The sequence below is a fragment of the Sciurus carolinensis genome, chromosome 11 (genome assembly GCF_902686445.1).
Source record: "Sciurus carolinensis chromosome 11, mSciCar1.2, whole genome shotgun sequence".
Classification (NCBI taxonomy): Eukaryota; Metazoa; Chordata; class Mammalia; order Rodentia; family Sciuridae; genus Sciurus; species Sciurus carolinensis.
In genome coordinates this window covers 21,880,186-21,952,274 of record NC_062223.1, presented here as the reverse complement: position 1 = coordinate 21,952,274, position 72,089 = coordinate 21,880,186, and the positions used below count along the sequence as shown (strand labels likewise).

General features: G+C 36.9%; 3 protein-coding genes across 3 annotated transcripts in view; all 3 read left to right on the top strand.

Moving 5' to 3' along the window:
- The first annotated feature begins 49,177 nt into the window (after positions 1 to 49,177).
- On the top strand, positions 49,178 to 50,170 carry LOC124959170 (olfactory receptor 5W2-like). The gene has a single exon (XM_047517787.1). It carries the CDS (start codon positions 49,193 to 49,195, stop codon positions 50,168 to 50,170), a length of 978 nt encoding a protein of 325 aa, XP_047373743.1. The 5' UTR covers positions 49,178 to 49,192.
- Positions 50,171 to 57,998: 7,828 nt separating this feature from the next.
- LOC124960133 (olfactory receptor-like protein OLF2) lies at positions 57,999 to 58,937 on the top strand. Its single transcript, XM_047518700.1, has one exon. The coding sequence runs from the start codon at positions 57,999 to 58,001 to the stop codon at positions 58,935 to 58,937; it is 939 nt and encodes a 312-aa protein (XP_047374656.1).
- A 12,907-nt stretch (positions 58,938 to 71,844) lies between these two features.
- The window catches only part of LOC124959169 (olfactory receptor 5W2-like), a 936-nt gene continuing 691 nt past the window's right edge, over positions 71,845 to 72,089 (top strand). The window contains 1 exon segment of the mRNA XM_047517786.1: positions 71,845 to 72,089. This exon segment is cut by the window's right edge and continues 691 nt beyond it. Within this exon segment, the coding sequence (XP_047373742.1) occupies positions 71,848 to 72,089 (242 nt within the window). The 5' untranslated portion in view covers positions 71,845 to 71,847.

Sequence of the window (72,089 nt, the reverse complement as noted above, 5' to 3'; positions counted from 1 at the left end):
AGCAAAATTGCTGAACACAATTCATTTCTTAAAAATCATTGTTATCTATTTAAAAATGAAAATAAATAAATAAATATTTAAGGTTGGAAGTTCAGAAACTGATCTAAATCTACATGCCATTCATGATTTATGACTTTTGATAAGTCCCCAAATTGTTTCCTACTTTCTTTGTTTGAAGAAGTAGATTTAGATGAATTGAAATCACATTTGATATTCAAAGTGATATGAAATAAACACAGACATCAGAGAGACAGGCTGTAAGATATATGAGTAAGCATTTTATATGCATCAAAGTATTCATGTGGACAAAAAATGATTATTATCATTATATTCCTAAAAACTCATGAGCTATTGAAAAGACTTTTGTGTTCATTACAGAAATATACAGCATATCCCTATTAATTCTGAAAACTATTGTTGATCTATGAGTCTTTACTATTTGGTTAGATATGAAATAAGTTTAATTTACCATTTTAAGATTATTTTTTAATTTTACTACAGTATCCGTTACCTGTTCGTAGAAGAGATCTGGTACCAAAGGATAAGTGGTCTAACCAAAGAAGTCTGCTTAAAGGAGGCAAAATGGACAGAATTTAACCCACACACCTGCATTTCATTACATTTAAATAAATTTTTGTATTAAAAATGGAACTAGAATGAGGAACCATACATGTTCTGAGCTCCACAGGCTTCTTGCCTTATTTGTATATTCCCATGCATGTGTTTGGTATGGGTATGCATTGTACATATGCATGTTTATCTTGATATATTAGATTTGGAATGTCGGTGATGGATATTTGCAGGTTATTTTAAACTTAAGGAAATATGTACTTCACATGGAGTTAAATTTGCACATATAATTATTTGTGATATAGTTAAGTCAAACATTTTTGATATGAAACAAACTTAAAAATACCTTCAATTCATTTATGTCCATGCACAATGATAAAAGGAATAAGAATTTGCCTGTATGACTATTCTAAAATATTTAAATATTATTTTTGTGGCTATTATCTAATTCAAACAAGTTTTTCTCCAATTCTGAGGGAGAAAAAGATCATGTTCAGGCATAGATAGCATAATTTATTGAAATTAGTGAACAAATATAAAAATGATTCCTTAACAAAATTTTCACTTTTTTTCCTAAAAATGTGATACTTGAAAAATTTCCCCCTATGTCTTTCAGTGTGGAGACATGAGAACCTACCTGAGGTGAGCAGGTCTTTGGTAGCTAAACACTCAGAAGTTAGCATTTTATATTACCAGCTAGCAGCTGGGACTTCAGTTTCTGAAGCTGTTTCCCACAGGATTTGATGTGTTAATTAGATTCCTGATTCTGTATTGCCCCTGTGTATACAGCCCTGACTTAGCAAATGTTAAGTTTCAGTTCTTTACTATCCTCACTAAATTGACTATGTCAGGAAAAAAAGCTGTAAAGTGTATTTTATGTGTATATACATGCTACTACCTGATCAAAATCTTCACAGTCCAAGCAGAAAGCAAATGAAACTAAAACAGCTCAACTCATGTTGTTCTTCTGTTCTTCATTTTTAAAAAGTTTTCCTTCATCATCTCATATTAGAAATATTATTATCCTTAGATGGAGTTATTTTAATCTTATTATATGATTAATATGCTATTATATTCTTCCTTTTAAAATAAACATTTCATTTATGTTTTCATAAGGCTGTGCAGACACCACCACTATCTAATCACTGAACATCTTTCATCATCTAGTAAGAAACACACATCCTTTAGTAGACACCCTCCTTCTGCATTTTCTGTTATCCCTGCTGATCTTTAACTTACTCTGAGGCTGTGTATTTACCTAATTAGCAGAGTACCTATAAACAGAAGTATAAAATATGTACCTGTTGTCTGCGGTTTCTTTCACTGAGTCGGATACTCCCAGGACTCATCCATGTTGTTGCATTTGCATTTTTATCTATGTAATCCATTTTCATTATGAATTCACCAGTTGATTACTTGTTCCTTGTCTTGTTTCTTCTTTCTCGCTATTAGGAATAATGATGCTATAACCATGCATATCAATGGAAACTTTGTCATACATTCAGTCCCCAATGGCAAGTCATCACCCACATTAATTTTATGAGTATACCACACATAATCTTCAATAAAGATTAATTTCTTCTACTAAGAATTTAGCTACTGAATATAAGACCTTAGAGGTAAGATCAATGTTTATTCTCTATGTTCCCTATGGTGCCTGGAATAAGGATTGGCAAAAATTATTGTTTAGTATTATTTTTTAAGAATTTTACATTAGCAACTAGAGATCAAATGTAAAAATACACTGACATTATGAATTATTTTCCTAATGATATAGCTTTATGTGCAAGATTGAATCACGTAAGAATATTGACATGAATAATCAATATAAAAAAAGTTTTTTTTATTAAATTCCAAATATATTTTAGCGTGTTATATCCACACTACTTTTTTTCAAAATCAAGAAAATTATGTTAGTCTTTCTTAATCTCCAAAAATCCTCAGCATATAGTAATGAAATTATCCAGTTGTGAGGTGATAGCTCATTATAAATTTAATACACATCCTCTACATCTGTAAAGATGTTACCATTTTTACATACCTGTGAAAAATTTGTGTGTTTTCCTCTAAGAAATACCCTTTGCCCATTTTTATGTCTCCCATTAGATTCCTAATATTTTCTTTATATAATTAGAAATTCCAGTATTGAGTGTATACATATTTACAATTGTTATGTCCTCTTGATGAATTGGTACTTTATCAGTATAAAATTGCCTCATTTTCTCTTCTTACAGTTTTCAATCTCAATTCTGTTATGTCTGAAGTAAGCAGAGCTAGCCCGATTCTTTTTTCATTTGCACTGAATGGATTTTCCTCTCTTTTCATTATCAAACTATATGTGTCCACTAATGAAACATGGAATTCCTGTAGGCAGTCCATAGGGGGTTCTTAATTTTTAAATCTATTCAGCCACTCTATGCCTTTCCATTAAATAATTTAATCCACTTATATTCAAGGTAATTATTGGTGGTTGAGACTTACTAGTGCCATCTCATTAATTATTTTCTGGAAGTTTTAAGAATTCTTTACTCTTTTCTTCCTCTATTACCTTCTTGTTTGTGGTTTTATAGTTTTCTGCATTGATATGTTTTGGATCTTTCCTTTTTATGGCTAATCTGACTATCATATATATTTACCTTGTTGTTACCTTAGGATTTACATAAAATGTCTTGTACTTACAAGTGATTATTTTAAGCTGAAAACAACTATATTTCATTACCTACTTAAATTATATTTTCACCTCTCACATATTATGTTTTGATGTTATAATTTTTGTCATGACTTTTATGTATAATAAAACATTATAGCTTTAATTGCTTTAATAATTTTACCTTTTAATCTTTATACTAGAGAGAGAGAGAATTGATCAACTGCCATTATGGTGCTAGAATATTTTGGATTTGACAATGTACATTTATCCATGAATTTTGTCCTTTACGTATTTCCATGCACCTACTTATCACTCTTTTTCTTGAACGTGAAAAAGGCCCTTCAGCATTCTTGTAAAGTAGTTTTCTCGGTTTTTCTTTATTTCACAAAGTCCTTATCATTCTTTTATATTTTAAAAACAAGGTTGCTGTTAAAATCTATTTGTAACTTTTTCGTCCAAGATGTTGAATGTAACATTTCAATTCCTTTTGCCTGCAAGGTTTCTGATGAAGAAAACTTCTGACTCTCTAGATGATTCCACTATACATAATTCCCTTTCCCTAGCTACTTTAAAAAATGCTCTCTCCTTAAAATTTGACAATTTGTTTATGATAGGTCTCAGTGTGGATAGTTTTTGATTCATCACATTTGGTGTCCTTTGGACTTCTTGACTTTCTCCTGCTCTGGAAAGTTTGGGACTTAATTCTTGGAATATTTTTCTGTCTTTTCTCCACTTTCTTCTTCTCCTGGTACTTAAAAATGTACATGTTGCAATGATTTATAACTCTTAAATCATTGTAGATTTTCTTTTTTTCTTTAGTCTTACTAGGAGTGTATAATTTCTAGTTGTCTGTTTTCCAAGTTCACTGATCCTTACTTCTGATTCATGTAGTTTGCAGGTGAATCTCTATCTAATTTGTTAGTTCAGTTATAGCATTATTCAGTTCTATAATTTCTATTTGCTACTTTTTAGTATATATTTTAACTCTCTTGGTTAAAATTCTAAGTATATTTTTGCCTTGCTATCTTGAACTCTGCGTGCATTTCTTTGATGATTATTTTAAATTTCCTGTCAGATCAATCACAAGTCCTCACTTCGCTCATGTTGACTTCTGGAAATTTATCATATTATCTTCATTGTTTAAATTTGGAGTAAATTTCCTTAGTTTTTTCTTTTCCTCCATGCTTTTTACCTTTGGTCCAAGGATAATTATGTAAGTCTAATACCCTTTGCTTCCAGTATTGATGGGTTGAGAGGCAAAACTTGGAGGACTTTGGGGTTAGTAGTACACTGTGAGGTGTAAGCCCTACCCTCTCTAGGAGAAGATCAGTATGAGGTATTTCTATTCAATTTTATGTCACAGTTCCTAGGACATGTTCTTTGTGAGAGTATATCTCACACTTTCCTATTCATTTAAGGTGGATATTTTCTCAGTTGTACAGCAGGTGAGGATCTTTCAAATGGTCGCTGACTTTCTCTCTCAAAGGAAATTGATTTTAGAAGACATTGATTCGGGAGTACTCATGGTAGAAGGGAGTGTTGAGTGACTTATTTGGCATGTTGCTGATATTATTCACTCAGTAATATGTCATATTAATAGTTTGATTATGGTAAGTCTTACTATAGTCAACTTTGTTTTAAGTCATTAGATATCCTTGAATTTTCTGCATTTAAATATTTATATTTTCTCCACATTTGGTAACTTTTAAGCCATTATTTCCTTAAGTAAATTTTCACTTGATGTCTATATTCTCCTTTTTTAACTCTTATGGTGTGAATGTTAGCTCTCTTGATGTTGTCCCATAAATCTCATGGGTTTCTTCATTCCTACTTTTATTTTTTTCCTTTGAATATATATTGCTCAAATTCTCTGCCTTAAGTTCACAGATTATTTCTTCTCCTTGATCAATTATACTATGGATTCTTTCTATTGTATTTTTCATTTCATTAAATATTTTCTTCAGGTTCAAAATTTGTTAGTTTCTGCTATTTTATTTCAATCATTGAAGTTCTTGTTTGGTCAATTTATTATTAAATTATTAAATTCTGTTGAATTGTCTCTCTATGTTCTTTAGATGTTGACTGAGATTTCTTAAAACCACGATTGAACTCCTTTTAAGGTCATTTACAGGTTTTCCTTTCTTTGGGGAGAGTTAATGAAAAACTAACCTGTCTGGTTTCAGTGTGGAAAGTCTTTCTCCTGTGGAAGGTGTAAGTGTGTTGTCTGAGCAAGGTCTGCCTCCGAGAGAACAGTGTCATGGTCTCTATGAAAGTCTTCTAGCTTAAGTCAGTTTGTTGAAGATCTGAGGGATCCTCAGTGGTCAACACTGTGGATGTCGACAGTACTAGAAAGGGTTGTAGGAGTCTTTGGTGGGGAAGTCTCCAGTGTCTTCCACACTTTTTTTCCCACTGATGAAAATCATTCCCAAGGGTATCACTCTTGGCACTGAGTCCAGGTTGGGGACAGGCTCATGGTGATAGTAGTGGTAGTGTCTGGTATGCAGAACCTGTGGAATGGGCATGGAACTTTGGTCTTAAACCTGAGTACAGATGCAGAATTTGTAGCTCTGAGGTTCAGGTCAGAGGTAGTATCAGTACTCATAACATAATTTCTCTTGATATATTATTGGTAATGGTGTACAAAGTGAGTGCTTGTTGAGCAACTCAGATCCAGAGTCTAGCCCCTGAATGTATGCAAAGATACTGTGGTTCTAGGGGTAAGGCAGTTCTAGATTGCTAGGAAAGAGAAACTTCTTAGTCTGTTCATGCTCTTATACTGAAAGACCCTAAGACCTCCTGTCCAAGGAAGAACTCACGTAATCACTGGCTGCAAAAGCAAGAGGCAGTTTATTGTTATGTTACACAGGTGCCTGCGGGTGCTCAGCGAAACCTCAGCCGGAGCTTCGGTGAACTGGCACACCGGGCTTAGGGGCACAGGTGTTTTATAGGGTAAAGGGGCAGCTTTCACGTGCGGTAAGCAACAGATTTCTTATTGGTTATTTTGAATCCAGCATTTAGACATCCGTGGAAAAGCCATAAATTTACTTTAACTGGAGAGGGGGGATGATAGATAGAGACACAGACAGAGACATAGGCTTCCCCAAATTGCCCGCAGCCTCGCACTTCCGCACCTGCATAAACACAGGTTTTTCCCTAATTGCCTGCAGCATGGGTCGTAAAAATGGTAAAGAATGTATAAACACAGACTTCTCTCATCTTATCTGTGAAGTCCCCTATTTACTCTGTCCTTGGTCAGGAATCTGGTATCAGAAGTTTTACAGGACAGTTTTATAGTTCCTGCTTATCAGCTCCTGTTAGTTCAGACATGCTCTGACTTTCCCAATTATCCTGCCCCTTTCTTAACTAAATCTTCAGATAAATTCCTTTAACATGCCCCGTTAATGATTTTTCTTTTTCTCTTAAAATAGGCCTGAGCTGGTGGGGCAGGGGTCTTTTCATTACCAAAAAAACTGATATTGGGTAACTTACAGACAATATAAGTTCAGTTTCAAAATACTGAAACCTATGAAGTTCAAGATCAAGGCACCAGTAGATTTAGTGGTAAGGGCTTCTTCCTCATAGATGGTACTGTTTCAGTGTTACCAACAGGCAGACTAGGCAAAAGCTGTATTGTCACATGTCAGAAGTGCCAGGGAATTCCTATTTTGAAAGGGCACTATGAGTTTATGAGGGCAAACAAAACCTTCATAATTTGACCATTGCCTTGAAAGCCCCACCTCATACTGCCACACTAGGAATTAGGTTTTAACATGAATTTTGGAAAGACATTTTCAGACCATAACAACAGTTGTCCAAAGCATAGGTACACACAGAAAGATGTTGGGAGTGTTATGTTATGTTGGGAGTGAATGGAGATATAGCAGTTCCTGGGTGCAGAGCATAAGTCAAGTTGCTAATGCAACAGATCTATTGATGAAAGTGTGACATACACAGAGGAACTGAGGATCTGGGTGCAGGACACAATATAGGTTGCAATACTGGTGGTTTTGGGTTCTGAGGCATGGATGCATGTGGAAGCTATGGAGCTAGTGTCCAGAAGGAAAGCACTTATGGAAAGGCTGCAGCTCTGAGGTGAGTGGCTTGTGTGTTTGAAAGGGATGCTTCCTGGGGTGACACAACAGCAGTCCATTAGTGACGGGTTGCAGACAGCAACATCTCTCACTTCAGGGTTGTTTACAGCAGGAAAACCTCAGGGGCAAAAGATGCCAATAGTCTATACAGAGCACACTGTTGGAGCCAAAGAAGGCACCACCCTGTCACTCACACAGATGATTTTCTCTCCTCTCTTGTTTCTAGTCATCTGCAGACATCTCAAGCATTCTAATCTTCCAGTAGTCTTGTAGTCTTCTGTGAATTTATCCTCCATTTCATTTTTTTTTTCTTTTTGCCCTACTCTATTACAGCAGATAAATAAATGTCCCCTTGAGTCATCCTGAGACTACTATGACTTCTGAACAATTGTCTATTTTTCCCCTGGGGGAAATGATGTCTTCTATGCCAACTTACTAAGATTACTATTAACTCAACAGGATTGAGTCTAATAAAGTAATGGGACAAAAGGAGACAGCTCCTCACACTCTTGAATCTGAAGGCACATTAAGAAATTTTTGTCTTCCCAACCTCACAATGTTGGAATATGCTTTCTTTATTAAAAAAATATTCTTTCCATCTTCTAAGGTCTTCTTCAAATTCTTCAAATTCTTTCCTTAATGTTCTGTAGTCTTCATTGCAGAGGTTTTCACATCTTTTTTTTATATTGATTCCCAAATTTTTTATTTTTTTGAGGCTATTGTGGATGGTGTGGTTTTCCTACTTTCTTTTTCAGTAGATTAATCACTGATGTATAGGAATGTGTTCCTGAGAACCTAACAATGATTCCATTAAATTAGGTGGAAGAATGTTAGCTGGTCACATCAGGATGCCCATGCTAAGGGATAGACAATAAGTTTACTCTCTTGATTGTGGTGATGTTCTCCAGTTATGTTATTACTGCCATTTAATGAGTCAAGAGGGCAGAATTTCTGGAAGGCAGGAGAGCTTTGAAGTGTCTTATATTATGTCCATAGCTATTGGAAAAGCTTAATAGAAAAGTAAAACAGCTCATATAAAAATGACATGGATATTACAACAAACAATGATAGTTTGGATGCCTTTACCAGAAAAGAAACCATAACAGGTGAGATGTTTGCTTAAATTGAATAGAGTATGAAATAGATCATGGAATAAAGTAAGTTATGTTTGCCAACCGTAATGATACCAACAGAAGTGAAAACCAAGATTGTTGTATATGTTTATTTCTTTCTAGTTTTGACACATATATTTATAAATGTTATATCCAATATTCCCCCCTCTTCCATTCTTCTGCTTCTTAACCTAAGACATGGTAACTGTGGTTGTACTTCTCACTCAACAGTTTAATAAACCACAGGGTATAAAGTTTCTGTGTGACTTAGCTAGAAGAATCCTCATTCACCCCAGATGGATAAGATGACATGTAAAATTCTATGTAACCTCTTTATTCAGTTGTATGTATGCATCTGTTTGAAATTAGCATACTTTTGAATCTGTTTTATTTGAAAATTAAATATGATTAAATAGAAAAAAAGGATGGCTTCTTCTAGGTATTGTTCTCAATAAGCTCACATCTGGGTGTTACATTTATCAAATCAACCCTAGGTTAGAAACAGTTAAAAGAGGTACTTACATGAGATGTCAACATAAACCTCATGACCCTAGAATACTTAGAGTTTTCTGCTTCCACTATTGAAATGCAGATTAAGTTCCTTTTGATACTAGTTCAGGGACCATATGCACTTCAGAAAAATGCCTCAGGACGTTCTTAGTCCTATTGTAAGTAAGTGGGTGGCTACTAAAAATGATGACTGTGCTGGATCTAAAACACAAATTCAGCTTTGCTAGCTACATTACAGTCACAGGAATGTAGCAAACATCTGACCCCTCAGTGATGAAGTACAGCGCACTCCCTGTATAATGAGGACAGGACACCTGGAAACACAGCAGATGATCACAACCCTCAGGCATTTAGTAAGCAGACAGAGCTGAGCCAGAGATTCTTCTAAGAGCTGCCCCAGCTTGTACATTGGAATTGCCTGTGACTTCTAAAAACCACTGGCACATTCTAATTTTAACTACTCCCTTACTTAGAAATAACCATATTTTCTCAAAGACAATAAAATATTGTGATGTAATTATTGACATCAAATGACAGTAGTATAGCAAAAATAAGTATTTAATTTTCAACTTCATTGTACTCAATGTAGGTATTATCGCTCATAATAATAATCACTAATAATAATAATATTAACAAGAGTATTAAGTGACATAAAAAAATAATAACATTAAGTGGGATAAAAAACTATGCTTAGAAACCCTGCATCTAACATCTCTTTATGGTTATCAACTTGGGTGAATTAATCTGAAACCAAATTCAGGATTAGATTGTTTAGTTTGCTTGTGTAGTTTTGAGTATGTGTTTTCTCTTCCTACCAAATGAGGCACCAGAAATGCTGCAAAAGAGCATTACTCACCAGAAACATCAAGAAAAGATACTTGGAGGAATTTAAACCTGGCACAATAATGATTCTGGCTGTAACAAATAGAATATTGATGCAAATATACTTTTACTCTGGTATTTCAAGATCAAAGATTATAGATACTTTTAATCACAGAATTCTATTATGCACAGCAAAATGTATCAATTTCTGATATTCATTTTGCAAGGATAGGCATCCTCCAATTTCAGACTTCTAGTGCACATTTGCATTAGAGTATTCCACCATAGCACTGAAATAATCTCCCCAAGAAGACAGAGGTCGACACTATCATAACAATAGTGGCTTGGACAGTTTTCAAGATGCCACAGAAAAATGTCCCATACTTTTAGCATTACTTTGTTATGATAAAAAAAAGAGATAGGGAATAATAAGGTTGCTTTTCATTATAGTTTACCTATGTTACTCAAGCTGCTATTTAGACAAGTTTCCAAAATACTCTGGGGTAAATTAAGTGTAGAATTGTTAGGTCAGAATTTAGGCGACTGTAGGTGGAAGAGCTGAGCAGCTGGAACAAAGGTCAGCCCGCCAAAGGTGACCATCAAGTGGGCTAGAAAGTTCCACTGACTCCTCACGTCCACCTGTCACTCAACAGGACCCCTTCCCATCTCAGCCTATAAAAACCCTGGGCAGCCAGGGCCACGTGCAATTTTCTCCGGGTCCCTATACCCCGGGGGTCTGGGAATTTCACCTGAGAGCCGAATTCCAATAAAGCTTGCTCTGGCCACCAAGATTTTGGTTACCAGTCTATCTTGACCAATGAAAATTTGACTTTGTGTAACAAAATACATTATCTTAATCTACACCACAATGAGGGTAAAAAATATCTCATGGTTTCTGTGTGGGTGAATTTAGGGGCTTATATCTGTCTACCACCTACCTATCTGCCTATTTGTCATTCCATGTGTCATTCCTTGGACGGAATGGCATTTAGTGGGTAAACAGCAAACTTTATATCATGCTGATTTTGTGTAAGGAAAATATTCTAAACACTTTACCTACAACCATCTGTCACCAAAACCCTTAACAAAGTTATAATGGGGTTACTCTCATGATTCTCTTTTTCTTATAGAAAGGGAAGCTAGAGAATCTGAGATCTACAAATGTGACCCAAAGAGGATTGGCATCAAAGATCCTGACTCCAAACCTCATGATACATTGGCTGTTTATAAACTCCATATTTGGGGCAAAAACATTGCCGCTTAGGGTGAAATACCAAGGTCATTCAGTCAGCACTGAGTAGATGTGATTCTAGCTCAGGTGTCCCCCAGCAAAAGCCCATGAGAGCAAGCAAGAGCATGGGACCCACTCTGAGGCAGGCAGAGGCACCTGGAGTCTTTACTGAAAAATGAAGGGCATTTTCTCTTCAGAGCTTCAAACTGGTCATTCCTCCTGATTGTCTAAGGATTCTATGTAGAGACAGGATAAAGGGAAGGGAAGATAGAGGATGGGAAAGGTAGGGAGGAAAGAGAATCTTGAATGCCTGCTTTCAAAGGAAATTAACACAATGATATCATCAAACTACTGGCTTCACTAAATTCTTCCCACATGTCAAACAATCTTAGGTTATGAAATAAAAGTATCAGGTAGGCAGACGTGTGTTTAAGTATTCAAGCAGAGATGCATTGGATCCCTGTACAAACTGGATCAGTGATACAGATGAATTCTCTCATTGACACGATACTGAGTAGAAATAAACAGGTTTTCCCAATTGCACACAAAACATCGGTTTTGTTCTCATTCTCTGAGTCACAAATACACCCCCCTCCCTTTTTTTTTTCAGTGCTGGAATTAAACCAGGTCTTCATGAATTCTAGGCAAGAGCTTTACCTTTAAGTTACACATACAGCCCCCAAGCCCAATTTTTCCCCATGAAAGCTAGATATAATAACTACAGAAACCAATTACCAAGAAAAGAGCTGTTTTCCAATTGCCTCAATGAACAAATTCACCAGCAGGACTAAAGACTTTGACATGGATTCACCTGTCACTGGGGACCTAATAATTGAAAGTTTCCAAACAAGCTCATTTCCAAGGAACTCCTGGGAAATGATTGTTAATGTAGTTATTTTATTTTAATTTTTTTCTAAATAATCATTGGTAATTATACTACAAATACTGTCAGTGTTAATTTGAAGAGGTAGTTTTCAGTCCCAGTAATACTGGGGTTATTTGTAATAGCAACCCTCTTTATTATGGAGGTTCTTTGCAAATAGTTTAAATACTTAAAATCGTAATTCATCCTATATGTATGTCAACAAGAAATAGCAATCATAAATAATTATGTCCCAAACAATGGAGCATCTACATATATCAAACAAACCCTTCACAAATCAATAACCAAATAGACTACAACACAATAATACTGGGTGACTTTAATATACTCTATCATAACTGAATAGATCTTCCAAAAAAGAACTAAATTAAAAAGCTATAGAATTAAAAATACAATTAATAATTTAGACTTAATAGACACATGTAGGATGTTTTATCCATCAATGACTAAATACAATTTTTTTCTCAGCAGCACACAAGCATTTTCTAAAATAGATCATATCTTAGACCACAAAACAATGTTTAGCAAATACAAATATATATGTATGCAAATATATATATATATAATATACATTATAATATACATTATAATACATTATATAATGTATATTATATATATATATTTCTTGGCATTATCTTAGATTATCATAGAGTGAAATTAGAAATCAACAATAAAATAAAAAATATAGGCTACTCTAACACCTGGAGACTAAATAATATGCCATTGAATGCCCAAAATTAGTAGAAGAAATCAGGAAAGAAATAAAAACAAATTGGAGGTAAATAAGAATAATAATATAGTATATCAAAGTACCTGGGACACTATGAATGTGATTCTAAGAGGAAAGTTTATTGCATTGAACTCATTCATTAAAAGAAAAGAAAGTCATCAAACAAATAACCTAATATTACTTACATCTCAAAGCTGTAGTCAAAGACAAACAAATCAACAACACCAAAAGCAGAAGAGAGGAAATAACTAAAATCAGATCTGAAATCAATGAAATCAAAACAAAAAAAATTCAAAAAGTCAACAAATCAGAAAGTTGGTTCTTTGAAAAAGTAAATAAAATTTCCAAACCCTTAGCCAAGCTAATCAAGAGAAAGAGGGGAAAAAAAACCCTCAAATTAATGAAATTTGTGTTGAAAAAGGAAATTTTGCCATGGCTGCTACCAAACTACAGACTATAATCAGAAACTATTTTGAAAATTTATATTCCAGTAAAGTAGAAAATAAAGAAGACATTAACAAATTTCTAAAGACATATAACCTATCCAAATTGAATCAGGAGAACACAGAAAATTTAAACAGATCCACTTCAAGCAATAAAGTTGAAGACACCATCAAAAGCCTATCGAAAAAGAAAAGTCCAGGACTAGATGACTTCTCAGCCAAGTTCTCTCTATCCTTCAAAGAAAGAACTAACACTTATCCTCCTCAATTTATTCCATGAAAAAGAAAAGGAGAGAACACTTCCAAACTCCTTCTAGGAAATTAGCATTACCCTGATACCTACACTAGACAAAGACACATCAAGGAAAGAAAACTTTAGACCAATATCCTTAATGAAAATAGAAGCAAAATTCTTTAGAAAATATGGCAAATTGCATACCAAAACATAGTGCACCATGATCAAATGGGGTTCATCCCAGTGCTGCAAGGTTGGTTCAACACATTGAAATCAATAAACATAATTCACCTCATAATAGACTTAAAAATCAAGAATCACATGATTAACTCAATAGATGCAGAAAAAGCATGTGACAAAATACAGCACTGATTCATATTTAAAACACAAGAAAAAGCTAGGGATAGAAGGAACATTCTTCAACATTGTAAAAGCTCTATACAACAATCCCATGGCCAACATCATTCTAAATGGAGAAATACTGAAAGCATTCTCTCTAAACACTGGAACAAGATAGGGACACTGTCTTTCATCATTTCTATCCCATAAAGTTGTTGAAACTCTAACCAGAGCAATTAGGAAAAATAAAGAAAATAAAGGGGTACAAATAGGAAAAAAGTTTTCAACATTTCTGAGGATGGAATACTATATTTAGAAGACCTCAAAAACTTCCAGAACTCATAAACAAATTCAGCAAAGTAGCAGAATATAAAATTGACACCCATAGATCAATTACATTCCTAGACACAAATGATGGATCAGTTGAAAGAGAAATTAGTAGAATTATCCCGTTCACAATAGCCTCAAAAAAAAACAAACAAACAAACCAAAAATACTTGGGAACCAATCTAACAAAAGAGGCAAAAGTTCTCTATGATAAAATCTAAAGAAAGAAATTGAAGAAGACCTTAGAAGATGGAAAGATCTCCTATGTTTTTGGATGGGCAGAATTAATATTGTTAAAAAAGACATACTACCAAAAGTGCTATACAGATACAATTCCTGTTAAAATTCCAATGATTTTTTTTTCATATAAATAGAAAAAATGGTCATGAAATTCATTTGGATAAATTATTTCAAAAAGCAGGTGAATGCTAAAGAAAGTTACCTTCTATTATCAGCACTGAAAATTAATATTTTTGTGACTTTGAAGAAGACCCATAGAGTCCTATGTAGATCATGTCTCAGCAGGTGTTTTCTAACAGGAAAGAGGAATAGTGATAATCTAAGACTTTAATAATTGATCTATTAGAATGTGTGGGTGAGATCCAAAACTCTATGAATATGACAAAAGTACTATTTCCAGACCATGTCTCTGTAAAAAACAAAACAAAACAGTTTCAATCCCTGCTAAATTCCTGGGACTTTGCATCACTCTTTATCATAGTTCTACATTTGACTGACATAGTAACAGAGATAGACAGCAAGAAGGATGAAGGGAATCTTTCTTGTAACATTGAAATAATTATACATATTGTTCAGGTGTAGAGATTAGCAAAGTTTTTAGGAATATATATATTGTGAAAAAATATTTTTTTTCTTTTTGTTTTTGCTTTTAGTTATACATGACAGTAGAGTACATTTGAAGTGATTTTTAATATAAGGTCAGCTGGCAATAAAGCAACTATGATATTGGTGGCTTTTTATCTGAGAAGATAGTGAAGGTTATATTACTTTACCACCTATGATGTTATATTTTCTAAAATCAGGAAATAGCACTAGATTTTGTAGGCAACTAAGGGGTTTCTCTTGTTTAAGAATTGCAACAGATATCGCATAATTCCATACCCTCTGTTATTTACATAAATATGAAACAGAAAAAGAACTTATAAGCCTATCCCTATAGAGAGGATGTGTAAATCTACAGTAGTTTATTGTTTCAATGAAAATTTTAAGAACTAGTAATAAAAAAGGGCTACATTGTGAATATCACTGATACAATGACTCTCTACTATACCTCACCTGAAACTAAAATTAAATCACACAGGAAAGTTTGCATTCTCATGACCTTGCTGTTCCTCTGCTTTCATAAGAATCCTTTAATTTTTTCAGGAGTTTCATGCAAATGCTTCAGTCGTTCATTGCAGAAATTTCCTGAACTACCCATGGCTTCTTCAATGGAATACATTAAAGAAATTTTGTTCCTTAAAGTCTTTGAATGTTTTTCCTCCAAATTCTTGCTTTGCTGTTCCTACCAACATGGACTATTCTGTTTTGCTCTCCATCTAATCCCAATCAAACTTTCCCTTTGAAAGATACACCTGAAGCACGGTTTTCTCTTATTAATAGACTTTTTTCCTTGCCTCCTCTCTCCCCTAGACACTGCAAAGGTTTTTGGAGTTGGTATTCTTCTTAATCAGTTTTTAAGCAAAAAACTAAGCTTTGTCTTATCAAATTTTTACTTTGATGATATTAGGGGAGTCCACTTTTGCATCATATATATGAACTCACCAATATGGGCTAGAATGAATATAATTAAGGGTTCAATCATTCAGAGTTGAACTGAGGACCCGCAAATGTCCCTTGAACTTCAAATTTTATAATAAGCTAGCATCGCTATGAAACCTCAAAGAAGTGAAGTGGAATATTCCTGTTTCTACTAAGGCTAAAAGGACCTGCAAGGGATTGAAGATTTCAGAATAAAAGAACTGTGAAAGCCTGAGGGAACTGTCACTTGACACCGGTGACCCTTAATCACATTCCTTAGAGAATGCCTGCTAATCTAGGTGCATCTCACAGCAAGGAGTATAATATGGCTCCTCCAGGTGAACTGCAGCTGTGGTCAGAATAGTTAGCAGAGCTTCTGGTAATAGCACAAGATTAGAATTTCACAACCAGAGATCTGTGGGACCTCAAATGCAAGGTGAAGTTGCTTCCAAAATCTTCACAACATTCTAACACTACATGTGGTGGAAGATTAATGCAAAAAGCCAGAAATCTCTGGAAACACAAATGGACATTCTTGAGTTCTTCCTGCTGAAGAGACAAAGACCCCCAAGCTGATGAGTTAAAGTCAAGTAACAATAAATGTTGGTTGGCAAGGATGGGGGAAAAAGTTACAGTCATACATTGCTGATGGTACTGCAAACTGGTGCAACCACTTTGGAAAGCAGTATGGAAATTCCTCAGAAAATTTGGAACAGAATCACCATTGTGTCCAATTATCCCACTTCCAAATGACTTAGAATCAACATACCATAGTGTCAAAATCACATCAATGTTATGGCAGCTCAATTCACAATAGCAAAGCTATGGAACCAATCTAGGTGCCCTTCAACAGATGAATACATAAAGAAAATGCAGCACATGTACACAATGGAATATTACTAAGACATCAGGAAGAATGAGAGTATTGTATTTGCCAGTAAATGGATGGAATTGGAGACCATCATGTTAAGTGAAATAAGCCAGTCCCCAAAAATGAAGGTCAAATGTTCTCTCTGATATGTGGTGCCAGCACACAATAAGGGGATGGGGGGAGAATAGATGTTCATTGGATTAGTCAAAGGGGAATGAAGGGAAGGAAGGGGAAATGGGAGTAGGAAAGACAGTAGAATGAACTGGACATAACTTTCCTGTGTTCATATAGGAATATACGAGTAGAGTAACTCCACATCATGTGCAACCACAGAATGGGATCCTAATTAGAATAAGCTATACTCCATATGTGTATAATATGTCAAAATACACTCTCCTTTCATGTAGATCTAAAAAGATTAACAACAAAAAAGGTCAGGATGGTCGTGCAATAGAAATAGGGTAAAATGTAGGGAAACTGCCTCTTCCCAAAGTCACAAGAAAGACTCAGTCCTAATAAGTTGTTGATGGGATTGAGTTTTCAGTCTAAATTTTAACATGGGAAGGATTGAGTCCTCTTTAATAAAAGAAATCATCTGGAAAATCTTTCTTTGTAGTCAACAGATGGCATATAATAAGAAAATAAATCACTCAATGTGGACATAAAGAGAATAGGCAAGACCTATGACCAATAAACAAGAAAATAAATTCTAAAATAGAATGCATGTTGGGTCAAAATTTGAGTTGGCAAACAAGGATTTTAAAATAACTATAATAATTTCTTTTCTCCCACATATTTTATTTGTTCATGATAATTGCACTTAATGATAGGATTTGTTGTCACATATTGGTAAATGCACAAAATAAAACAATATATTTTAGTCAATATCACTCCCAGCACTCCCCCTCGCCTTCCCCTCCTCCCACCCCATGGTCCCTTTCCTCTACTGATGTCCCTTTGATTTTAAGGAGATCGGCCCCCACCTTCCTTTTCCTTTTTCCTCTCTAGCTTCCACATACCAGAGGAAACATACAATCCTTGAACTTCTGAGTTTGACTGGGGATGTATCTAAACTGGTAGAGCACTTTCAATCCCAGTACTGCCAAAAATGACGCAAAAAAATTAAAAATAGAGATAATAATAATATCTTTAAAAATGATTTTCATAAAGAGTTGGATAATGACAAAAGTCTTTCACCATGGAATTAAGCTGTAGTAAGACATCAAATGGAGCTGGCAAACAGTGTCCACAGGAATGGACAACTTCCTGAACACATTTAATAGTACTGACTAATAGACACAAGGAATTGGGTGGAAACAGAGTATATAGAAAAAAGACATTGGGATTTGCAACTACTTTAAAGTAAAAGGTTTTCAGAAAAATATAATGTATCCAAATACATAGAATGCCCACCCTGAACCAGCCTTAAGACATTAGTCTCTAGTACGCTAAGTGAAATAAAACAGACCCAAAAGTCAAAGGTTCAATTTTTTTCTCTGGTACGTGGAAGCTAGTCAAAAATAAAGGGGAAAAGAGAAAAAGATAAATGAATAAAGGGAACTATTCCATCAAAATAGGAAGATCTGTGGACTAGATCTGTGGGATTGAGGGGAAGGGAGGCGGGTCAGGATAAGGGACGATAGGCGGAAGGAATCTAAACTAAATTTCTTATGTACATATATGAATATACCATAATGGAATCTCACCATTCTCTATCTCCACAAGACACTAATAAGAAAAAAACATGATAAGTAAATAGCAGAAAGATTAGTAGAGTAGAGGGGGAAGGGAAGAGGGGAAGAGGAAGCACTAGGAACTGACAGCAAATTATATTCCATCTTTTTATAACTAAGTGAAAATGAATCTGAATGTTACATGCAACTAAAATAACCATTAAAAATAAATTTTAAAAATCATTAAAAAAAAGAAATAAGTTTTTCCAGAAAATGTTCTTTCTTTCACATTTGTTGTGCTTGGCAAGGAGTGATTGGCAAAGTGGTTTCCCCTGGCACTGCATCTACAGTGTTCCTACCTGTACCACACACTAGATGGCACCAGTGACAAGTAGGTCATCACCTACTAGTAAAGCAGCCTCAATCTTTCAGTTTTCTTCCAGGGCTTTGGTATATTCAAAATCTCACATCCGGGTGAACGGTGTTTTGTTTCTCACTGTTCCTGTGTGTGTGCACGTTTTTTTTATGTTTATTTTCTTTTGAAAAAAACTTCTGTCATTAGTAGTTTAATATCATTTCTCTTTCCCATGATACTCTGATCCTCAGATTCCAGTAAGCAATGATCAGATAAAGACTCCTGATTCTATACTTCCCCAATCTTGTCACCAATACTCCTATAGGTTAAGATAATTTTCAGGTGTATCAGCTAACACATAACTCAATTGAAGCCAAACTCATTTTCAGGTGACTGGTGGAGCCAGACTCTACTGGCTGGGGAGATATCCGTGAAAGCTAGTATAGGACTTTATGTCGCAGTCCAATGCCAAGCCTGCCAAGGTGAGCCCCAGGACCTGGTAGAAATTTGAGACTTCAAACAGCCAGAGATCACAGAGGGGGCCTGTAGACTAGACCCAGCATCAGGGAGAGACCTGTGCACCGGTGGGACTAACTGAAGTATTTTCAGCCTTGGAATGGACCAAAGTCACAGCCTGCCAACCTCTCTGAGATGGAGCAAATCTCTGCTACTGTGAGACTCAGACGTGACCCAGCTTAGTGTCAGCTTTGGTGGCCAAGAGACTGCTTCCACGAACCATCTTCCAAATCCAGGCAATATGGACTTCACTAGGTCAGTGTTTGAAATGGGCTTCCAGTATCAGGGAGACCCATACCCCAGTGAGATGAAATCTCTTGGCTTACATCATCACTAGCTGTTGCTTAAACCTTAGTAAATCTCTGAAATTGTGCATGTTCTTGTGGCCATGAGACTCAGATATGATTCAGATTGATCTCAGCTTAGGGGGCCAAGGGACTGTTCTCACAAGACTCATTCCAAATTCAGGCAGCATAGCCTGATACATGACCCTATTCACTGGGGGGTAAGTCATGGTAGTAAACACAAGACTGCCCTCAAACTTAGTGTTGGAATGGAGACATAAAACCCTGGGCAGAACCTAAGGAGCCCCATCTCCAAGCCTGCTTGTGGATGGAGGCTCTGAAATAGCTTGAGTTCCAGGAGCAGATAGGTAGCCCTAGTATTTCAGGCTTCGATTAAGCTAGTATAATATATGGCTGTTTAAACTGTCTTGAGTCACAAGTCTACATAAGCAGTTGGCAACCCATTGACCTGTGGACCTTGGTCTTGTCCCAATGTTGTGTTTCTTATGGGACCTATGGGTGCATTGTGTGATCCAGCTTGGAAAGATTGGTGGTCTCAGGTGCAACATAGAAACCTTCCATAGTGATGCTTCATAGAGTCAGTCAAATTCCAGCAGTGCCTGACTTCTGGCTAGTAACTGTGGACAAGGCATCTCAGCCTATTCCAGCCCCAATGAGAGCTTTGAAGTAAGGCTTTGTAAGTACTCTTCTGGTATTTTCTGAACAATACACCAATAGTGTATATGGATTACTAGGCTTAGATTGACTTCTAGTACTGGAACAATGACCACAGACACAAATGGTACACCAACAGTTGATCCCAGATGCTTTAGTCAACTTTTTTGCTGCTGTGACTAAAAGATCTGGCCAGAACAATTTTAGGAAGAAAAGGTTTTCACTGATTAGGCTAAGGCTATAGTCCAATCATTTCTCCTCCAAACTTTCTTGCATTGTCTCACACATGAGCTTTTGGGGAACACTTCACATGCAAACCGTAACATCAAGCATGGAAGTGGGCATTATTCACAGTTCAAATAATAGAAGTGGGTAAGTTTGTGTGTGTCTGTATGTGTGTTTGTGTGTGTGTGTGTGTGTGTGTGTGTGTATAATACTTTAACCCTACTAATTTAATTTGCACTTTTCATCCCGATATAGATCAACTCAATGATCAATGTCAAAAGTTAAAACTCAACCTTTACTAATGACACGGATGCACTCACAGGAGAAAATAAAGAACCATAAATATAATTAATCATATTACTTTTGCATAATGGCAAAGTCTGAAGGAAATAGCTTTATACTATATATATATATATATATACTATCTGTCTGGTGTTTGTCTACCAAAGAACTGCTTTTCTTAGGAAAGTTTCTGATTTCCAAATTTAAAAATTTAGGGTAAAAATGACCCATACCTTTTGGGAAATAAAATGAGAGCTTTATAAAATAAATCATTTAATGCCAGCTTATTTTGTTTGATAAATTTTGAAATTTATTGCTCAAAAATGATATTTTCTACTGAAAACCAAAAGACTTTCACTGAACTTATTAGTGTCCAAAAAATAATGTTTAATTATTTTGTTATAATCTGGGTTCACAAGCAACCCTTAGTTCATTTTATTGTTGTATAGAAACATATATAAATTTAAGGACTTTATTTTGTTTCTTTGTGTTAAAAGATAACTGAAGTATCATATAACAAACAAAAATATGTAAATTTCAACTTCATTGAAACATTTTCCATAGTTACCTAAACATCAAGGGGACCCACAAATATCCATCCCCTGGATTCCAATTATTTTAGTAAAATCACACTTGTGGTAAAATCATAATATATTTCCTGAAAAATAGAAATCAATAATATTTATTTTTTATCAAATACTAAAGAGCACATTGATTATGAAAAATATAACAATTTTATTTTTTTAGAGATATGCTCAATATATGTAGAAATAAAACAATACTTTTTAACCAATGATGATTTTGAGGAAGATCATAATTGTATGATTTTATGTCCTTGCAAATGTTTTTACAAAACACAAAATTACAAAATTGTTTGTTATTATATCTTGCAGGCTAGTCTTACTATACTTGGTGTTTATTCCATATTTGAAAACATACTGAGATTTCATGAAGTAAGGAAGGTAAGGTCCCAAGAAATTAAAAATCATGTAGAAAGTTCTGTCCCTCTTCAATGACATCTAGTTCTCAAATTTTCTCAACTGCTATTTCAGAATTTTTTTCTACTTTTTTCAAATAGATAAGATACATTTTAAAGAGTAATGCATGACTAGATATTTTTTCTTAGGATTAAAAAGGAAATTAGGGAATTGTTTTTCTTCGTTAAAGACAATCCATGGATTCAGATCCAAGATGGCAGCCTAGAGGGAGACTGCACCCCCGGTCGCTCCAGAACCCAGGAGTTAAGAGGGGGAGGCATTGAGAGACTAGGACTGAAATAGAGCCACGGGTGAGTCTGCCCACTGGGTAAAGCTCAGCCCGGGTGGCAGGCCCAGATAGAGGTGGCTTAGCGGAGCCAGGCAGGGCAGCTAGAGTAATCCACAGGCAGCACTGCCCACTCTGGCGGTGGGCTTCGCCCACACAGCCAGCTTCTCCAGGTTCTTGGAACGGAACTGGCCCGCTAGTGAGAGCCTTTCTTTTTTTTTTTTTTTTTTTAATTTATTTTTTTACGTTTACATAGGGTAATGATGTTTCTTTTTTTTTCCCTTCCCCCCCACCCCTCCCACCCTTTTCCCTTTACACAGTCCTTCTTTCCTTCATTCTTACCGCTCTCCTTAGCCTAACTCTAAATCTAACCCTAAACCTAATGCTAACCCCTCCCACCCCCATTATATGTCCTCATCCGCTTATCAGCGAGATCATTTGTCCCTTAGTTTTTTGAGATTGGCTTATCTCACTTAGCATGATATTCTCCAATTTCGACCATTTGCCTATAAATGCCATAATTTTATCATTCTTCATTGCGGAGTAATATTCCATTGTATAAATATGCCACAGTTTCTTTATCCATTCATCAACTGAAGGGCATCTAGGTTGGTTCCACAATCTGGCTATGGTGAATTGAGCAGCAATGAACATTGATGTGGCTGTATCTCTGTACTATGCTGATTTTAAGTCCTTTGGGTATAGGCCAAGGAGTGGGATAGCTGGGTCAAATGGTGTTTCCATTCCAAGCTTTCTGAGGAATCTCCACACTGCTTTACAGAGTGGCTGCACTAATTTGCAACCCCACCAGCAATGTATGAGTGTTCCTTTTTCACCACATCCTCACCAACACCTATTGTTGCTTGTGTTCTTGATAATGGCCATTCTAATTGGGGTGAGATGAAATCTTAGGGTAGTTTTGATTTGCATTTCTCTTATTACTAGGGATGTTGAACATTTTTTCATATATCTGTTGATTACTTGTACATCTTCTTCTGTGATGTGTCTGTTCATTTCCTTAGCCCATGTGTTGATTGGATTATTTGTATTCTTCGTGTAGAGTTTTTTGAGTTCTTTATAGATTCTGGAAATTAGCGCTCTATCTGAGGTATGGTTGGCAAAGATATTCTCCCACTCTGTAGGCTCTCTCTTCACATTTCTAATGGTTTCCTTTGCTGAGAGAAAGCTTTTTAGTTTGAATCTATCCCAGTTGTTGATTCTTGCTTTTATTTCTTGTGCTATGGGAGTCCTGTGAAGGAAGTCTGATACTAAGCCAACAAGTTGAAGATTTGTACCTACTTTTTCTTCTATAAGATGCAGGCTCTCTGGTCTGATTGCAAGGTCTTGATCCATTTTGAGTTGAGTTTTGTGTAGGGGTTTAATTTTATTCTATTGCATATGGTTTTCCAGTTTTCCCAGCACCATTTGTTGAAGAGGCTATCTTTTCTCCATTGCATATTGTTGGAACCTTTGTCTAGTATGAGAAAATTGTATTTATTTGGGTTTGTGCCCATGTCCTCTATTCTGTACCATTGATCTACCTGTCTATTTTGGTACCAATACCATGCCATTTTTGTTACTATTGCTTTGTAGTAGAGTTGAAGATCTGGTATTGCAATACCCCCTGTTTCGCTCTTGCTACTGAGGATTGCTTTAGCTATTCTAGGTTTTTTATTCTTCCAGATGAATTTCATAATTGCTTGCTCTATTTCTGCAAGGTACATCATTGGGATTTTAATTGGAATTGCATTGAATCTGTATAGCACTTTAGGTAGTATAGCCATTTTGACGATATTAATTCTGCCTATCCAGGAACATGGGAGATCTTTCCATCTTCTAAGGTTTTCTTGTATTTCTTTCTTTAGTGTTCTGTAGTTCTCATTGTAGAGGTCTTTCACCTCTTTTGTGAGATTGATTCCCAAGTATTTTATTTTTTTCAATGCTATTGTGAATGGGGTAGTTTTCCTAATTTCTCTTTCTGAAGATTCATCACTTATGTATAAAAATGCATTGGATTTATGAGCATTGATCTTGTAACCTGCTACTTTACTGAATTCACTTATGAGTTCTAAAAGTTTTCTGGTGGACTTTCCAGGTTCCTCTAAATATATAATCATGTCATCAGCGAACAGGGATAGTTTGAGTTCTTCTTTTCCTATTCGTATCCCTTTAATTTCTTTGGTTTGTCTGATTGCTCTGGCTAGAGTCTCAAGGACGATGTTGAATAGAAGGGGTGAAAGAGGGCATCCCTGCCTTGTTCCAGTTTGTAGGGGGAACACTTTCAGTTTTTCACCATTTAGAATGATATTAGCCATGGGCTTAGCGTAGATTGCCTTTATAATGTTTAGGAATGTTCCCACTACCCCAATTTTTTCTAGTGTTTTGAGCATGAAGGGATGCTGTATTTTATCGAATGCTTTTTCTGCATCTATTGAAATAATCATGTGATTCTTAACTTTAAGTCTGTTGATATGGTGAATGACATTTATTGATTTCCGAATGTTGAACCAACCTTGCATCCCTGGGATAAAACCCACTTGATAGTGGTGCACTATCTTTTTAATATATATTTGTTATGCGATTTGCTAAAATTTTGTTGAGAATTTTTGCATCGATGTTCATTAAGGATATTGGTCTGAAATTTTCCTTCCTCGATGTGTCTCTGTCTGGTTTAGGTATTGTTGGGGTTTCTAGAGCCCCTGGCCTTAGACATGGTCAAGATGGCGCCTGACGCTGAGCCAAAAGCGGCCAGCTATACAGTAAACAACCAGCGAATTCCAATGATTGGCTAGTTAACTATGTGATTAGAGCATGCCCCCCCTCGTGTACCCATCCTGTGCCTGCAGCTGTCCGCGTTTATCTCATGTACTCTCCCCTGATTGGTTGAAGTGTATATAAGCCTGGTGGGTGGGAGAGTAGGGGGCAGAAGCTGAGGAAGGGACGGAAGAAGCGGAAGAAGCGGCGGCGGAGACTGGAGCAGAGCTGGAAGCTGGAAGGAGCTGGGAAAAGGGAAGCTGAGAGTGCGCAGAAGCTAGGGGTAAGAGAAGCGTAGGAAAGAAACTGTGCACAATAAACTTCCAAAGCTTCAGACGTTTGCCGTGTCTCTCTCTGGGGGCAGAGGGGACGCGACAGTTGTTACCGAAACCCGGGAAGATAAAAGGGACAAGGTAAGATGTCTTAAAATCTTTTAACAAGCTAAACCGGTTATAAAGAAGTCAAAAAAGGTAAACAGGTAAAGGAGAGGCGCCTCGACGTTCGCGGTATAGTGACTATCCGGATACGCGGAATGCGGTCCAGTTAAAGGGTATCAGGACACGCTATCAGCGGTCCTGGGGGCACACGGAATGCGGTCCAATTAAAATAAAAATAAGGACACACGGAAGGTGGTCCGGTATCGGGACACGCCATCAGCGGTCCTGGCGCGTGGAACGCGGTCTAATTAAAGTGAAAGTAGAAACACGTTTGAAGCGGTCCTACGTGAAAAGCCGCTATAAAAATTTTAATGCGCACTTGAGAGTTTTTCTTTCAGCAATCTCCTTGTTCCTGGCAGCTAGGCCACTGTTATTGTAATTGCCAAAACTAAAGCTATTCAAATTAGTAACAATAGGGTCTGAATGCAGCAACCCCTCAGGGAACCATTAAAAAACAATGGGAGCCATTGAGAAAAAAAAAAAAAAAAAAAAAAAAAACAGCTAAAGTAAGAAAAGCCGCTTAGTGTGCCACAAGGGGGATCTTCATGAACAGGGTCTAATAGTAACAGAAAAGAATGCTTAAAGAGAATAAAGTGAGGAAAGATTGAGTGGTGGTGACCTAGAAAATAATTGCTCAAAAAATCTAAGAACAAGGGAAAAAAGGGAACTAAGTCTAACACAAAGAACCCCCAAAAGGAATAACCAAGTGGTAGTGAAAACTTAGGAACAAGGGGAAAAGGTAGGAGAAACCTAAGCCTAATAAAAAGAGCTTCAAAATCTGTAGAACCTGCCCGTATTTGAGGAGCAAATGGAGATACCATCAACCATTAGAAAAACTTTAAAGAGGCAGTTAAGACTATGCAGAGCAGTGCTATTTGGAGAACAATGGCTAATTGGAGAGCTCAGCTGTTGAAACTGCTTGCAGAAACATAGTGGCAAGGTTTCCCGATAGAAATGTTAATAGGAGAAGACCAATACATTTCAATAGATGCACAAAATCAGCAGCAAGGAGATAATGCCCTAACAAAAGATAAGAGATAACTATAGTAAAATCTGTTACACCTTATGCCCCAGGGCTATGTCCAAGATGCAGAAGAGGAAGTCATCGGAATAGTGCCTGTCAGTCTATTAGAGATAGGGAGGATAATTTCCTAGGGTCGAATCCTGAACTTCAAAAAAACGGGAGACAGGGCCCTCCCCGGGGCCCGCAATAAATATACAGGGTAATTCAACAAGTTCCCCGAAGGTGGTATCCTCCCACAGAGAAGGGGAGCGCAGGGCCACCTCAGGGAATGCAGGATTGGACATCTGTGCCACCTCCAGACTCATACTAACCCCAGATATGGGGGTGCAGATGATTGATACTGATTGGCATGAAAAAATCCCACAGAATAGTGTAGGACTATTACTAGGTAGAGGTTCCTCAACACTAAAAGGACTTATAGTACACCCAGGGGTCATTGATCCTGATTTCACTGGACAAATAAAAGCTTTGGTCTCTTCACCAAAAGGAATTACGGTCATCTCTCCAGGGGATCGCATTGCACAAATGCTTATATTGCCCAGTCAACATTCTTTGTGGCCCAGTGAAAATACAAATAAAAGACAAGGAGGTTTTGGATCAACAGGAACCACTTTAATAAACCTTACTATGGATATGGAACAGAGGCCCCTCTTAAAATTAAAAGTGGGAAATATGGAATTTACAGGTTTATTAGATACAGGAGCAGACAAAAGTATTATCAGTGCAATGGTCTGGCCAAAGCACTGGCCATTGATCACAGCAGCTCAGAGCTTGAGAGGCTTAGGAGTAGCAGAGAGCCCCAATCAAAGTGCTTCCTCATTATCATGGAAAGATACAGAGGGACACACAGGAATATTTCAACCATATGTCTGTAATGTTCCTATTAGCCTATGGGGACGAGATGTCCTGCAGCAAATGGATATGAAACTCACCACTGACCAGATTTACCAAGGGACTCCTGTAAGAAATATGTTACAAAATATGAATTATGATGATAAAAAAGGATTAGGAAGACATAGCCAAGGATCTACCCAACCACTGCCTTTACTTCCACCAAAAAATGATTCTCATGGATTGGGTTTTTCCTAGGGGCCACTGATAAACCATCAATCCCTATAATATGGAAAGATGATAAGCCTCGCTGGATTCCACAGTGGCCCCTAACAAAAGAAAAGCTAGAGGCAGCTCATAAGTTAGTACAAGAGCAGGTACAAGCAGGTCATTTACAACATTCTACCTCTCCTTGGAATACTCCAATATTCTTAAAAAAAAAAAAATCAGGAAGATGGAGGTTATTACATGATTTAAGAGCCATAAACGAACAAATGTACCCTATGGGACCCGTCCAATGTGGACTCCCTCTTGTCACTGCACTACCAAAAAATTGGCCTACTATTATTCTGGATTTAAAAGATTGCTTTTTCTCTATACCCTTGCACAAAAATGATTGTTGGAGATTTGCCTTTACTTTGCCCTCTCTTAATCACACTCAGCCTGACCAGAGATTCGAATGGACTGTGTTGCCTCAAGGTATGGCTGGCAGTCCTACTATATGTCAAATATACGTAGATAAAGCGTTAACAACTACTAGACAAAAGTTTAAGAGATTGTTGATTTATCACTATATGGATGACATACTTATTTGCCATCCAGAAAAAGAAGTCTTGTTAGAAGCATTACAATTTATGACTCAAGCATTAGAAAAGAGAGGACTAACGATAGCCCCTGAAAATTACAATTAGAAGAGATCCAAGAATATCTGGGTACAAGGCTCACTGCTACTACAGTCAGACCAATAAGGTTGACCATCAGGACAGATCAATTGAATACCTTGAACGATTTTCAGAAACTCTTAGGTGACATTAACTGGATGAGATCCTATTTAAAATTGTCCACAGGGGAATTAAAACCTTTATTTGATATATTAAAAGGTAATCCTGACTTGAATTCCCCTAGGAAACTTACTCCCGAAGCACGGATATCCTTACAGCTAGTAGAGAATAGACTTCAGCAGTGTTACGTTGATCGTTGTGATCCTACTCAACCATTAAGTTTAATCATAATCTCAGAGAAGCATACCCCTTTTGGCATAATTTGGCAAGGAGGACCTTTGCAAAGTATAAATCTCCCTAGCTCTCCGGCTAAAACATTGCAATCATATCCCCAAGCTATTGCTCAGGTAATATTCAAGGGAATAGAATCTTGCATTACTGTTTTTGGAATCCATCCGTCTATTATTATAACTCCTTATTCCACTCAGCAAATTAAACGGTTAATTAATAATGATGATGATTGGTCAGTATTATATTGTTCCACTTCAGCTCAGTTCGATAACCATTATCCCCAACATCCCTGGATTCAATTCTGTAAAAATACCCCCATAGTTTTTCCAAAAGTGACTAGTGTCCAGCCTCTTAAAGATTGTGTAACCATTTTTGCTGATGGCTCCAAAAATGGAGTAGGTGCAGTACTTATCGGTAAACAACTTCATACCATAATAGTTTCACCCAACTCCGCACAGGTTACTGAACTTGCAGCTGTAATATTAGCTTTTAAATTAGCAGATAATCAGCCATTCAATCTTCTATCTGATAGCTTATATATCGTTAACGCTTTACAGGTTCTTGAAACGGTACCTCATATTTCTTCCATGTCCACGGTAGCTTCTTACTTTACTACACTACAAAACCTTATCCTACAGTGTAAACATCTATTCTATGTAGGACATATTAGAGCTCATTCTAATTTACCAGGACCTTTGGCCAATGCTAATGACTTGGTAGATATGGCCACCAAATCAATTTTTGTTTTTTCCATAGAGGAACAGGCAAAACTCTTTCATGAAAAATTTCATGTAAATTCCACTACTTTGAGCAGAAAATTTCCTATATCTAAATGTATGGCTCAACAAATAGTAAAAAATTGTCAACATTGTGCTCCTTTAATCCCAGTGCAATCCTTTGGAATTAACCCCAGGGGACTGCTACCTGGTCATATTTGGCAGATGGATGTAACCCATATTCCTGAATTTGGTACTGTTAAGTATGTACATGTGTCAGTAGACACTGCTTCAGGAGTCATTATGGCTTCCGCTCATTTTGGAGAAAAGGTAAAAGATGTCATTCAACATTGCCTACAAGCGTTTGCTGGCTGGGGCATACCTAAAGTTATTAAAACAGATAATGGTCCTGCTTATACTTCCAAAAGCTTTCGGTTGTTTTTACAAACATTTAACATCCAATTAGTCACTGGCATCCCCTATAATCCTCAGGGACAGGGCATTGTGGAAAGAGCACATCTTACTTTAAAAAATTGTCTAAATAAACAAAAAGGGGGAATAGGAGCCTCCTACAAGTCTCCTAAAGATAAACTTAACTTAGTTCTTTTCATTCTAAATTTCTTAACTTTGGATAGGGACGGCCATTCTGCAGCTGATTGACATCATAATCCCCATAATACTCCTCAAGTATGGGCAAAATGGAAAGATATCCTGACAGGTTGTTGGAAAGGACCGGATCCAGTCCTTCGTTGGGTCCGAGGGTCTGTTTGTATTTTCCCACAGGATCAACTGACTCCAGTCTGGATTCCAGAAAGGCTGGTCAGAGTTTTACAACATGCAAGTGATGCTGTTCCTCCTCGCGGTGACGAGCCTGAGCCTTCCTCCAATAACAGAAACTCAGACAGAAAGGCAAACCCGGAACCTATGGGCCATTGATAGCCTGGCCATATTTTCCATTTCTGACTAACATATTTTTTATCCTTCCTTTTCTTGCTTTTCACCAATTTCTCTACAAGTCTGTCAATTCTACTGATGATTTTTCAGGTCGTGCTGTTTTTGGTGACAAGGATATTTCTAGCCTTTCTTTGCTTTAACAGGAGGAATTTCTGTACTTTGCCGTTGGAATCATACTGCAAATCAGACCCAGAGTAGAGCAATTCGTTCTGCTGACCCTAGCTGTGATATTGCTTTTCCTCCCACGTCAGCTTGTGTATTTTCTCTTTTTTATGTTTCTACCAACTAACATTTCTAATAACACCTCTTAACTGTTCATTAACTGTGTGCTATCTTTCATAATGCTGGAATGGTTCTTTTGCCACCTGTGCAATTTGCACATTTCTATCTTCCTACCAGTCCTAGTTTCTGTTGCAGATATAGAATTGCCAGTGCTATTATCAAGAAACAGAAGAGGCTTTGACATTGCAACAGCCGTGATCATTGCCACCACAGTCCTTGCAGTAGCAGCATTGACACAACCACAACAACGATCATTCAGCCGAGAATGCAGTTGCAGCCTTACAGACCATAGAGACTCTATCAGAGAATGGACTCATTATAAGAACAAGTGGATACCTTGCAAGAACTTTTGGGACTGGGATGCGTTTATTCCCTGAGAGCTGTTTTGTGTTACCCGTATTGTAACTCCATTGGGATGTATATTGTTTCTGTATTTAATATGGCTATAAGGTTCCTCTTCTGTTTATAGATTTGTCAAACAGTGGGCAAGCTTAGGAGCTATGGTGGTACCCCTCTGCCTTGGCCTTCTTCTCTTCATTCGTTTTGGCATGCATCTGCAAGCTAGCCAATAGAGAGATAAAATTATCTTTCATCAGGCCATGACCGCCCTAAAGGCCGACAGTCCCCCATTAGTATGGCTCTTGATGCTGGACCGGTAGTCAAGGACGGGTAATGAAGAAGGTGGCTGTGTACCGACCTAAGACAGGAGCTGCAGCATGCTCTGCAGGCTCTGATGATGGGTAAGGACATATGCTGACCACTCAGCCTAAGACAGACACGGTCCCGAGCCTTAGTTTAATATTAAAGAAGGGGGATCTGTTGGGGTTTCTAGAGCCCCTGGCCTTAGACATGGTCAAGATGGCGCCTGACGCTGAGCGAAAAGCAGCCAGCTATACAGTAAACAACCAGCGAATTCCAATGATTGGCTAGTTAACGATGTGATTAGAGCATGCCCCCCCTCGTGTACCCATCCTGTGCCTGCAGCTGTCCGCGTTTATCTCGTGTACTCTCCCCTGATTGGTTGAAGTGTATATAAGCCTGGTGGGTGGGAGAGTAGGGGGGCAGAAGCTGAGGAAGGGACGGAAGAAGCGGAAGAAGCGGCGGCGGAGACTGGAGCAGAGCTGGAAGCTGGAAGGAGCTGGGAAAAGGGAAGCTGAGAGTGCGCAGAAGCTAGGGGTAAGAGAAGCGTAGGAAAGAAACTGTGCACACTAAACTTCCAAAGCTTCAGACGTTTGCCGTGTCTCTCTCTGCGGGCAGAGGGTACGCGACAAGGTATCAGGGTGATATTGGCTTCATAGAACGAGTTTGGGAGGGTTCCCTCCTCTTCTATTTCATGGAATAGTTTGAGGAGTATTGGAATGAGCTCTTCTTTAAAGGTTTTGTAGAACTCGGCTGAGAACCCATCTGGTCCTGGACTTTTCTTTGTTGGTAGGCTTTTGATGACCTCTTCTATTTCATTGCTTGAAATTGGTTTATTTAGGTTGCGTATGTCCTCCTCGTTCAGTTTAGGTAATTCATATGTCTCTAGAAATTTGTTGATGTCTTCGAGGTTTTCTGTTTTGTTGGAGTATAGATTTTCGAAATAGCTTCTAATTATGTTTTGTATTTCACTCGTGTCTGTTGTGATGTTTCCTTGTTCATTCCGAATTTTAGTAATTTGAGTTTTCTCCCTCTTTCTCTTTGTTAGTGTGGCTAAGGGTTTATCAATTTTATTTATTTTTTCAAAGAACCAACTATTTAATTTGTTAATTTTTCCAATTGTTTCTTTTGTTTCGATTTCGTTGATTTTGGCTCTGATTTTAACTATTTCCTGTCTTCTACTACTTTTGGTATTGGTCTGCTCTTCTTTCTCTAGCGCTTTGAGCTGTAGTGTTAAGTCATTTATTTGTTGATTTCTACTTCTTTTTTTGAATGCACCCCATGAAATAAATCTTCCTCTAAGTACTGCTTTCATAGTGTCCCAGAGATTTTGATATGATGTGTCTTTGTTCTCGTTTACTTCTAAGAATTTTTTTATTTCCCTCCTGATGTCTGCTGTTATCCATTCATCGTATAATAGTGTATTATTTAGTCTCCAAGTATTGGAGAAGTTTCTGTTTTTTATTCTGTCATTTATTTCTAATTTCAATCCATTATGATCTGATAGAGTACAAGGTAGTATCTCTATCTTCTTGTATTTGCTAACAGTAGCTTTGTGGCATAAAATATGGTCTATTTTAGAGAAGGATCCATGTGCTCCTGAGAAGAAAGTGTATTCGTTCTTTGTTGGATGGTATATTCTATATATGTCCGTTAAGTCTAAATTGCTGATTGTGTTGTTGAGATCTATAGTTTCTTTATTCAATTTTTGTTTGGACGATCTATCCAGTGGTGAGAGAGGTGTGTTAAAATCGCCTAGTATTATTGTGTTGTGGTCTATTTGATTTCTGGAATTGAGAAGGATTTGTTTGACGTACGTGGATGAGCCAATGTTCGGGGCATAGATATTTATGATTGTTATGTCTTGCTGATTTATGCTTCCCTTAAGCAGCATGTAATGTCCTTCTTTATCCCTTCTGACTAGTTTTGGTTTGAAGTCCACATTATCTGAGATGAGGATGGATACTCCAGCTTTTTTGCTGTGTCCGTGTGCATGGTATGTTTTTCCCCATCCTTTCACCTTTAGTCTATGGGTGTCTCTTTCTATGAGGTGACTCTCTTGCAGGCAGCATATTGTTGGATTTTTCTTTTTAATCCAATCTGCCAGTCTGTGTCTTTTGATTGATGAATTCAGGCCATTGACATTCAGGGTTATTATTGTGATATGATTTGTATTCCCAGTCAATTGACTCATATTTGTTTTGGGCATGAATTGGTTTCTCCTTTATTTGGCTATTCCTTTAGGCTAGCGCCTCCTGTTGCTGATTTGCTTCGTTGTTTTTCATCTCTTCCTCATGGAATATTTTGCTGAGAATGTTCTGTAATCCTGGCTTTCTTTTTGTAAATTCCTTTAGCTTTTGTTTATCATGGAAGGATCTTATTTCATCATCAAATTTGAAGGTAAGTTTTGCTGGGTATAAGATTCTTGGTTGGCATCCATTTTCTTTCAGGGCTTGGTATATGTTGTTCCAGGCCCTTCTGGCTTTTAGGGTCTGGATTGAAAAATCTGCTGATATTCTTATTAGTTTCCCTCTGAATGTAATTTGATTCTTTTCTCTTGCGGCCTTTAATATTCTGTCTTTATTTTGTATGTTAGGTATTTTCATAATAATGTGCCTTGGTGTGGGTCTGTTGTAATTTTGTATGTTTGGAGTTCTATAAGCCTCTTGTATTTGGTTTTCCATTTCATTCTTCAGATTTGGGAAATTTTCTGATATTATTTCATTGAATAGGTTGTTCATTCCTTTGGTTTGTTTCTCTAAGCCTTCCTCAATCCCAATAATTCTTAAATTTGACCTTTTCATGATATCCCATAATTCTTGTAGATTCTGTTCATGATTTCTTACCATCTTTTCTGTTTGGCCAACTTTGCTTTCAAGATTAAATAATTTGTCTTCAATGTCTGAGGTTCTTTCTTCCAGGTGCTCCATTCTATTGGTTATGCTTTCTATGGAGTTTTTAACTTGGTTTATTGTTTCCTTCATTTCAAGTATTTCAGTTTGGTTTTTTTTCAGTATCTCTAACTCTTTATTGAAATGATCTCTTGCTTCCCGTATTTGGTCTTTTAACTGTTGATTGGTGCGATCATTTAATGCCTGCATTTGCTCTTTCATCTCCTCCTTCAATGCCTGCATTTGCTCGTTCATCTCCTCATTAGCTTCCCTGATCGTTTTAATTACGTACATTCTGAACTCCCTTTCTGACATTTCTTCTGCTGTGCTGTCATTGGGTTTTATTGATGTAGTATCTAGGTTTGTTTGGGACATTTTCTTCCCTTGTTTTCTCATATTGGTCAGTTGTCAGTGGGACCCTGAGATATTGCAGTTTTCTGCTACTGGCTTATAGTGTCCCAGTAGATTTCCAGTGTATCACCTCCCAGCCTTCAGTAGCCTGATGTCTTGGAGGAATCTGATAAAGCAGCGTATCCGAAGAAAACTGCCCCTAGCCCCCTACTGGTTCCACGGTTTGGAACTGGGTCTGTGTGGAAATGCTCTCACTGTGGGCCTGCACCGTGCAGCTGGCCGTGTGGGAAGAGCCCACTGCCGGAGTGCGGAAGGCTACCTTGGGAAGACTCTAGCTGCCCTGCCCGGCTCCAATAAGCCACCTCTATCTGGGCCTGCCACCCAGGCCGAGCTTTACCCAGTGGGCAGACTCACCCGTGGCTCTATTTCAGTCCAAGTCTCTCAATGCCTCCCCCTCTTAACTCCTGGGTTCTGGAGCGACCGGGGGTGCAGTCTCCCTCTAGGCCACCATCTTGGATCGCCCCGAGAAGAGAGCCTGCAGCCGGAGTGGGCAGAGCCGCCTGAAGAGGTGTCTGGCTGCCCTGCCCTGATCCCAGAGGCTGTTTGGGGATCGAGGCTCTCCATTGGTTCGGGGGCTTGTGGCTGGTTCTATGTAGAATGTCTCTCACTGGGCGGTCAGCTCCGAGAGGCTAGCCTTGAACGGCACCTCCCACCGCAGGGGTCCAGACTACTTGGGGAAGTCTCTGGCTGCCCTGTCTGGACCCTGAATCTGCTTGCGTGCCAGAGTACGCTGAGCTGCACTGGCTCCGGGACTCGGAGCTTGTTCTGGTCAGACAGGCTCTCACCAGCGCCCAGTTCCATTCCGAGAACCTGGAGAAGCTGGCTGTGTGGGCGGGGCCCACCTCCGGAGTGCGCAGGGCTGCCTGTGGATGACTCTAGCTGCCCTGCCTGGCTCCGATAAGCCACCTCTATCTGGGCCTGCCCCCCCGGGCCGAGCTTTACCCAGTGGGCAGACTCACCCGTGGCTCTATTTCAGTCCCAGTCTCTCAATGCCTCCCCTTCTTAACTCCTGGGTTCTGGAGCGACAGGGGGTGCAGTCTCCCTCTAGGCCGCCATCTTGGATCACCTAGTGAGAGCCTTTCTGACCAGAACAAGCTCCGAGTCCCGGAGCCACTGCAGCACAGCGTACTCTGGCAACGAACCAGCGGAGAGCCTCGATCTGCAGGCAGCCTCTGGGATTAGGGCAGGGCAGCCAGAGACCTCTTCAGGCGGTTCTGCCCACTCCGGCTGCGGGTTCCCTTCATGGGGCAATCCAAGATGGTGGCCTAGAGGGAGACTGCACCCCCAGTTGCTCCAGAACCCAGGAGTTAAGAAGGGGAGGCATCGAGAGACTGGGACTGAAATAGAGCCACGGGTGAGTCTGCCCACTGGGTAAAGCTCAGCCTGGGTGGCAGGCCCAGATAGAGGTGGCTTATCGGAGCCGGGCAGGGCAGCTAGAGTCATCCACAGGCAGCCCTGCGCACTCCGGCGGTGGGTCCCGCCCACACAGCCAGCTTCTCCAGGTTCTCGGAACGGAACTGGCCCGCTAGTCAGAGCAGGCTCCGAGTCCCGGAGACACTGCAGCGCAGTGTACTCCGGCAACGAACCAGCGGAGAGCCTCGATCTGCAAGCAGCCTCTGGGATCAGGGCAGGGCAGCCGGAGACCTCTTCAGGTGGCTCTGCCCACTCCGGCTGCAGGCTCTCTTCACGGGGCGATCCAAGATGGCGGCCTAGAGGGAGACTGCACCCCCGGTCGCTCCAGAACCCAGGAGTTAAGAGGGGGAGGCATTGAGAGACTTGGACTGAAATAGAGCCACGGGTGAGTCTGCCCACTGGGCAAAGCTCGGCCCGGGTGGCAGGTCCAGATAGAGGTGGCTTATTGGAGCCGGGCAGGGCAGCTAGAGTCTTCCCAAGGTAGCCTTCCGCACTCCGGCAGTGGGCTCTTCCCACACGGCCAGCTGCACGGTGCAGGCCCACAGTGAGAGCATTTCCACACAGACCCAGTTCCAAACCGTGGAACCAGTAGGGGGCTAGGGGCAGTTTTCTTCGGATACGCTGCTTTATCAGATTCCTCCAAGACATCAGGCTACTGAAGGCTGGGAGGTGATACACTGGAAATCTACTGGGACACTATAAGCCAGTAGCAGAAAACTGCAATATCTCAGGGTCCCACTGACAACTGACCAATATGAGAAAACAAGGGAAGAAAATGTCCCAAACAAACCTAGATACTACATCAATAAAACCCAATGACAGCACAGCAGAAGAAATGTCAGAAAGGGAGTTCAGAATGTACGTAATTAAAACGATCAGGGAAGCTAATGAGGAGATGAACGAGCAAATGCAGGCATTGAAGGAGGAGATGAAAGAGCAAATGCAGGCATTAAATGATCGCACCAATCAACAGTTAAAAGACCAAATACGGGAAGCAAGAGATCATTTCAATAAAGAGTTAGAGATACTGAAAAAAAACCAAACTGAAATACTTGAAATGAAGGAAACAATAAACCAAGTTAAAAACTCCATAGAAAGCATAACCAATAGAATGGAGCACCTGGAAGAAAGAACCTCAGACATTGAAGACAAATTATTTAATCTTGAAAGCAAAGTTGGCCAAACAGAAAAGATGGTAAGAAATCATGAACAGAATCTACAAGAATTATGGGATATCATGAAAAGGTCAAATTTAAGAATTATTGGGATTGAAGAAGGCTTAGAGAAACAAACCAAAGGAATGAACAATCTATTCAATGAAATAATATCAGAAAATTTCCCAAATCTGAAGAATGAAATGGAAAACCAAGTACAAGAGGCTTGTAGAACTCCAAACATACAAAATTACAACAGACCCACACCAAGGCACATTATTATGAAAATACCTAACATACAAAATAAAGACAGAATTTTAAAGGCCGCAAGAGAAAAGAATCAAATTACATTCAGGGGGAAACCAATAAGAATATCAGCAGATTTTTCAATCCAGACCCTAAAAGCTAGAAGGGCCTGGAGCAACATATACCAAACCCTGAAAGAAAACGGATGCCAACCAAGAATCTTATACCCAGCAAAACTTACCTTCAAATTTGATGATGAAATAAGATCCTTCCATGATAAACAAAAGCTAAAGGAATTTACAAAAAGAAAGCCAGGATTACAGAACATTCTCAGCAAAATATTCCATGAGGAAGAGATGAAAAACAACGAAGCAAATCAGCAACAGGAGGTGCTAGCCTAAAGGAATAGCCAAATAAAGGAGAAACCAAATCATGTCAAGAACAAATATGAGTCAATTGACTGGGAATACAAATCTTATCACAATAATAACCCTGAATGTCAATGGCCTGAATTCATCAATCAAAAGACACAGACTGGCAGATTGGATTAAAAAGAAAAATCCAACAATATGCTGCCTGCAAGAGAGTCACCTCATAGAAAGAGACACCCATAGACTAAAGGTGAAAGGATGGGGAAAAACATACCATGCACACGGACACAGCAAAAAAGCTGGAGTATCCATCCTCATCTCAGATAATGTGGACTTCAAACCAAAACTAGTCAGAAGGGATAAAGAAGGACATTACATGCTGCTTAAGGGAAGCATAAATCAGCAAGACATAACAATCATAAATATCTATGCCCCGAACATTGGCTCATCCACGTACGTCAAACAAATCCTTCTCAATTCCAGAAATCAAATAGACCACAACACAATAATACTAGGCAATTTTAACACACCTCTCTCACCACTGGATAGATCGTCCAAACAAAAATTGAATAAAGAAACTATAGATCTCAACAACACAATCAGCAATTTAGACTTAACGGACATATATAGAATATACCATCCAACAAAGAATGAATACACTTTCTTCTCAGGAGCACATGGATCCTTCTCTAAAATAGACCATATTTTATGCCACAAAGCTACTGTTAGCAAATACAAGAAGATAGAGATACTACCTTGTACTCTATCAGATCATAATGGATTGAAATTAGAAATAAATGACAGAATAAAAAACAGAAACTTCTCCAATACCTGGAGACTAAATAATACACTATTATACGATGAATGGATAACAGAAGACATCAGGAGGGAAATAAAAAAATTCTTAGAAGTAAACGAGAACAAAGACACATCATATCAAAATCTCTGGGACACTATGAAAGCAGTACTTAGAGGAAGATTTATTTCATGGGGTGCATTCAAAAAAAGAAGTAGAAATCAACAAATAAACGACTTAACACTACAGCTCAAAGCACTAGAAAAAGAAGAGCAGACCAATACCAAAAGTAGTAGAAGACAGGAAATAGTTAAAATCAGAGCCAAAATCAACGAAATCGAAACAAAAGAAACAATCGGAAAAATTAACAAATTAAATAGTTGGTTCTTTGAAAAAATAAATAAAATTGATAAACCCTTAGCCACACTAACAAAGAGAAAGAGGGAGAAAACTCAAATTACTAAAATTCGGAATGAACAAGGAAACATCACAACAGACACGAGTGAAATACAAAACATAATTAGAAGCTATTTCCAAAATCTATACTCCAACAAAACAGAAAACCTCGAAGACATCAACAAATTTCTAGAGACATATGAACTACCTAAACTGAACGAGGAGGACATACAGAACCTAAATAAACCAATTTCAAGCAATGAAATAGAAGAGGTCATCAAAAGCCTACCAACAAAGAAAAGTCCAGGACCAGATGGGTTCTCAGCCGAGTTCTACAAAACCTTTAAAGAAGAGCTCATTCCAATACTCCTCAAACTATTCCATGAAATAGAAGAGGAGGGAACCCTACCAAACTCATTCTATGAAGCCAATATCACCCTGATACCTAAACCAGACAGAGACACATCGAGGAAAGAAAATTTCAGACCAATATCCTTAATGAACATCGATGCAAAATTTCTCAACAAAATTTTAGCAAATTGCATACAAATATATATTAAAAAGATAGTGCACCACAATCAAGTGGGTTTTATCCCAGGGATGCAAGGTTGGTTCAACATTTGGAAATCAATAAATGTCATTCACCACATCAACAGACTTAAAGTTAAGAATCACATGATTATTTCAATAGATGCAGAAAAAGCATTCGATAAAATACAGCATCCCTTCATGCTCAAAACACTAGAAAAAATTGGGGTAGTGGGAACATTCCTAAACATTATAAAGGCAATCTACGCTAAGCCCATGGCTAATATCATTCTAAATGGTGAAAAACTGAAAGTGTTCCCCCTACAAACTGGAACAAGGCAGGGATGCCCTCTTTCACCCCTTCTATTCAACATCGTCCTTGAGACTCTAGCCAGAGCAATCAGACAAACCAAAGAAATTAAAGGGATACAAATAGGAAAAGAAGAACTCAAACTATCCCTGTTCGCTGATGACATGATTATATATTTAGAGGAACCTGGAAAGTCCACCAGAAAACTTTTAGAACTCATAAGTGAATTCAGTAAAGTAGCAGGTTACAAGGTCAATGCTCATAAATCCAATGCATTTTTATACATAAGTGATGAATCTTCAGAAAGAGAAATTAGGAAAACTACCCCATTCACAATAGCATCGAAAAAAATAAAATACTTGGGAATCAATCTCACAAAAGAGGTGAAAGACCTCTACTATGAGAACTACAGAACATTAAAGAAAGAAATACAAGAAAACCTTAGAAGATGGAAAGATCTCCCATGTTCCTGGATAGGCAGAATTAATATCGTCAAAATGGCTATACTACCTAAAGTGCTATACAGATTCAATGCAATTCCAATTAAAATCCCAATGATGTACCTTGCAGAAATAGAGCAAGCAATTATGAAATTCATCTGGAAGAATAAAAAACCTAGAATAGCTAAAGCAATCCTCAGTAGCAAGAGCGAAACAGGGGGTATTGCAATACCAGATCTTCAACTCTACTACAAAGCAATAGTAACAAAAACGGCATGGTATTGGTACCAAAATAGACAGGTAGATCAATGGTACAGAATAGAGGACATGGACACAAACCCAAATAAATACAATTTTCTCATACTAGACAAAGGTTCCAACAATATGCAATGGAGAAAAGATAGCCTCTTCAACAAATGGTGCTGGGAAAACTGGAAAACTATATGCAATAGAATGAAATTAAACCCCTATCTCTCACCCTACACAAAACTCAACTCAAAATGGATCAAGGACCTCGGAATCAGATCAGAGACCCTGCATCTTATAGAAGAAAAAGTAGGTCCAAATCTTCAACTTGTTGGTTTAGGATCAGACTTCCTTAACAGGACTCCCATAGCACAAGAAATAAAAGCAAGAATCAACAACTGGGATAGATTCAAACTAAAAAGCTTTCTCTCAGCAAAGGAAACCATCAGAAATGTGAAGAGAGAGCCTACAGAGTGGGAGAATATCTTTGCCAACCATACCTCAGATAGAGTGCTAATTTCCAGAATCTATAAAGAACTCAAAAAACTCTACACGAAGAATACAAATAATCCAATCAACAAATGGGCTAAGGAAATGAACAGACACTTCACAGAAGAAGATGTACAAGTAATCACCAGATATATGAAAAAATGTTCAACATCCCTGGTAATAAGGGAAATGCAAATCAAAACTACCCTAAGATTTCATCTCACCCCAATTAGAATGGCCATTATCAAGAATACAAGCAACAATAGGTGTTGGCGAGGATGTGGTGAAAAAGGAACACTCATACATTGCTGGTGGGGTTGCAAATTAGTGCAGCCACTCTGTAAAGCAGTGTGGAGATTCCTCAGAAAGCTTGGAATGGAAACACCATTTGACCCAGCTATCCCACTCCTTGGCCTATACCCAAAGGACTTAAAATCAGCATAGTACAGAGATACAGCCACATCAATGTTCATTGCTGCTCAATTCACCATAGCCAGATTGTGGAACCAACCTAGATGCCCTTCAGTTGATGAATGGATAAAGAAACTGTGGCATATTTATACAATGGAATATTACTCCGCAATGAAGAATGATAAAATTATGGCATTTATAGGCAAATGGTCGAAATTGGAGAATATCATGCTAAGTGAGATAAGCCAATCTCAAAAAACTAAGGGACAAATGATCTCGCTGATAAGCGGATGAGGACATATAATGGGGGGTGGGAGGGGCTAGCATTAGGTTTAGGGTTAGGTTTAGAGTTAGGCTAAGGAGAGCGGTAAGAATGAAGGAAAGAAGGACTGTGTAGAGGGAAAAGAGGGATGGGAGGGGTGGCGGGAGGGGAAAAATAAAATAAACATCATTACCCTATGTAAACGTTAAAAAAAATAAATAAATAAAAAAAAGACAATCCATGGATATACAGATTAATTAGACACATATATAACATTATTGGGATTTTTTTAAGTCTACACAAGAACGAAGGAAAATGGATGGGGGAAATTCCTCTGTGACTGAATTCATTTACACTGGCATTAACATTATCCATATTTACCATGTTTCTGCTTGCTTGTCTCATTAATCTTTTGGGAAATCTTGGAATAATCATGCTAATTAAAGTGACTTCCCAGCTTCACACACCAGTGTACTTATCCTCAGTCACCTCTCTTCCTGTGACCTCTGCTATTCTGCAGCAATTGGGTCCAAGATGCTGGTCGACATATTTTGTGAGAACAAATGAATTCCACTTTTGATTGTACTCTGCAGTATTTACCTCATGGGTCCTTACTGATTCTGAGTGCCCAGTGTTTGGTGGTGATGGTCTTTGAAAGGTACATGGTTTGTCCCCTGCTGTTGACTGGAGTTTACCTGGTAGAATTGGCAGATGCTTTAATGCATAAAACATTGACACTCTAATGATGTTAATAATTTCTTCTGTGATATTTCTTCTCTATTATACCATGTTGCTCAGATACACATTAGTGAGTTAATGACATTCACCCTTTTTGTATTCATTGAACTGAGTACCATTTCTGGAGTCCTTGTCTCTTATTACTATACCATCTCTTCAGTCTTAAAGATCTACTCTGCTGAGGGAGATCCAAAGCATTCTCCACCTGCACCTCCCACTTAACTGCTATTGTAGTTTTCTGGGGCAATATGTTTTTCATGTATCTCCAGCTGAATTCTTCCTACATTCTAAATAAAGACAAAGTATTCTCATTATTTTGCATCCTTGTGATTCTCCTGCTGAACCCTCGAATTTATAGTTTATGGAACAAGGATATGAAAGAAGCCCTGCAAAGATTAAAAAATAAAAAGTGCATTTAAATATTTTCCTGATGTGTACATATGTACCTATTAACAGTTGTATGTTTTTCTGCAAAATTATATTGCAGAATATAATAAACAATGTTGTGTCATATTGTTTAATATACTAAAATAAGTGTTTCTGCAAAAGTCTAATCACAAGAAAACTTTTCAGATATCCAAACATGTTATGCTTCATTACTTGTCATGAATCAATATACAGTCATCTTTGTGGAAATGTTTCTGACACTTTCAATAATTTCAAAGTTTTATTTCTTGATTCTTCCCCTCAATTAAATCACTATATGGTTTATTTATTTATTTTTTATTTTTTTGGCACTGGGGATTTAACTCAGGGGCACTTGAACATTGAGCCACATCCCCAGACCTATTTTTTGGATTTTATTTAGAGACAGGGTCTCACTGAGTTGCTTATTAGCACCACACTGTTGCTGAAGCTGGCTTTGAACTTGTGATTCTCCTGCCTCAGCCTCCCAAGCCACTGGGATTACAGGGGTGCACCACAGTGCCTGGCTACTAACTGCCTTTTAATGCATTTAGATTCTTTGTATTTCATGGCAAATCTAATACCTTATTTACCAGTGAATCTTATATCCTAGTGAAAGTAACACACTTTCATTAACTAAACTCTCAGCTCACATAAGTCTCAAGGCAATCCCAAAATAAAGAAATCAAGTTGGATAAAATTAAGGACAGAACGTTAAAATCCAGTGTGAACATGGAAAGCTTCCTTGGATGCAATTAGTCTTAGATCAAAACAGGTATTTGTTGGGGAGAGGGAAGGGTCTGTGTCTAGGATTTAACAGGTAGGAAAGATGAGGTGAACAGGTTCATGATGTTAGAAATAAAGGAGTCCAAACATGTTAAGTTATGGAGAGCAATTCAAAAAGCCCGGGTACATCTTTGAATGCCCCAAAGTGTCTGCCAAGTACCCCTCCATCACTGTCTCTAGGCAGCTTTCCTTTCCTTTCTCCCCAGTCCCAACTCCAGTCAATAACATTTTTCAATATGATTCACAATTACCTCTTTAAAACATTACAGCCCACCTTCTTAAATCAATAACTCTAATAGCATATCATAAGCATATTTTTTGCTCCATGACTGAGCATTCAATCCCTGTTAGCCAACATGCTTGCATCATGTCTGGGGAACAAAATGGGGAAACTAACTAATAAGAATAAAATGGGGGGTATGAAAAATGGTGGAATGAGACAGACATCAATACCCTATATACATGTATGAGTACACAAATGGTATGAATCTACATTATGCACAACCATAGAAATGAAATAATGTACCCCATTTGTGTACAATGAATCAAAATGCAGTCTGTAAAATTTAAAAAAAAATAATTAAACTAAAAAAAAAAAGAATAAAATGCCAGATGCCCTAACACCTGACTGCTTAATCAATAATGGTAAAGCAAAATTAACTACACACACCCCACAGCTTTTAAGAAGGCACACAAAATGATTGTGGATACAAATATAATGGACCTAGAAAGAAGTGGTTATTAATTGAGAAGTAAACTGTATACATGTGAGTATGCCCCCAAAATTTACTTTTTCATCATTCTCTGCTCTAGTATTCTGATGAGGAAGGTGCTGCATGAGTTTCTTGACAAAACTAAAAAAAGAAAAAAGAAATTTAAGTCTCACACAATAACTCCCCTGTCCTTCAGGGGCTCAGATCCTAGAAGGAAGGTTAGGATTCCTGAAGGTGGAAGATGTTAGGCACAGTTGGGACAGTGGACATACTTTATGTGGAGGCAGCCCCAACCCCAACCCTCTGAGTTCTTCTACAGCCCTTTTTTATATGCAGAGCAAAGAAGGCCCAGAGCCAACAAGTTACCTAATGAGTACATGCTCACAAACTGCTGTTCATGACCTTGAGTACACATGCTGAGTCAAGGTGTTCATGACCTTGAATATATACTAAAACATATCTGGCCAGAAGTCCTGTGAGCCAGTTTAACTATACCCATCTCGGGCCTGTCCAACAACCTGCCTTACAATTGTGGAAGCTATAAGCCACCAGGACTCTCAGGGTTCCCAGCTCACAGTATGAAATGTCCATTTGTGAAATTTTAGGATAGAAGTAAACTCAAGGAGCATTTGTTTTCAAGGTGGCATGTGGGATACTGTGACAACTTAGGGAATGGCATCATGGTAGAACATAACTGTGAGGAATCTTGTTTCAAACAAGAAGCTATTTAGAGCTCCACCTTTACATTTTTCTCAGTTAACACCTATTCTTTTGTAATTGTGAGCCATGAGCACAGTTATGGCTTGCTTTCCCTATATTTTGAGATTCTAAACACTGGATTTAGGTTGTGAGTTCTTTAGGAAGTGGTAAATTTACAGGGCAAGATTCTTAAAAGTTAGATAATTGTCTTTATCATGCAGGGATTGAGACCTCCCTCACCACTTCCACCATGGAAGGACATTGAAAATCATGCAGTTTATGAACCAGAAGGTAAGCTTTCCTTAGACACTAAATCTGTCTGTGCCTTGATTGTGCACTGCCCACCTCAGCTTTGAGATAACATCCTTTTTTGTGTATAAGTCAGTCAGTCTATGGTATTATTATAACACAAAAAGATAATACAAACAGAAACATACAGAAAACATTGTTTGAAATATATCAAATAATACATAAAAATGGGGTGCACATTTTCTTTCAATTGATTCATCTCCTATTTCAATTTAATTACAGCATCTAAAGACTAATTTGAGCTTTAAACTGGCAACATTTAATTATGTTTAATGAATGTGAACTCATTAGAGAGAATGAAAATTAGAATCCTATATAAAATGTCCACAAATTCAATGAACTCACTTTGTCACTGAATTTATGCATTTAAAAAGTCATGGTTTGGAATTATTTTAGGGTATGTATAACTCAGAAGGTTGAGTGAATGGATCATGAATCTTCCATTTTAGGATTCTACAGAACTATGGAAAACAACATCAAATTAATTCTTCTTTCCTGGAGTTTCTGGTTTGATCTTCATTATTTCCTTCATCTTGTCTCGTAGTGTCTCTAAGTTTAATTCCTCTTTCATGTCAACCAATGTCTAAAGCAAATATTTGTTAGACTTAATGGCCTTCAAGGGCAGATATGTTAAGGAAAACAAATTTAGGTTCTACCTAAATAGAACCTGACCTAAAGAGATATGCTATTCTTGGAGAAAAGGAATCACCTGATGGGAAAATTAGTTTGGATGAAAAATAATTCCCATTTCTTAAATACTCACAAGAGCATAGATTGTTGTAGCATAGCTCTTTGGCAACACAAATGCACCAGCATCCTCAATTTAATGGGTGGGAATTAGCTTGGGCATACCTTAGCAATGCCTTCTACAGCCGTAAGTTTATTATGTTTGTGTCAGCACCATCACCCACACAATAAAAATAAAAACTGAAAAGAATTTGAAAAGTATCACAAAGAAAACTTTGTGGGGCACTGTGGTGCACACCTATAATCCCAGCAGCTTGGGAGGCAGAGACAGAAGGATGGCAAGTTCAAAGCCAACCTCAGCAGTGAGTCCCTAAGAAACTCAGCAGGACCCTGTTTCTAAATAAAATATAAAAAAGTAAAAAAAGGGATGGTGGTGAGAGTCCCTGGATTAATTCCCAGTACCACCACCAACCCTGTGAAAAGGAACCTTTTCTTTTAGTCAAGAACATTTAAATGGTTTTAATGCTTTTAACTCAAAGTATTATCTATCTTTAAAGAAATTTTGAAAGAAAAAAAGACTAGATTCCTCTCCAATCCCAGATAAGGTTTCAGATGATACAGGGACTTCCTGGATTTGTATGTGTGTGTGTGTGTGGGGGGGGGTGGGTATATGTACATATATACATAAATGTATATTTATATATTTGTACATTTATATGCTATTTTTGCACATGCAAATTTTTTATTCATTTGCTTTATATTGAAAATAAATAAGTTCATTAGCACAGGGAAATATGTGCATCCTGCAGTGATTCATACATTATAAAACATGCTTCAGAATGTGACCACACAGAGAGGTCACTCTGATATTGCTATGGTACATGCCTCAGGAGAATTATGAGTATTATTTTATTTTCTAAGTGCTCTCTGGAATTGTGTAATATGGCAGATCACTTCAAACCAACATTAAAAAATAAGCATCCAGATAAAACACGAACAGATTACATATTAAACTGGCAGTCCTTCCTATTGCTCCCTTTGTACTCAATATCTTGTAGAATCTTGCACTGAGTATGTACCTCTTCATACTTCTAGAAATCTAAGATTCACTTTGATCATTATTTCTGTGAATTTAACATAAACACCCAAAACGATTTGTGATAGTAATGAAGGGAATTATTTATTCTTTAAAGAGGGAATTTTTTTTTCATTACATTCTAGTTAGAAGTTTATTGAGAGAAGTTGCTTTGATCTTAAACAGATATGAAGCAGATGGAATTCCAGAAGTTCCTGATACTTTCTGGATCTCCCATTTTCTTTCTACACAATGAGGGAAACAAAAGGTAGTATTTCAAATATATGATAATATATACAAAGATAATTTAAATAATATATGAAAACATGTTACCTTTTTAGAATATTCATGATGGTTTCTGTTTACATTACTAAGTTTTGCTCTCACAAGTTCATCACTGAATGAAAAGGTGCTAAAAAGCACATTTACAGAAGGAAGAATGGTGACATTCTTTAGTCAAAAGAATGTGAATGAGGATTCAACTCTCCGTCCCAGCGCAAAAACCCAAAGAAGGCAGAAATGAAGATGGTAAACCAATATTGAGAGAAGATAGAATATTATTCTGGTAACTACAGAGATTTTAAGGACACACAAAATTCACACTTCCAGTAACTCCCATTCATCAAAGAGCTACTTCAAATGATATTGCAAATAAAGTATTTTTGAAATGAATGGAACATGGATTTTTTTTTTTCTGTTTCAAAATATCATTTTGATAATGGGTATTGAACCCAGGGGTGCTTTTCCACTGAGCAACATCCAGAGCCCTTTTTTATTTTTCTATTTTGTTTTTAAGACATGGTCTTAACCAGGTTGCTAAGGGTCATGCTAAGTAACTCAGTCTAGCCTGGGAGTTGTGATCCTCCTGCCTCAGCCTCCCCAGTTAACGAGACCACAGATCATTATGTCACCATGTCAGCTTCGTTTGATTTTTTTTTGTCAAACACGTTTTTAAAAAAGAAGCATCAATTGTACACATGAACTGTGTTAGTAGAAACAGACCTCAAAGTTTGTTTATTTCTACTCTTCATCGCATATCCATCAGTCTAATAGTCTTAATAGAATATGTTTAAGAATGCATCTTTCCTGATTCATTACTCACACAAACCTGTGTGCTAGTGATTCTGGAAATATAAAGACACACGAGTGAAAAATTCACACAGAGCATACTAGGTATAGTGGAGAACTCACAGCCATAAAATAATTGACACAAGGGTGGGTGTCATGGATCTGCGGGGGAAGCACAGTGATTAATGACAAAGCAGTGTGTGAGATTAGCACGTTCCAAATGGTGTGGGAAGGAGACTGCTTCAGGATGAGCAATGGAAAGGACCTGGGGGTGGAGTCTGTATTCCAGCATGTTAAGCAAACTATAAATTTCAGTTTATTAGATGTCAGATTACACCAGAAGAAGGTGACTCACGATTGCTGTGAAGCATGTTGTTTGCTAAATTTGTCGTAGTATTCTCAGGGGAAAACACTGAGCCAGGAAATTAATTAATCATGTTTAAATAACACAAAAGACTGAAGGCAGAGGTCTAGAAGATATAAGTCCCAACAGACATTGGGAGGAAATAAATGTAATCCTATTGCTCAGGTGCCAGAAAGAAAGACAGAAAGACATGCTCATCTCAGGTAGGTTTCTGAATGGTTGTTTGAAGGACAGAGGAAAAATAAATTCTGACCTTCTTCGGACAAAACAGAGATCAAGTATTGTAAAATGGATAGGCGAATGATTGCTTGCTCAGTGAATCACATCGTGTGGTCTTGTGGCCAATGATATTTTTTTTGTTAATCTGAGTGAACTGGATTCACTCTATTTCTCTATGTAGAAGAATTGTGGGATTTATCTATTTGTATTTTAATCAAGATTCACAAGAAAACCTTCTATTTTTTAAAATCCTCTTCAAGTGATGTAGTACATGTAAATTAATGATTTGTTTTCATTGTATTAAAATAATAATAGAAGTGACCTATTACAAACCAATTCGAGTAAATTGGAGTCCATATGGATCACTCCTTTAATATTTAAAGGAGTAAAGATAACCACTCACTTTCCAGTTTTCATACATCAACAAGTAGATACACACAGACACACCGTCACCTAACACACCATAACCAGACATCGATCATACCTGACCAAAAGAAACTGAAGCTTAGACAACTGCAAAACATTGACTGTCCATCATCACACTTTCATTTTAATGAAAACATCAATTTAAAAATCAGGAGCAAGCAAGTGATTGGTTGTAGTCCATCCTTACTAGTTCCTTTTATAACTTGCCTTTGACTTTTCAAGGACTATTTCCTTTGGAATCAGAAGAAACATACACAGAAGATACAAAAACCTGGTAAACCAGTGATGGTGAGTGATAGGCTACAGGTTAGGGATATAAAATGTTCACTCTTCTAGCATCTGGCTGGAGACTTCTGCCATCTGGGAATAGGTGATAGAGGAACAGACAAGTTGCACATCCAGGATCTATATAAAATTAGAATCAAAGCTCGTAAAGTTCCTACATTATATTTTTTAATATTATAATGTATTTTCAAAATTAACCTATGTCTTGGATATAAACAATTTACAGAATGAAATTATGTTCTACTTTACAGATAAGTTTTATTTTTACTGTTCAGAAAAAAATCAAACCCTAACCTTTCACAGCTTTGATGATTTTCTTAACTATTTACTAAGAAGAATGGACAAGGGAAACTGCTCCTCTTTAACTGAATTCCTCCTCTCGGGAATCACTGATAACCCTGAAATGAAAGTTTTTCTATTCTCTGTGTTTCTGGTTGTTTACCTCATTAACCTCCTCACAAATCTTGGAATGATCATTTTAATCAGAACAGACTCCCAGCTTCACAATCCAATGTACTTCTTCCTCAGCCACCTCTCCTTCTCTGACCTCTGCTACTCCACTGCAGTTGGGCCCAAGATGATGGTGGACCTCTTATCCAAAAACAAATCAATCCCTTTCCTTGGTTGTGCTCTGCAATTCTTTGTTGTCTGTATCTTCATAGATACTGAGTGCATGCTGCTGGCAGTGATGGCCTTTGACCGGTACAAAGCCATCAGCAGGCCCTTGAGCTATGTGGTAGACATGTCCAGCAGGGTGTGCTCCCTGCTGTTGGCTGGGGTTTACCTGGTGGGCCTGGCAGATGCTTTGATACACACATCTTTGACATTCCACTTGTGTTTCTGTGGGTCTAATGAGATTAATCATTTCTTCTGTGATATTCCTCCTGTCCTATCCATATCTTGCTCAGATACACAGGTCAATGTGTTAGTGATATTCACCATTTTTGGATTCATTGAACTGAGTACCATCACTGAAGTCCTGGTCTCTTATTGCTATATCATCTCATCCATCTTAAAGATTCGCTCTGTTGAGGGGAGGCTCAAAGCTTTCTCCACCTGCGCCTCCCACTTAACTGCTGTTTCAATTTTCCAAGGCACCATGCTTTTCATGTATTTCCCGTCGAGTTCTTCCTACTCCCTAGATCAAGACAAAATCACCTCATTGTTTTATACCCTTTTTATTCCTATGTTGAACCCTCTGATTTATAGTCTATGTAACAAGGATGTGAAAGAGGCCTTGCAAAAACTAAGAAATAAAATTTTTGTTTTAGTATATAGTGTAAATACACATTCACACACAAGTATATACTCATAATTTCTACAATTTTATAATATAATATACATTTTTATCACATACTTTATTATAATAAATATTTCACTAGGACACAACATACTACTTTTTGTCATTCATGAAATATTCTGTCCTTCACTCTGGGATGCCAAAAATATGGTACTCTTTATTTCTAAAGAAAACTTTCTGACCTTTGTGTGAGTGTGCCAGAGGGTTGGTCATTTGGGGTATATTTTATGCACAAATTTTATTTTTCTAGAAGTTATTGTTTATTTAGGATGAATAAATAATTTGTATGTTAATGAATCCTATAATGTATTGGAAATTTGAAACATTGGTTAATTAGGCATATACAATTCACAAGAAACTATAACTCCATGATGTCAAAAGGTAAGGAACATCAAGAACAGCATGTTAAAATTTAAACTGCAAAGAAGAAAACAGGACAAAATGTTAAAATTTAAACTGCAAAGAAGAAATGAGGACTTTTAGTTTCAAAAAAGAGCAATGAATAGACATACACTGGAGGGGCAAAGGGGAGAAGAAAAGATTCTAGATGTTAGAGAGCTTAGGTGGGCAGGAGCATAGACCTTTAGAGATAAGGAAGTCCAGAAGTCAGGAATAAAGGGAAACAGGTTTTCATTTGTAATCCCCTGATGATTAGTGATGTTGAACAGTTTTTCATGTACTTGTTGCCAATTTCTGTCTTTTTTATTTTTTTGAGAAGTGTCTATTTGAATCATTTGTACATTTTTATCCTGTCTTTGATTTTCTTTTCTTTCTCTTTCTAATTCTTGAATTTCCTTTGTAACCATGAGTTCTAATGTTCTACTAGGGTGAATATAGTCCATTAAAATAACTGTATACTTAAAAATAAACGGAAGAGGTGATTTTGAGTGCTAAGCCACAAAGAAGGCATATGTGTTTAAGGTGTTGGATATAATCATTGCTCTGGTTACATCATGAGTGTATGACTCAGTGTCACATTGTACCCTTACATTTGGACAATTTCATGTCCATTAAGCATAAATTAAACAAAGGAAGACAAAATTGCCAAGAGAAGCGCCCTTGTGCTAAATTTCTCCACTCAGTCACGAACACCGGGGTTCTCTTCTTCCTTTCTCAGCCCTGATTACATGCTCACCCTCGTGATTCATAAATTCTTTCTCCTCTCGGCATCAATCCATCCACTGCTCTGTTTATTAAACTGTCACCTCCCATATGAGGCACAACATCCTTTGCTCAAGGACAGCATGCTTCGTTCCTGTCACTCTAGCACTACACTGTGACCGAGACACAAAGTGGAGAAAACAAATAAACAAAAGAATCAACCTAGTGCAATTCCAGTGACTTGGGAGGCTGAGGCAGGAGAATCTCAAATTTGAGGTCAGACTCAGCAACTTTGTGAAGTCCTCAGCAAGTTAGGGAGATCTAGTATCAAAGTGAAAAAAAAAATCTAGGCATGTAGTTCAGAGGTTAGTCACTGGTTAAGTGTCCCTATGTTTAATCCAGGTACCAAAAAAAAAAAAAATCAACTTATGTGATAGCATTTTGAGAGCTTATTAGACATCAAATTAAAATTAACTGACCTTGTGGGATGTGCCTTGAATATATATTTTATGACTTGGAAGAAAGTAAATAAATCTGTGCATTCTATGGTAATGAATTAATGTAGGCATGAAAATTTATTTAAAAAGGAAGTAAAAAATCATTTATGTAGTTCATTGATGTTGAGTTACTCCATCAAACTCTGCTGAAGTTTATCATGTCACAACACTGGAAGAAGTTAGTTGAGGAGATGGGTCTATGACCACATGTTTGAAGAATGACACGAAACTATATGATATTCTTAGTTATCTGATAAAGCTGTATAAGCTAAAATACATGAATGCTATTATGGTTTGGATCTAGAAGGTTCCTCCTGAAAAACTCATATCTTGAAAGCACCATCCCAAAGCAGAAAGATTTGGAAGTATAACTTTTAGGCAGTGAGTAGGACTGCAGTGCTATAAGTGGATTGATCGATTTGACAGATTAATAATTTGAATTGATTAGTAGGTAGTAACCCTAGGCAGTAGAACATAATTGGAGGAAGTATGTAACTGGGGGCATCTTGTCCCTGGCTCCTTTCTTCACCCCCTTCTTTCCCTCCCTCAACATTTTATGAGGTAGACACCCTAGGTAACTCTCAGTGACTGTGGTATTTAGCAAGTTACTCTTCCTCAATAGACGCTGGTCCCCATCAATAAAAAAAAAAAAAAAAAGAAAAGGATTTATGGTAGATAATCTGTGAGGCACTTTCCAGTGGATTCCTTTTTTCCTCAATGTATTTATGGTGTTGCTGCCAGCTAAACCTATCACTGCTATTAGCAATATTTTAAAAGAAAAACAACAATAATAAAAATGATGGGACATTTCAACTTTGTACCAAAGAACTACATGGTATCTCATGGTAATATGGCCTAAAAGGTCAAGACCAATGGTATCAGCTGACAAATGTGAGTTGTGAAAATCAGGATGCATTTTTCAACAGTCTCTTTGAACTCACTTCCATTTCTGCATTTAGACTTAGAGGCACATCACTCAAGTGGTTATATGGTTACTAATCCTTAGATAAATAAAAATTTAATCTGCAGTACTATAGACTTATCCAATTAAATAACAAAATGGAAATGATTGATGATATTAATTTCAGGCATTTGCACAGATGTTTAACAACCTTAGCTTTTAAATAGAGGCAGTAGGAGTCAGAATTTTTTCAACTGGAGAACTATTTGGTCATATCTTTTATAACTGAATATACACATGCCTTATTACCCAAAAATTCCATTTTTTATCTTATACCCAATAATTAAGTTCTTACTACACAACCACAGCTTATATAAAAATGATCACAGTGGAAGTTTTTGCTGTTTGATTAATAATATATGGTGTGTTTATTCGCTAAGATGCTGTTGCACATTGAAAGTGAATGAACTATCACCACATACAAAAGAATGGAGTAATTTCACATAAAAAGAGTGAAAGAATCCAGAAATTTAGGGATACGAATTGAGTTATTCACTTCTATATGACTTTTTAAATGTCCAAAACTAAGCTATCATATTGAATGCCTATTTATGGGAGGACCCAGAAATGCTGGTTCTGCTCTGTTTTGTTTTCTGGGGCTTGATGCATTACCATTTCCAGTTCCAAAGTTTCTCTTGCTGCTGTTTACTTTTGAGCCACTCATTAATACACAAATCCTGTGTGAAGTAATTTAAATTAATTGGGTTTCAGCAACATATTAGTATTACTGGTGTTCCTGGATTGTTGGGAAGTGGAAGTCGGACCATTGAGCCTGGAGGGGCTGCCACATTCATGAAGTTAAAGGTTGCTTCCTTCCCAGAGGTAGGCTGAGGAAATTGAGTCATCCCTGGAGATAGGGAAGAACATGGAGTGAAAAAAACTGAATTTAAAAAGGAACCAGAAAAACGTACCTATGAATGATTCCTCCAAATATGCACCAGAGAATTAATAAAGCTCTTGGATATCACAAAATATTACATTCTTGAGCTAACCTGGTAGAAAATTACAGGCAATTATTTAGGTTTGTGTTTTGCCTCAATAGTATCCCTTGCTGGAATGAATACATTTGGTATTTTAGTGTTGAAGTCATCATACACACACACACAAAAAAGAAATATGGAGAGATACTAAAAATTGTCACTAAGAATCACTTTTCCAAAGTTTAAAATATTAAAATGTAGCAGAATCTCACCTAATGCATATTCTGGCTTTCTGGAAAGCAATAGGAATGCTCCATATCAACAAAGCGGAATAAATAACTAAAACAACCATCACATAACCTATGACCGTTCCTCCAATTGGGCTTTCAGAAGGAATGTGAAACTACTTGAAGCATTGGCATCTATAACCTGCTCTCACTGTTTTGTTTTATTGTACATATTCATCATACATAGTATTAGTGGCAATTTAATTAACTAAAATAAGATTCATGTTATAGAGTTAATATAAATGATCATTGTACTTTTTCTTAAAATATCATCATATCCATAGCAACCAGTGCTTGCAAGTGCACTACAGTGACCCACACATTGTGAAAAAGTGACCACACAAAGAGCACACCCATAAGCCTGCCAGGTTGTGCAATTTCAAGGGCATTTGTTTTACTTTTCTTTCTTTCTTTCTTTTTTTTTTTTTTCTTTTTTCTTCCTGGAACTGTGCAAAACAATTGTCCTCCACACTATTTTCTATTAGTAAAAATGTTAATGATTTCCAGGTGCCAAGTCCACAAAATAAAACAAATGATCCCCCATGTGTAAACCCTCCAATTTGCTCCCATTTCTTCTCAGTCACTGTTGGAATCCTGTCTTGGTTCACAAGTGTATGTCAGTGTGTCTGAAGATTCCCTGGTTCTCTAATTTGTAAGTTTTCAAACATTTCTTTAAAGTAAACACATTTTGATTTCTGTGAGAAGTTATAAAACGTTATTTTTAAGGCACATCTGTTTCATTGTGCTTCTTTCAGGAATCTAACTTGAGAAATTTCTATGGATTCCATGAAATAATGCCTGCAATACTCTAAAGTTGACATCACTTCTGGGTTTCACTGTAGGGAACATTCCTCAAGCTTATCTGACAGCAATCACTGACACCATGGTCTAAGTAAGCCAAACAGTCTGGACAGAGAAGCTAAGGTAATGGTAAAGACTCGTCATGGAATGAAGGTCTTTGCAGCTGTTGAGGCTGAGCTAGGAGCTGAGGGGAGGCCTTGCTCTGTCAAGCATCCCAGCAAGCTGTGATGTGAGCTCACCTGTGCTGCCTTGCCGCATGTGCTGTGTGCAGGAGCTTACTAGCCCCCCAGTCCTTTGTCTCAGACCTGTTGCTGGGCAGAATTACTTAGGCATGCTTGGTTTGTTTACACTACCTTGACGTAAAGTTCACCTATAGGCTGACTCTGTTATACTTTAACAAGCATGTTAACCTGATTGGATAATGTGCCTATATATGTCCTGTACAACCCTAGATAAAATTAGATCTGTTCCTTCAGCGCTCGATCTCCAATGTCTGAACGAGTGCACTGGGGTAGGTAGACATCGTTCATCCTCACCCTCAGTGGACCCCCGTCTCTGAACATCTACATTTCACTGTATCAAATATTAAGAAGGCTGTTAGGGACAACTCAGAACAACTCAGTGCATAATATATATGGCAATCCGTGGTGATAATTAGATAATGTAAAATGCCTAAGTTGAGAAGGCTAAACTTGACTTTTAAAGGTGAAATCTATTTGTTGTTATAGGCCATTTCCTACCATTTATGTTTTAAAAAACCCTTGGATAATAAATTGGATGATAAATTATGTATGCAAAATTTTACTAATTTTATCCTAAAACTAGATATTTTAGAATGTGAAAAATTAGATATAAGAAAAATGGGCATTAGTAAAAGATAGATTAAATAAATTAATGTATGCAAATAGAAAGGAACACATTGCCTGTAATCATAATATTGATTTGCATGCAAAGTAAGCTTATTTGAACATTATTTTTAGTTGAAAATGAGAAATTCTTTAGTATAGATACCAAAATCTAATTATCGCTAGGCAGTGTGAAAACTGTTCATTTTTGCTCCCTTTGTAAAATGACTTTTTTAATGTGTTTGATAAGAATATTTGTGCATGTGTGTCCATGTATGTGTTTGGGGATTCATTGATTTTGTACTTTATGTCATTAAAACAAAAGGAACTGGCTCACTGATGTAGGGAATGGTTATTGACTGCAGTCACTTTACTGTTATGTATTGGGCATTAAAACTAAATAAGAATGTAAAGCAATTTTTTAAAGATCTGCATTTCTTTCCCAATCACCTTGATACTTTAAATATCAGATGCAAAACTTATTCCCAAGGGATCAGGTGCTTAGCACCCAGGGACCAAACACAGAGATGTTTAAAATCCCAATCAGTCAGGAGACAATGGGGAGCCTTGGCCAGATAGAACTGCATCCAGTTACTAGGTCAATAGCTCTGGATCAGGTCCTGAGTTATTTATTTATTTATTTATTGGACTTCTGTTCTGACTTATGTTGTATATTGCTTCACTTTTTTGTAATACTTTTTGTAATAAAATTATCATATAACAAAATCAGACCATGAAACTTGATGGAAACAATTATTTTAATTCCTTTACTTGTTTAGCATTTTAAATGATACAAAGATGGCAGAGAATAGGCTAAACGTTTACATGGTATAGAGGTATTCCAATATCATTTATCATTTTAACCTCTTACCTGCATTTTTTGTATATTTAAAACACTTTCATATTACAAAGGAAATCACTACTTTTAGAGATCTGTTTACAGTGAGAAATATTTAAATGAGTTTATGCCAATTTGGAGAACTGCACATTGACCATTTATTCCTGGTAAGGTTTTAACTTTTTTTGTTTTTCTTCATTTGCTTTCAGTTCCACTTTTCTTATATCTGCACTGGTCAAAGGTCGCATGCATGTTTTTATAAGACGTACAATTAGTTTGGACAAAATATGACAGTGGAGTGGAATCTATACTTACAATGGGCTTTTCACTAAAAATCAGCAGATTTCATTGGTATGAAGCAGAAACAGGGATGAAAGAAAATAATAAAATAATATAACAACTTTGGGAAACAGTTCAGAGACAAATCTCTCTGAGGACTTGGGACAGTGGACATAGGAGATTTTCATCATGTATTATACATATATGAACTGTAGTGAACAGATCATGTGGATTCCAGTAAATTAGAAGGACTCATCCAGTAAACCACAGTGCATTTCTTGCCTTTCTGTCACCTACACTATCAACCTCTCTGCAATTAAGTTTATGACATCTTTATAATCTCAGGCAGACAATAGCTACTTTCAAAGGGGAAAATGATGCAATCTGGTCCTTTCTGCCTGCACTAGTTTCTGCTCATGAGGACCCTTCCACCTCCTTCTCCAGGAACCACTAAACCTGCTCCAGTGGATCCTGATTCACAAAGTGTTTTCTTCCCAGTGATAGTAGCATGCAGGCATACCATAGAAACTAGATAGCACCTGAGTTGGTTAATAGAGAGATGTAAAAAAGCTAGCCTAAGACTAACTGCTACTTGCACCAGTTTCTATGATGATGAGGAAAGAAGAATGGTATGTATATTTTATCTCCCTTCGCACATAACTATACTTCTCTGTTACAGGATAAAGAACTTTTCTATAAATTTGAAATAAACAACAACAGCCTCTTTGGAAAATGTGAATTACCTGGATCAACTAAGTGTAAGAACTATTATGTTACATTCTAAAAACATCAATTTATTAATCTATAAAAATAAGCAACAAAAATATTTCTAAGTACTGCATAGATTTTCATGAAAATAGCTGGCTTAATTTAGATGAAAGAATGTTACACCCTTAGTCCAGAGTCATATAAATAAGAGAGGTAACATTATCATCTTGCTGATGTACATCAAAATGGATATATTTCCAGTAAAGAAAACATACCTTAAAGAATTGTAGCATTCTTTCTTCTGTGATTACTGAGAAGGAAGGCAGGAAGGAAGGAAGGAAGGAAGGAAGGAAGGAAGGAAGGAAGGAAAGAAGGAAGGAAGGAAGGAAGGAAGGAAGGAAAGAAGGAAGGAAGGAAGGAAGGAAGGAAGGAAGGAAGGAAGGAAGGAAGGAAGGAAAGAAGGAAGGAGGGGAGGGAGGGAGGGAGAGAATAAAGAGAGAAAGAAGAAAGAATGAGCCAGGAGATTAACTAGGACTAAAGTAAGATTGTGATAACCTTCCACTTCCACTTTCTTTTTCCATATCCAGGAACTTCCAGATCTGAATGATGGCAGTTGACAACTTCACTGTGTTTACTGACTTAGTATTCTTGGGACTGTCTGGCAGACAGGACGTGCAAAAGGGGCTCTTTGTGTTCTTCTTCCTTGTTTATGGCATAACTATCCTCGCCAATCTAGGGATGATTGTGCTGATCAAGGTAGACTCCAGACTTCACACACCCATGTATTATTTCCTGAGCAATCTGTCTTTCTGTGATATCTGTTATTCCTCCACTGTGTCTCCAAAGATGCTGACTGATTTCTTATCTGAGCAAAAGAGGTTTCCCTATGATTTATGTGTCATCCAGATGTATTTTTTTGGCACCTTTGCTGATATGGAATGTCTCATGTTGGCAGTCATGGCCTATGATCATTATGTTGCCATTTGCAATCCACTGCTTTATACAATTGCCATGTCCAGGAGGATCATTACCCAGCTGGTGGCAGTTGCCTACATTGTGGGCTTGGTGGATTCAGTTATCCACACTTGCTTCACTTTCCAATTGTCCTTCTGCAATTCAAATGTCATCAATCACTTTTTCTGTGACATCCCACCCTTACTAGCCCTCTCTTGCTCAGACACCTCCATCAATGAGATAGTGATGTTCACCTTCATTAGCTGTGTTGTGGGATTCAGCATTGTCACTGTCCTCCTCTCCTACAGCTACATCATCACTACCATCTTTAGGATGAACTCAGCCGAGGGCCGACACAAAGCCTTCTCTACCTGCGCCTCCCACCTCACAGCTGTGGCCATATTTCACAGCACTCTCCTGTTCATGTATTTTCGACCCAGCTCGAGTTACTCAATGGACACAGATAAAATGGCCTCTGTTTTCTACACAGTCATTATCCCTATGTTGAACCCGCTGATCTACAGCTTAAGAAATAAGGATGTAAAGGGTGCTCTGAGCAAAGCAATTAGCACTAACTTGTGTTCTGGGTGAAATCATGTTTCACACTCAAAAGGATCTGCAGATTTTGAGAGTAAAGTTGGAATAATTGATGTAGTTTCTCACCAATGCAACCTTTGAGATATTTTCCAATACTTACTGTTGTGCCTCTGTAAGCTTTTAACTTAAAACATGGGTTTAATGAACCAGAGGGAAATTTAGAGAGTCAAACTCAGTCTCAGTTGTGTCCTTCCTAAGCATTAATGTCACCTTAAAAATTTCCATTGTAACTCTTAGAATAACTAAGTAGCAAATAAATAAATAAGAATGAACAAAGAAGGACCATCTTAGTTTATAAAAGCCATGTTTTTGCCTGGCTTCTGGTCTGTTGTGTTTGGCTCTTTTGTTTAGGATGTTTGGTTGCAGGGCAACATTTTAAAACACTTATTGAATAAGCAAAGCAGTGTCTCTTACAAAATGAATGCAGACAGGAGTATTTGTAAATTAAACAGAAAAGGAACTCCCTTCCTGTCATTTCACTGTACCATGTTTACTATAGAGGAAATCTGTCTGCATCTCTTGCCTTTGGCCTAACCTGAAATGAAATATTAGGAACAGAGGGCATTTGATGTACAGAACTTCTCATCTCGGATCCATGATTCTTCAGTCTGCCTCAATTATAACACTAATAACTCCTAGACCCAAAGCTCCAGCCTTTCTTTGCACCTTGCTGTCTGGGCATTGGAATGAACTTCCCTTCTTGCCTTCAGTCTGGAGGACAGATGTTGTGCTGCTGAGCACCATACAGTGGCTGGACAGATGGAAGCCAGAGATAAAAGACCAGGACCTTCTCCAAAGGCATCTGGAAAGGGGGCCTCCCTCTCCCTCAGTGGGTTGGTAGCAGTATAGTGTATTGTTGAATGCTAGTTAAAATTAGAAAAGTGGTAATGACCAATTGGGATAGTTTAAGCTGTAAGCAAGAAGACTTAACCTAAGTATATACTCATTGGAAAAAACAAGTAATATTTACATTATTATTTCATTTAGAATGATGTATACTGGCTCTTTGTGTGTCTAGAAAATAAACTGATACCCTACTATAAACAACATTAACAATGGTCATGTAAAAGTTGGGTGTTAGGAAATACTATAATAAATTTCAATAGTTAAATTAGCTTGGTTGCAAATGTTGTTCTCAATGTTATCATGTATTGGTTAATCCTATTATGGAAAATATCACAGAATTTCAAGTTCTCAAGAGTATTTGTCTTATTTCAGGTTGTTGTCATAAAAGAAACATTGAGGTTATGCAGGTTTTCCATTTAACTTCTCTTCCCTAGTTTTACATGTCCTTTTGCTTATAAAATGTGCTAAATGTTACTACTTTAAAAATTATTGAAATGAACCAATTTATAAAAATGTGTAATTTTTCTCAGGGTTTTTGTCCTGTATTACCAACAGAATAATTTAAAAGAAATTAAATAGTGTCCTATCTTTTAAATATCTGTTTTTCTTTATAATCTCAAATTGCATACTTATAGAATATATTACTTATCAGGAGCTCTTAATCATCACTGACTTTCTCAACTCAATGCAATTTATTGAAAACATTAAATATATTGACATCCATAAAAACTAAACATGCATTGCAAATTACCTTTACTACCTATTTTTCTCATATAGTTTTCTGCTGTGTTTCCCTTAAAGACAGAGATGTAACAGTCTTATTTTTTAATTTTTTTTTCATTTTACTTAGTAAAAATTATAAAGATAAGAGAATTTAAGAATAAAATTTGAGCCTTAAAGAGAGACAGGTGTTGGTTGCCAATATGTATGCTTTCATTATTTGTTAGTCAGGTCTCAGTCTTCTCATCTGTTAAAAAGGGGTTCAATATAAACTTTCTATGATTCTATCTGTATATCTATATTTATCAGTTACATAAGAAATATATGATATTATTCTGGAGAGTATCTATGATCCTACTAAGCCAGTTCTCAGGAACAGATCTGCTAGTGCTGCAAGAAAGGATGGTGTTGTTGACAGAACCACGGTGGGAGAGGGTATCTGGGTTTTATCACCTGGCCCCGATAGAGCATGCTCCTCTAGCTGGTCAGAATCCAGCTTCAGAGTCTAGTTTCCAACCTCTTCAAGACTCAATTTTTCTTGACTCTGCCTCCACTCCTGGTTAGAGCTGAGTGGAGGCTCCTCATGATTACCCCTGCTGACCTCATCTTTACCCTGCTCAGATCAGAAGCCTGAAAATACACTATGGGATTCAGTTCCAGACTCCACATTTCCAAGAACTTTAGATAATTAGTCCCAGAGGACCTCATTTTATGTTGCCCTGTGGGACCTGTTCCCAGGGGCTGTGGCTAAAATGGTAGCTACAGAAAAATCAATACCTGTCGATTATGACACATCCATGCATTTCAAGGAATATTTCCTGCTGAGCATTCAGGTTGAAGTACTCCGTTCACTTCAATCTCGGAGTGCCATATTCTTACTTATTCTTACTGATGGACAAATTCTTTTTTACAAAAATACATCCCACTGTAGTGAGTGAAACTGGCTGGTGTCACAACCTGCCATACATTTTCACTATCAGAAAGGTTTCCTCTTAGCTCATCCTCTTTCCAATCATGTAACCTCGACTTCAGATTTAACTATTTTTTTTTTTTTTTACTTTTCATCCACACTTTCTGTATGGGTCATTTCATAGCAGCCAACTGAGCCATAACCCCACCAGTTCTAGGCCACTTCTCTCTGTCCTGGCTATAGGAGTAGAGCATACCTCAGAATTTTTTGCTGCACACTGTATAGATCAAGAAATTTAAGACCCATTAGACTCTTGAAGAAATATTTTAAGAACTAGATTTTACATTATTCAATATAGGTGAATTTTCAAACAATTTACCTATTTTTTTAGACATCCTACTTGAAAATGGCTTGTAATAGCCATCTGAGCATGTGGTACCACTTAGAGAATGAACCAAAAACACTGTGAAAGGAATAACTAGTTTGGCATATTGGAGATATATGACATAAACTGAAACAATCAATCATAATCCTTGATTTCTTTCATAAAAATGTACTCTAAAATACACTGGGGAAGACTATGATAAAAATGCAAGAGATAAAAATAATGAATCAAAATCAAGGAATAACTATTGTAGGAGGATAGAACACAGACACAAATAACTATAAGACACAAAATGAAGAGAATAGCATACTCAAAGAAGTACACCTAAGATTCCTAGGAGATTTAGAGTACAAACTACCCTGTGATAGAGAATGAGGTTTCAGAATAAGACGTTGGCAATAATATCTAGTAAGTCCTTTTAGGCATCATTATCCACAGATTGGAGGAATATCCATATTAAATTGACATTTGCAACAGACAGAAAAATGTGTCAAAGAAGAGACATTGTTGAAATTTATAGGCCCATTTCATTTTATCAAAAAAGAGAAATTTTTATGAGTTTTCTATGGTCCTTTTTGGCATCTTTGTTCCTTAGACTGTGTATGAATAGATTCAACATAGGGAAAATCAACATGTAGAACACAGAGGTCACTTTGTCAATATCCAGTGAATGGCTTGTCTTGGGGCACAAATAAATGAAGGTCAGGGTGCCATGGTAGATAGTGACCACTATTGGAGGGTAGGGGGAAGCTCAGGTTGAGAAGTCATTCCTTCTTGCCTCTGCTGAACCTGTTCTAAGGATGGCTGCTATAACATAGACATAGGAAAATAGAATGGTTAGAAGACAGATAGCCTCCACCAAGCTAGCAGTGACCCCCAGAATGATGTCACACATATCCATGTCAGATGAGAATCTCCTTCCACACCAACAAAATGCTCTAAGTGCAAGCAGGCAACAGACCTTCTAGACACAATAATGGTATAAAGCAGTAGGTTGCACATTGTTATGTACCTTTCTTGAGCCATGGCGGCCAAGAAGAAGGATTCTGTGCCAACCAAAGAGCAGAAAAACTATAACTGTGGGACAGCCATTGGAAAAAAAAAACATAGTTTCACATCAGAAATCAAGCCCACAGTAATTCAGGGACAATGATAGAAAGTGTTATGCATCTATGAAGGAAAACATGCAGATGAAAAAGTACATTGGAGTGTGCAAGTGGGAACTGATGATGATTAGTAAAATCATCCCAAGATTCCCCATTGGGATAACAGAGTAGATGGAAAAAACACAGCCCAAAGAAGACTCAGAGGTCCTTGATGATCACTGAATCCCAGGAGAAGAAATTCCATCTTCAGAGTGTCATCTTCTCACATTATCTAGGGTGCTTCTGGATGGAATCATGACAGAGTAAAGATGACAGTGTTAATAATAACCTGAACACTTTTAGTGAAACTTTTAGTTTTCTAACCACAGAATCAGATCACCTGCAAATAGGCATAATTTGACTTCTTCATTTCCTATTTGCATATCTTTTATTTATTTCTTTTACGTAATTCCTTTGGCTTAAATTTCAACATTGTATTGAATAGGAATGGTAAGAATGGATATTCTTGTCTTGTTCCTAATTTTAGAGAAAATGATTCCTATTTTTTCCTATTAAATATGATATTGACTTTGTGTTTGTCATGTATAGCTTTATTGTAGTAAGGCAATTTTCTTCTATCACTGCTTTCTTCAAGGTTCTTATCATAGATAGTGCATATATTTTGTCAAAGGTTTTCTTCTGCATCTGTTGAGATTATCATTGGTTTTTGTTTGTTGGTTGGTTTGTGCTGTTCTTGGTTATATTTGTGTGGTGTATGGCATTGGTTGATTTGCTTACTTTGAATCAGCATTGTATTGCATCCCTGGACTGCAATCAACTTGATTATGATGTTTTTTTTTTAATGTTGTTTTAGTAAGCTTTTTTGCTGCTGTAACCAAAAGACCTGACAAGAACAATTTTAGAGGAATAGAAGTTTCTTTAACACAGTTTCAGAGGCCTCAATCCATAGATGGCCAATGACTGCTCTGTGCCAGAAAGGGAGAACATCGTGGCAGAAGAGCATGGTGGAGGAAAGCAGTCAGGGTATGGCCACAAGGAAGCAGAGAGAGAAAGTTCTGCTCACCAGGGACAAAGTATATACCCTAAAGGTGCGTTCCCAAAGGCCTGCCTCCTCCAGCCACACCTTACCTGCCTAGTTACCACCCAGTTAATCCCCACCAGTGGATTAATGTACTGATAAAATTAGGGCTCTTATAACCCAATTTTTCACCTCTAAATTTTCTTGCATTGTCTCACACAAGGTTGGGGGGGGGACACCTCACATCTAAACCATAACAAATGTATTGCTGAATTCTCTCTTCTGATATTATATTAAGGATTTCTGCATTTATATTAATCAAATATGTTGGTTTGTAGTTTTTTTTTCTTTACGTGTCCTTATACAGTTTTGGTATTAGGGTGATACAAGCTTCATGAAATGGGATTGCAAGCATTCCCTCCCTTTCAATGTCATGGACTAAGTTAAGGAATCTTGGAAATAATTCTTTAAAGAACTAGTAAAATTTGGTTGTAAATTCATCATTGGTTTTTTAATTGGTCTCTTTAGATTTTCTATGTCCTCTTCATTCTCTTTGTTCAGTTTTGGTAAATCATGTGTCTAGAAATTTATCCATTTCTTATATATTTTCCAATTTATTAAAACATAGTATTTCAATATAGTCCGTAATAATCCTTCTGATTTCAGTTGTGTTTGTTACAATTTTCCCATTTTTGTCTGTTATTTTATTAATTATAGGTAGGCCTCAGGGAAATGCAAATCAAAACTACACTGAGATTCATCTCACTTTAATTTGATTGACAATCATTGAGAATGCAAATAACAATAAACTCTGGTGAGGATGCAGGGTGAGGGAACACTTTTGTAGGTGGGAATGTAAAATAATACAGCCACTATGGAAGTCAGTATGGAGTAGCTTCAAAAAGCTACCAATACAACTTCCATAAGACCTAGCTATACCACTCCTCCACATTAATACAAAAAAATTAAATCAGCATAATTAGCATGTTTATCTATGTCTATAGCAGCACAATAACAATAGCCAAGTTATGGTTATCAATCCAGGTGTTCATTCACAGATGAATGGATAAGGAAAATGTCCTATATACACAATGGAGTTTTATTCATTCACAAGTAAGAATGGCATTATGCCATTTGTACAAAAAAGGATATATATGGAAACCATAACTCTGAGAGAAATAAATCAGGGAGAAAAGTATTGTATGTTTTCCTTCATATGTGCAAGCTACATGGAAAACAGGGAAATAAAAGGATTCAATGAAATTAGAAGGGAGGCCATTGGAGTAGAGATGGGGGTTCGGTAGAGGAAGGAAGATAGTGGGGAATTATTGGGCATTGAAATTGATCATATTGTGTATTTATGTATGTGCAGTATGCCACAACAAGACCCACCAGTCTGTATAATTGAGAAGTACCAACAAAAATAAATGAATAACCTGGGCACTGACCAAGGCCAAAAAATAAAATTAAAAAAAAAAAGAAAAACTTAAATTAAATAAAAGAATGATTGTGAGTACAGTTGAATATACTGATAGCAACTAGGCATTAGTGAAATTCTGATACTGCTGTTTGTCAATGACGAGTTCTGCTTCCTCAAATGTTGAAGTCTGAACATTAGAGAAGAAGCCAAGGCAAGTGTAGAAAGCAAATTTCACTTAAAAACAAAACAAAACAAAAAAAAAAAAACAGTAACACAGACCCAGAAGGGGGAAGTCCTAAGAAATAGGAACAGAGAGTCCTGCTCCTTTTATAGATTTTAGACTTTCTCTGTTCTTCTGCCCTCTTCCCCTCATCTCTTTCCTTCCTGCATAGTGACTAGACCCAGGGGAGGTGGGTGGGATGCCCAAAAGGTGAGAAGCAGGTGGGCTGGAAGGACCAAGGTGGAGGGATCAGGGCAGGAAGGGAGCACAGCCCAAGGTGCATTAATTAGAAGCTGCCTGTCTGCTCAGAGGGTACTTCATTAACAACCTCCTGGAGGGGCAGTATAGGCAGGTAATCTTGGTAATCAAAGGGCTCTAGAGTCAGTAATATTTCCATCTCCCAGGGGCAGCCTCCAACTTTTAGGACGAGAATGAGCCTCCATTTTCACCATCTGACAGGATTACCTATCTACACTGACTGTCTGTCTTTAATTGTTGCTTCAGTTCAATGCATAAGTTTTAATATATTTAAATGTAACCAGAAATTGGTTACCTCTGTCCTTAAATCAGTGTTTCCCACATTAAACAACAAGACCATCAAAACTCGCACAGACTTGGCTTCCCCTTTGAGGAAGGAAGGAATTCCTTAGAACTGTGTGAAATCCAGTGACAAAACAGAACAAAGATGCTGACTTCTGATGTACATGACTGGGTCCTAATCCTGTCTCTCTCGAGCTAGGAAACCTTGGGTAGGTTAACTGCTCAGTGAGTTTCTGTTTTCATCACCTTACCTAGCAATTTCAAATGTTAAATAAATCTTCTCCCACAGCCTCAATATTAGAATTTAACATGTTTGAGCATTTACTGTGGCATTCTTCATCTTTAAAGAAAAATTTAAAAGGGGTATTGAGTGTATTAAATGTATCAAATCTTACTTATAAAAATATTTTGGTTTTGCCTTACTAAATCAAAAAATATAGTGATTTCTGATAATTCTTTCATACCTTTTACTCAATGTTACTGCTCTAAATATATACTGCTCTAAATATTTTACATTGTTACATTTATTAAAACTGTTAATGAAACTCAAATGTCTCTGAAAATCACATCCATGTTTTCTGTTCATACAAATTTAGATTTAAATTTCAAATTATTTTTTTAAAATAAATTTGATTATGTATAATGTATATGGATGATATCACCTGTTGCCTTTAGATAGTAAAGTGATTACTACAGAAGGCAGGTTCACATATCTATCATTTCATATTATTCCCAAATCTTACAGCCTTTCAGACCTTGCTTTTGGAATTTATTCATCTTTTACTACTGGATATTTTCTTATCAAATTTTTAGACTAATTTTTTCAGGTAAGGAAACAAAGCAACAAGAATTTGAACAGTTTTCAGATAAATCAAAGACTAAGAGCAACTTAACCAAATAATTGAATTTATTACAGGCTACTTGATTTCTAACAGGTTCCATTTAAAAAATGAAATGAGATGATTGAATGAGTATAAAGATATTAATCAATCCCATTCACTAGTTTTTATCTTTTGGTTCTCTGTGCCATATATCCTTGATTTAAATATCACTACAATAAGACAAAGAAAATATCAATCACCACATAAAATTTTCTTGTTCCATTTTTCAACTTACTTTCATACCACTTCAGGAAGTCACATGCATTTCATGAGCATTTTGGATTCATATGCATTTTGTCACTGTAGAGTAGATTTTGTTTTGATATAATTTTTATAAGTGGTGGTGTTTTCCCCAAACACCACAATTATTGTGAGATTCCTTCATACTATTGCATGATTTAGTAATTTAATCCTTTTTATTGATGGGTATATTTCCAATATAGGAATATGCTAGTTTGTGTAACCATTGACATTGATAAAATTGAACTATTCCTAGTATTTGGATATTAGAAATGAAACGGTTATAAACACCCACTGAAAAATCATTGTATGAACATGGGACTTGACTTCTCTTAGGCAGTACCCAAGAATTAAATAGCTGTATTGCAGCACAGGTCTATGTGTAACTTTCTTAGAAATTTCCCATGTGTATTCCAAAATGCAACATTATACGTGCTCACCAGCAGTTCATGAGAGTTCAGATTCTACAATATTTTCATTAATAATACATACGACTTTTTAAATTTTTATTTCATGTATTGTTGCAGGTATATCATGATACCTCATTTTAGCTTTAATTATCACTTCCCTACTAACCACAGATGATGTTCATTTTCTCAAGCATTAATTTTTTCATTCAAATATCTTCTTTGGAGAAGTTTCTATTTAAACCTCTGCTCCTTTTATTTTTTTTTTTAGTAAGATTGGTTGTTTTCTTATTATTGATATGAGTTCTTTATATTCTGACTACAAGTTGTTTGTCAGATCTAAGGCCCTCAAAAGCTTTCTTCAGACTGTGAGAAAACACATACTTGTCTACATACACACAGGCATATGCACCAGAATGTTTATGTGTGTATATGGATATAGGGTGTAGTATTAAAAATAAGTGCTTTCTGAAAAAGCACATGTCTAATTATATTCTCTCCACATTGTTCTAGTTAATTGTTGCTACATAAAATCGTAGAACATAGGGCTCAAAATAACCAGTATTGTTATTTTGCTTATCTTCCTATTGACTGAAGTCACACTGTGGCATACAGTGGACAGCTGGGCTAAGTGGAAGAGTGTCACACAAGTGACAACAGAGTGTGAATGTCAAGAAAGACAAGCTCATCAGGTCCTCTCAACTCTTCATATAGTCTCAGAGTGGGTTACCTTGTTACTTAACTTATTAGGGGACAGCTTGTGACTCTTTCAGAATAAATTCTTAAAGACTGAAACAGCATTACCTAGAATGATTTCTCTGTTTTGTTGGTCAAGCAATTATATGACAACAAAACTTTAAAGGGAGGCTAAATGAACACTGTGTTTCTAAGGGAGATGTATCTAAATGCTTACCACTATCTTCAGTCTGTCAAAACTACCAACGGCCCATTGTGGAAAATCTTAAAAATTTCTCATACTAAATTCTTCACTTCCTAACTGTTAACATTTTATATAAGTAGCAACTATGTGTGTGTTCTCCTTTTCTTTTTGATATACATAACCCTCACAAACAAATATTCGAACAATACTTATTTAGAAGAATGACAGACATTTCAATCAACCAATCTGGAAGAAGGGGTTGACTCTGATACTTTGAAGTAGCCCAATCAAATCAAATACTGCAGTGACAGACCAAGGTTCAAGAAATGTGAAGAATCTCATTGATATCTGATATTTGGAGTATATAAAATAGAGCCTTCCAGTATTTTCTAATTTAGCAAAGAATTGTATTGTACCAATGAAATTGTTTCCCAAGACATTTGTAACTATCTTTTTAGGAAGATTGTTACCTATGTACAATATTTAAGTGAATCATCCATACACATATAAGCTATATTCGTACAAAAAATTCTGCAAATACAGTGTACTTCTAAGTTTTGATCTCTGGTCTCTAAATTAACCAAAAATATTTAGTAGCCAATTAACTCTATGAAATCTTTTACAACAGATTACAGAGAATACAAAAAAAAGTGAATTTTATTTCTAAAGGCTTAAATTTAGTAGTGAAATCCTCATATGGATAAATTACACATAATTCAAAAAGCAGTGTATTAGCTACACAGTATGCAACCTAATCATAAAGTCAAAGGTATGTGGATGGATGGATGGCATGGTTGGGGCAGGAATGTGACATGGCTGGGTAAAGAATGTAAATTTTAATATTGATATTGATGAGAGTATTCCCAGCATTATTATTAGAACAGATAAGAATAGAAACAAACCAGATATCTCCAGTAGAAATGAATAAACAAAGGGTCTTATATTCATAAAATGAAATGCTATGCAGTCATAAAATGGAACGAGATTTAGCAACTTGCTACGACATGGGTAGATTCTGACAGAAGGCTGCTAAGGAGAGAAGACTGATAGAAGGGGACATGTATCATATGCCTCTTTAATATTTAGAATAAGTAAACACTTAGAACCAGAAAATAAAGTTTCCAAGGACTACAGGTCAGAGAGAAGTTGGAGTGACCCCCAATACATGTGTTTTTTAATGGGTGTTGAAAAATGTTCTGGAAGCAGAGTGTTGAAGGCTACATAACCTTGTGAATATACTACATCCATGGAATTTTGTCACTAGAAGTGTATGGTTTATAAAATATGAATGATATCTCAATATAATAATTGCAGAAAGGTATTAATACTTCATTAAGACTAAGCATAATATTTAAAAAGACAGAAAAAAATGAACAAAAGCAAAGTGTGCGAAATAATTAACTTGGGGACTGATGTCACTTACATTAACCTTTTATTATATAGAGTTTATCATTATTATTATAATTATTTTTACAGAATGAATTTTGATTAATTGTTCACAAATGGGATACAATTTTTCATTTCTATGACTGTGCATGATGTAGATTCACATCATTCATGTAACCATACGTAATGTAATGATGTCTGTCTCATTCCATCACCTTTCATACCCCAGTCTTCCTCCCTCTTATTCCCCTCTACATAATCTAAAGTTCCTCCATTCTTCTCTCATCTCCCACCCCCATTAAGCTTTAGTTGAACAAGAAGTACATAGACCATATTTTATAGTAAAAGATACATATGTATTGTATGTAGTTTACACCATGAAATTAACTCATGGTTTTCATCCTGTCATACATCAGTTTAGTAATAGCCAATAATAAAAACTCAATCTTTCATAAAGATGTGGATGTATTCAGAGGGAAAAATACACAACCATAAATATAATTAAGCCATAAGTTTGCATAACAACAAAGCCCGAGGGAATAGCTTCAGAGAGTTAAGTCCCAAAGGTTACCTGGTATAATTTCAAGTTATCTGCTTAGGGTTCAGTTATCAAAGAACAGCTCATGTCAGGTAAGCTCCTGAGTTTCCAAACTCAAAGACTTGAGGTTTAAAGAAATTACATTTCAAAAAAAAAAAAGTCTGAATAAGAATCATGTTATGCCAGCTTACTTTATTCCATGAATCCTGATCTAATGATCAGAAATGAAAATTTCTTCTCAAAACTGGAAGACAAAAGTAAATTTCCTATCCACGAAATAACATTTTACTAATTTTATTTTAATATAGCTTCATAAGCAAATGTTTTATACCTGTTTGTATTTATAACAATTTAAGGGGTTTTGTTTTAGTTTTGCTGTTTTGTTTTTAGTTGATAAATATTTGAGGTACTGCATTGTAAATAACTATATATGAAAATTCAATTCAGTGTGAATCACATAGTGTTGTTACTTAGGCCAAAATCAGCAAAAAAAAAAAAAAATCACCTATATACATTCCTTACTATTTCCCATATTTCCATTAAGAATCATACATATGATCACCTTAAAAGTACATAAAATACATATATGCTTTAGTAAAATATGCCTATTAAACTCTTTATTCTTTTTTCATTTTTAAATATAAAAGTCTACTTAAGATCAAGTTGCAATGTAAATGTATAGAAATGATGGTGTTCCTTCTTTATTTTTGGCATTCTTGTGCAGATCAGTAGGCTTATCCTTTAATTCAAGGCTACCCATAAAAATAGGTAACAATCATTGTGGTAAAATCATACCACATTTATTAAAACACAGAAAGAAAGGAATAGTTATTTTATATTTCACAAATACTAAAAACCACATATAATAATAACAGTAGAGTAACAATTTTTATTTTTAGTCGTCAGTGATATTCTTACTATTTCTAGAACTACTACAATGAACTTTTAAACCAGTCAGGATTTTTGAGAACAAATGTAAGTGGAATTACCCTTTTTGTCTATGTGAATGTTGTAGATTCTGTACCTGTGATAGTCTCTCTAGTGTGCCTCCATATTATTTGGCAGATGAACACAGATTTCAGTATAGTAAAAGTAAACTCCCTAATGTAAGGGGTAAGATCCAGAGAAATTAATGAAATTGTAGAAAGGCATATATTTCTTGAATAACATTCAGATTTGAATCAGAACTTTCCATCTGCTTTCTTGGATTTATTCATTATGATTGTCAAGCAGATGCAATTATTCTTTAAAGAGTGATATATGCATGTTTGTTTTTCTGAGACTAAAAAAGAAGATCACAGAAAGAAGTGGCGTTCTGCCATATAGATACTTGTGAATGTAAAGAATAAAACACAAATCTATCTTTTTATATAATTTTTCCAAAAGTTTAGGCAAGAACAAAGAAGAATGGACAGGGGAAATTGTTCCTCAGTGACTGAATTCATTTTCACAGGAATTGCCATTAACCCTGGGATGATGAGCACCCTATTTGCTATGTTTCTACTTGTTTATCTCATTAATATTCTGGCGAATCTTGGAATGATCTTCTTAATTAGAGTGGATTCCAAGCTTCACACACCAATGTAGTTTTTCCTCAGCCACCTCTCCTTCTGTGACCTCTGCTACTCCACAGTGATTGGACCCAAGAT

Bases quoted from the DNA above. Each gene is read 5' to 3' on its own strand.
- LOC124960133 (XM_047518700.1), top strand. From the start codon at position 57,999: ATGGCAGTTGACAACTTCACTGTGTTTACTGACTTAGTATTCTTGGGA.
- LOC124959170 (XM_047517787.1), top strand. From the start codon at position 49,193: ATGGACAAGGGAAACTGCTCCTCTTTAACTGAATTCCTCCTCTCGGGA.